Genomic DNA, 72,089 nt, shown 5'->3' with positions numbered 1-72,089 from the left:
ATTCAGGGAAGACTAGGAAAGTGAGTTAGTGGGCTTTGGAGAAGTCTGCTTCTCACCAAGACTCACATAGTGAGAAGGCCTTAAAAGGGGTTCAGATGCCTACCTGCTAAAAAACTCCACTCCTTCTTCCCCTAATCGCCTTTTCAAGGCTGGCCACATTACAGTTCTAGTCTTTGTATTAACCCCTCAAAGGCTTTCCCTTGACCACCTTATCCTAAAAGATCTTCAGTCTGTTATTATCTACCCCAGGTTTTTTCCTTCATAGCACTTATCACAGTTGATCATTATTTATTCGGGCTATAGTTTTCAGGAGTACAGGGACCTTGACTGTATTGTTGACAATGTTTCCTGGTACCCAGGACCATGCCTGACACAGAGCACTCTCAGTAAATAGTTGTTGAGTGAATGAGTAAATGCATTAATACTTAGAAGGCAGAGACTTTGGCTGCTTAATTTTCTTTAGATTAAATGTAGCTTTACATTGAAGTGGGAGTTTCCACAAATTACATTGGGAATTAATCAAACTACTTTAAGCCAGAGCCACAGTCTTATCAATCAGCACAATACCATGTACAATTTTGCATTTCCATTAATTTTTTTATTGGCAATATTTACCCAACAGGCATGTATCATGCTATGAATTTTCACTCAGCAGTTTCTGCTGGTAATTAGCCACTTTTCTTACCTGAAAACATAAGAGATTAAAAAAAAAAAAAAAACCTTTTCAAAGGTATATGTTGTTCTCTGTAACAAATCAGATATAATCTTATGTGCTATTATATGCCAAGTGTTTTCTTTCTTTTTAAAAAAGATTTTTCTTATTTATTTGGGGAGGGGGAGAAATAGCAAGAGAGAGGGGACCCCAACGTGGGGCTTGATCCCAGGACCCTGGGATCATGACCTGAGCTAAAGGCAGATGCTTAACTGACTGAGCCACCCAGGTGCCCCCCAAGTGTCTTCTTATACAGAATTTCATAATTGATATCTGGAAGTGGCATTAGTAACTAATGGCTTTCCAGCTGTGTCATTATACCTTTCTGGGAATGTCTTCCCCACCATTACATTGTTGTTGAGTCCCTTAATGGCACCTTGCTGGATGCTTTTATCAGTTGCAGCAGCTCAGTCAATATGTCTTTAATTCACCATTAGCTTTAGAATAATGAGTGTAGCCACCGAGGTGCCACTTCCAACAAGCTGGCTCTTGGCCCTGTGCCTCTGAACTTTGAGCATCGGTTAATACTTCTCCACCACAGAATGTGAGATCTTGACTTCTAGGGTCTTGTCTCATAGATTTTTGCATTTTCCATAATGTTCAACATAGGTCTGGACATGACACACAGTTTTACTCGGTGAATGTTGGCTGCATGGGGCTAGTGGCCATTTTAAAACTCTAAATGTGGGTGGGTTCTATCACCACATTTACTGTAGTGCCCTGCAGACACTGTCCATAGGAACTGCAGCTCCCTTCCTGTCCCAACTGGGACCCCAGGAAGTCTAGAGCTTACGCCAAAGGGGCTTAAAGGATCCTTTTTCAATTCACAAAATTGTGTGCAATATTTTGTGTGTAGGTGACTTTATTCAAGGAGAGGTTGCATTTTCTATCCATTTTTCTAATGAGTTAAAAAAGTTGAAGAATTACTGCTCCCAAAGGTTTCTAAATCTCAAATTGTCTGTTGGAAGTATAGGTAGAGAAAGATTCTCTCTACACACATACTTCCTCTATTCCTGTATTCCCTGGAAAAGTCATCATGGTAGTAACAATAATAATCATAAACATAAACATTGTTGGGCACTTACTATGTGATAGTCACTTTTCTAAATACTTTTCATGTATTTCTTTTTTCTTTCCTTACTTCACCCTGAAACCCTATGAAATAGAGAAGTCAGCTACCAAAAATCTGTTTTAAAATATAAATAAGAACATGTAACACCTCGGGTTAAAAATGCATCAGTGATTCTCTGTTGCCATCAAGATAACTCCCAGACTCATTAGCATTCATAATGTGGGCCTTGACTCAACATCTACCACTTTTGCACAGTGCACAGCCCTGGGGACCCAGGGGACCCAGATGGCAGTAATTTCCACTTTTGTTTTTAAACAGCAGAACCTTTTTTATTTCCCCTAACAAAATTGTCATTAACCCCAATATGCAAGATAGGTAAGACCAGCATTTTCTCAGAATGAATTTATTTCACACATTCAGCTTTATAACATTTAACATTTACTTCTTATATAAGTTAATCAAACAGCACATTTTGGTAAACACAGACATTTGAAACTGGGGTTAATGGGGTTAATTGTAGTTTTTATGGCAATGTAGACACCAAAGAAATTTGAATCAGAAGCTTATGGCCTTTCTAAAAATACTCATACAGAATTCAGGGATTCTATGGAACACAGTTTGACAAACACTGTCTCAGCATCAAGTTCTTCCCACAAGGCAAGGCTCTCTGAGCCTTAACTGTCCAAAAGCTGCTAAAGATGCCATTTTCTTTGATGTCACATTTCCTATGTCTGTTATATGGATGATATTGTGCTTTCTAAGAATATTTGGATCTTTCTGAGGGGTTTTTATATCCACGTCCATGTGAACACCTTTCTCTCTAGGACCATTTAACTCTTCTTTGCCAACATCTCCTCTGGGTCCTGCTGTCTCACCATCCAGAGCCATTCACTGTTGACTTATTAGCTAATTTCCCCTAGTTTTTTCCCTCTGTAGAACTGTTGAAGTCATACCTTCTATGTAAACTTATATTTTTATATTTTTCACTTGTCATTATAACAAGGGGTTTTCTCATGTCATCAACTCTTCCGAAACATAATTTCAGCAGTGGTAAATGTTTCCGCCATGTTGCCTATGCCACAGTTGACTCCTATTATTCTGTATTGTTGGACATCCAGATTTCTTCTAAATTGTTCACAATTATTTTTAAAGGTCAAATGTTTGTAAATATTCTTTTTAAAATTATTTTCTGTAAGATGGGCTTTCAAGGTGTTGAGCAAACTGTTAAATGATGCAAACACCCAGGCGCCCCAGAAGTTTTAAATAGTTTCTAACATGAGAGCTACAAAGTTATACTTCCTTATTTAAATTTGCATAGGTTCACTACTAGGAATTGATCATTTTTCACACATATTAACCATTTGTAGGTACTCTATTGCAAACTGTATTTTTCTTTGCCTATTTATTTATGAGCATACTAATAATTTTTCTCTGATTTCCATTAGTTCTCTGAATGTCACAAAATGATTTATAAGTAGTACATTCACTGATTTTAATCCAAATGTTTTGCTACACAGCTGAATGAAAACAGTCTATCAGGGGTCACTCCTAATCTTCCTTGTTTATTTTGTTCCAATGAGAAAAGCAAGATTCCAGTTTGTGACATCTGAACTATTAGAATTGTAAATCTGTAAGGTCCAAGGTAGTAAGTACTACTATAATTACAATATCCATCCAAACTTCAACAACTATTTCTTGAGAGCCCATCATGGGCTGGACATAGGTCTTAGGGCCAGGGACCCAACTGCGCCAAGCACGGTAGGGGCCTGTGCCCCTGCAATTTATTGTCTTCACTCAGGTACTTTGATAGTCCAGGATACACCTGCAAGCAGCCTAACTGATGATACAAATACTGTTCTTTTTTTTTTTTTTAAAGATTTTATTTATTTATTTGACAGAGAGAAATCACAAGTAGACTGAGAGGCAGGCAGAGAGAGAGAGAGAGGGAAGCAGGCCCCCTGCTGAGCAGAGAGCCTGATGCGGGACTCGATCCCAGGACCCTGAGATCATGACCTGAGCAGAAGGCAGCGGCCCAACCCACTGAGCCACCCAGGCGCCCCAATAATGTTCTTTTTAAAATTGTGCAATTATTCAGAGAAAAGCTCCGTAGGCAGTAAGTTAAAATGATGAGGGGGCAATTGGTGAGAGAGATACAGATGGCACCCAGTGATAGCTGATGTGATAATGTCTCTGGGCCCAAAAGTCCTAGAAGCTGACAGTTGGGATCATCTAACTCCCCCTGTTCCTTCATTTCTATTCCAGGCTTTAAGGTTAATAGGGTCAGGGAAATATAAGGACTGGGGTACCCATACCTCTTTGGCTCTGCCTAAAGTCACCTGTAATGCTGATCCAATTCTCACCTTATATCTTCTAGCAACTTTTGTTAGGACATGTGCGACCAAGTCCCTGCTTGCCATCCCAATTCTAGGAACATACCTCTCATCTATGTTTCCACCCCTGGTTTCCTTCATCACTACCAAATTTTCTCCCTATCCTCAGTTCTCTGGGCCGAGGGCTTGGTTGGACTTTACCCTGTGGCCGGATTCTCATTTTCCTGCTGTTGCAGAAGACCACCTGCCTGTGCAGATGCTAGCTAGTCATGCCTGCTGGAGCCTGCTCACACAGCCTCAGAGATCCCTTTCCAGGGCCTGCAGAAAATATTTAGGAAATGGAATCCAATGATGAGAGAAGAAATCTGAAAAAGGATGATTTGGCAGGTTTGTGCTTGGATAACTGGAGGAATGATGGTTTCATTCAGTGAGACTGGGCACAGGGGAGTTAGCAGCCTTACTGGGAAAAATGACAGGTCAGTTTTGGACATGTTGAATTTGAGGTGCCTGTAGGATCTCCAGAAGATATCCAGCCTCCGGAGAGTTGGATGTATGGCTGGAGAGCTCAGGAGAGTGTTATGTTGCATAAATATTTCCTAGTGTATAAATATCTATATTTGTATATTATGTATTATATTTATACATACACAGAGACATTTTTATTTATTTTATGAGAGAGAAAGAGAGTGCGTGTGCAAGAGTTGGGGGAGGAGCAGAGGTAGAGGAAGAGACAGAATCCTAAACAGACTCCATACTCCGGGCAGAGCCCGATGCAAGGCTTGATCTCACAACCGTGAGATCATGACCTGAGCCGAAATTAAGAGGCAGATGATCATCTGACTGAGCCACCCAGGCGTCCCGACACAGACAACATTTTAAAAGCTAAGCTTCTGTCAGTGATCAAGATTTCTGGAAAGATCACTGAACAAACCAAAGTTCTTCTCCCATTATGCAAATCTGTACATGTTGTTAATCAACAGTTCTGTATAATTAGAAGCTCATTTCTATGTTAATGTAGAAAGTCATAACCATGCTGAAATCTGCCTAAAGTCAATAAGGTCAAATGTTGAATAAATATTTATTCAAAGAGGAATGTTACAGGTCAAGACTTTGAACCCGAAAATTAATCAATCTGGGTCTGATTTGAACTTCACACAGGGTTTGTGGTTGTTTAACAATGTTTTGCCTGCCAACCAGTAATTGTTTTTCATGCTTACATTAGAAAGACAACACACTGAATACCCAATAGTAACTTTAAAAGAATAATACAAGATTGATCCTACCACAAGAAACCAAATCAATACAAGAAATTCTGGGGGTGAAAGAGTATCTCCCTACCAGACTTGGAGGGGTACATACTCCTTTAACAGGGCCCTCTTAATTCCCATTACAGTTAATGGTAGTTGCATGTGTGTATCAGGAGGCATGCAAGCCTTGCTTTCTCTATCAGAAAATGATTCCTTTTGTGTTGATCTTCTAGCTGTGTTTTCATTCTACCTTTTAAAACCATTACACCTAACAGAGTTTTGAGTGCATTATAGGTAACTTTAAGAAGCCATCATTATCTCCTCTCTCTTAACCACATAATAGGGGGTAGAAAAGTGAGAGCACAGTATATACACCATGCTGAGGAGAAGGAACTTGCCTTGAATTTTTGAACCCTCAGCCTATTTTCTGTAATGCTCAGTAGCGAATCACTCTTAAGTGCTCCATCATTCACTAGGATATATGCTTCCTGCCAAAGGTTACCAGATTACAAAAGTATCCTCAGCTCAGAAGGGACTCATAATTTACCATCACCTTATTTTGACACTAGGAAAGAAAATATGTGCATCAAGACAAGTAGAGGAAATAATGAAATAAAAAAACCTATATTAAGTTAACAATGCAGCAAACACTCCAAAGGGAAAAATACAGACTAAAACGATAATAAGGATGGTAGTAAAGTAATGCTGTTAAATTATGAGAAGAGATTTGCTGGCCACCTCATGAACACTCCCCTGAGTGAAGATAGCTTCTTAAAGAACTTTATTTAGGCATGAGAGGAAATGGGAAAGTTAAGATAGTTTCCAAAGTTGGAAGGAAATAAGTAGTTGTGCCAATGTCTGACAGATAAGGTCAACTACATTTCTTGAAGGTGAAGGAAGTATCTGAAACATTTTAAAAACACAAATGACTTTGGAAGGAGCTGTTAACATATAAAAGATGAACAATGTAAGGTCACAGAAGCAGGGTTGTAGAACCCTCATGAACTTAGACAATCACAGTGAAATATTAGCAGGTTAACATGTAGAAAAAATAGGAGAGATACAGTATTTATGAAAAGGTCCTGAGAAATGCTGCATGCTCTTTGCCTGGTAAAAATGCCATAGGAATGTATATCATAAATTTTAGCACATCTCATTTTAGCAAAGTTATAATCAAACAAGTGACATTTTACAGAAGAATACTAAAAATATAATTACCAGAGAGCCTCATGCATTGCTAATGCAACTATAATTTTCTTTTTTGTAACATAATTTCATCAAAAACTTTGATGAACATGCATATCACAAGGTTGTCAACAAACATTTATAAATGCTATAGTTGACTGCCTGGGATAGACTTATTAAAGTCCCTACAAAATTTTGAGATGCCTGGATTACTGAATAGTCTAATACATTTCTATTCCTTACAAATTCTTTCCTCCCCTGATTTGGGTGTATCTATCTGTGTATCTTTCTGATGGTTTATATGTTTGTTGGTTGGCTGAAGTGCCACAGTTCAATATGCTACTTTTTTCTTAACCTTTTTTTTTTTTTTAAAAGATTTTACTTATTTATCAGAGAGAGAGAGAGAGGGAGAGAGAGCACAGGCAGACAGAATGGCAGGCAGAGGCAGAGGGAGAAGCAGGCTCCCTGCTGAGCAAGGAGCCCGATGTGGGACTCGATCCCAGGAAGCTGGGATCATGACCTGAGCCAAAGGCAGCTGCTTAACCAACTGAGTCACCCAGGCGTCCCTTAACTTCTTTTTCTTAATTAAATATAGATACAGTAAAGAGGATCCTTCATAAGGGTAGAATTTTTTTACAGATTATATAAATACATAAAATTTATACACTTTTACAATGTACAATTATACAATAAATTTTTATAGATTATATAAATTTATGTAACCTACACCCAAGCCAAGATATGTAAGATTACCCGCACCCCACAAACCTCCCATGCCACTTTCCAGTCAGTACCCCCATACCTTCACAGCTACTATTCTGACTTACAGCATTAGATGAGTTTTGCCTGCTTTAAAATTTTATATAAATGAAACCCTGCTGTATGTTCAGTGTTACTTTTATAAACTTTCCATAAGTAGGCATATTGAGTTCAAGTATAATTCTGGATAGGAATATGTTCAAGAAATGCATTTTTCTTCTATTTCTACCCTCTTTTACAAACTATTCTGAGAAGTTTTAAAGTGTAAATCTCCCCAACCATTCCGCCCAAACAAAAACTACTTCAGTACTAATGCTGACTATGACTCCTCAGCCCTGCCAGCTTAAGTAGGGGTAACATAGTGGTTTGAACTAATATTTGGAATAGTGATCTTTTCTTAGCCATTACATTACATTTCTCATCAATGTTGATAATGAGGTTTTTTTAAGTGTTAAAATGAAATAAAACAAAACCATACATAGGTGTTTTTTTGTGTGCTTTTCTTGTTTACAAATTTACATATTTTTAAAAAGATTGAATGGGCCACACGAGAGTCTTTGTTTTACCCTAGGTCCCAAGAGAACTAACTTTCTTTTCTAGAAACATTCATTATTAATTCGCTTCTTGTGTATCTTTGTGAAAATAGTACACACAAGGATATGTTTCTTCGTTTTTATACACATGGAATAATTCTCAGTAAACTCTCCTGTACTTTAATTTTTCTAATTATAAATTATATTGAAAGTCATTTGCCATCAGCACATAGAGAACCACCATGCTAATTTTAATGGCTTCATAGTATTGCAGTCTATGGCTATACCCTTAGTTACTTAATCAGATTTTAGGATTTGAAAAACAAGTAAGCATCCTTGTTTGGCCAGTGATCCTTTAATCACAATGAGATAGAAATTTTAGGACACTTAAGAGAAAGAGAAAGAGGGACGCCTGGGTGGCTCAGTGGGTTAAGCAGCTGCCTTCGGCTCAGGTCATGATCCCAGTGTCCTGGGATCGAATCCCACATCGGGCTCCTTGATCCCCAGGGAGCCTGCTTCTCCCTCTGACTCTGCCTGCCACTCTCTCTGCCTGTGCTTGCGCGCTCTCTCTCTCTCTCTGACAAATAAATAAAATCTTAAAAAAAAAAAAAAAAGAGAGAAAGAGAAAATCCTAAAGAATCTACCAAAAAGCTGTTAAAGCAAATAAATGCAGCAAAGTTGCAGGATATAAGATTAACACACAAAACTCAGCTGTTTTTTTATATACTAGCAATGAACAATCCCCAAAGGAAATTAAGGAACCAATTACATTTATAATAGCTTTTAAAAAAGTAAATGCTTAGGTAAAATTTAATCAAGGAAGGCCAGACTTTTACACTGAAAACAAAACAAAACAAAATACTGCTGAAAGAAATCAAAGGGCTAAATAAATGGAAAAATAATGATTATAGATTGGAAGACTTACTACTGTTAAGATAGCAATCCTCCCCAAACAGATCTACAGATTTAATACACTCTCCAGTAACATCCTAACGGCCCTTTCAGGAGAAATAGAAATATTCATCCTAAAATTCATATGGAATTTCAAGGTACTCCAAATAGCCAAAACAATCCTGAAAAAGAACAAAAAAATTGGAGGTCACACACTTCCTGATAGCAAGACTTACTACAAAGCCACAGTAACCAAAACACTTCCATCATTCTAAAAAGTCCCCTTATGCCCCCTTGGCAGTGAGCCATTCTCTATTTCAGCCCTAGATGACCACTGATTTGCTTTTGTCATAGTTCTGTCTTGTTTAGGATTTCACAGAAATGCAGTCATACTGTATGTAGTCATTTCTGTCTGGCTTTGACTTTACGTGATGTTTTCAAGATTCATTCATGCCATTACACATATGAGTATTCCTCTCTGTTGAGTGTTCCTCTCTGTTGTTGAGTAGTTTTGCATTGTATGGATATATTACAGTTTTATCCATTCACCAGCTGATGGACATTTGGGTTATTTCCAGGGTTGGTTTTTATTGTTGTTGTTGTTTTGTTTTCCTTTCTATTCTACAGTTTCATTCTGTAGTGTCAAGTTCTAGGTTTTATTTATCCCATTTATAAGTAATTGGAATTCTTCGATTTGTGGATTGGTGATTTTTTGCCACTTTTGAAAAAGTGCCCTTTTGGATATTGCCTCTGCTGTCTCCTTTCTCCCCTTCCCTTCTAGAACTTCATTAGATGTTTGTTAAACCTTCTCTTCCTATCCTCCATATTTCTAATATTTCTCCCATATTCCCTTTTTGTCTCTCTGTACTGCCATTCTGGATAATTTCTTTAGTACTACCTTTCAATACAAACATTTTCTCTTCTTGATCTACCCCTAATATTCCTAGGGCCCTGGTAAAAAGTACAAATGAAAGGCCACATCGTATAGAAGCATGTTTAAAAGCCAGAAATTAAACTAACAAAAAATTAAATAAAATATATTACCTCCTCCTATCTTGACAAAAACAAGGTTTGAATTTAAAATTCTTGGATACTTAGAGCTCTGTCCTATAATATGGTGGCACAGGGAATGCTGACTCCTAACTGCTAACTCCACACCCTTCTCTTTTTTATCTTCAGCTCCATTCCATACTGCAACAACCATTGCATATACATACTTAGACAGCCAACCTACAAATCCAGGTCCCATTATTTCCCCATTAGAGCCATTTCTTGGCCAACCCCTGAAAGTGCAGTTTACCCTCAGGAGGAGAGACCTGGAGAAGAGGTATGCATAAGGAACTGGAAGTAGGGTTGGGACTATTTGAGGTGGGAATTTCAGGGTCCCTGGTGTCAGAAGTACGATCTATAAGGGGGCATATAGATTTCATATGACTGGCCATATCCTTAGCCATTCAGATTCCTCAGGGCAGGATAAGGACCAGAGCAAACTCCAAAATACAGGGCCCAAGGTAAGGGTAGTACTGATCTCATTAGCTATGTTCAACTCATCTCTTGAGTCTTTTATTTCATTTAGTGTATTGTTAATTTCCAGATGATCTAGTTGGTTCTTTTTAAAATGTTGTTTTAGTCATATTTTTAGTTCTTTTATGTTTTACAATATTTAACCACATTTATTTTATATCCCGTGTCTTATATCCTAAAATCAGAAGCTTTTGTGGATCTTATTCTAGTATCTGTTGTTCTGGTTGGTTGGCTCTTGCTTTTGGTGCCTTCTTTCTTTGTGTGTTTTCTGATTCTTGAGCTCATATTTCTTAAAATTTATCTTAGAATTCTTCAAAAGTGTTGAATTCTTCAAAGCTTGAAATAAGAGGAGCCCCTCCAAAAAGATTCATGTTTGCTTCTGCCAGGCACCTGAGTACGTGATAAGTCTGGATATCTTTAAATCAAATTTTCAACCCATGTTTTCATGAACCATCCAGGTACTGAAATTTCAGGCTGAAAAGCCTGTGATTGCACATTCTTAGAAATTTTCCTCCTCATTCCCACTCCATCAGTGCCAAAGTTGCTAGGCATTTCATCAGGAGAGGAGGTAGATTTCTTCCATCAAGGAAGTATTGGGAGGTTTTCTTTTGAAATAGCAATCTAGAGTAGGCCTTGGGCTTTGTCTTTTGTGGTCTCCTGCCTACAGACTATGAAAATTCACCAAGTTAGGCATATGCCCTCTAGGTTCCCACCTTCTTTTGTCCTAACTTCTTTTACCTTCTTGCCAGCTCATTGAGGCAAGAAGGAAGGTATTTTATCCACCATTTTTACTTCTTTTCCAGAGAAAGGTCAATTAGGATACCTAACCCGCTTTATTGCTCTAAAATTCTAGCACAACCTTGACATTTCTCCAGTCTATTTTTCCTAATTACCACTGCAGATATATTGGCTCATACACAAGTGGTTTCTGGCTCCATCCAAAAGCCTTCCAGCTATATTCCTTGCTTCTATCTCTACCCTGTCTCTTCTCTCCAACTCCCATCCGTTCAACCAAGCTGTATCAATTAGAATCTCAGCAAGAAATGGAATTCACCCAAAGAATTCAAACAAAGATAACTTAATGAAAGGACCAGTTACAGAAAGTCTGACATAGGTAAGTGAGCAAATAAGAGTTGATGAGGCACTTGGTAACTGGCTACAGAGGGGATGCTAAGGAGACAAAATGAGAAAATAAAGTTTCTAGAGCCCAGTGAAAGGTAGAGCCATGGAGGAGGGGCCACTTGCAAGAGCTGTAGCCAGGAATGAATGAAGCTACTTTTGGAGATAGAACATCAGTGGAGGGAACAAGTAGAGAAGAGATGCCAAATTTCACCCTCCATCTGCCTTCTGATAACCTTGCTTATGCCTCTCATTAGTTAAACACTACTACAAGGGAGTCATCAAAGAAGCCAAGGTCCCCAGAGGCATAGAGGTTGGCAAAGAAGGGTACGAAATGAGTCTGAGGGCCAAAAATACCATCACATCATACTTTCTTCAGACCACTTCCAAAGGTCAAATGTCTAGTATGCTAAACTTGTACCAGCCTTCTATTTAAAATCTGTCAGTGGATTCACATCTTCAGGACTCTAAACTAGGATATGTGACTTTGCCCCTACTTGTGACTTCATTCCCTAATTCCCTAATTCTTGCCCTAGCCTACAGTCATTTCAAATTATTTCCAGATTTTCTAGTAGTCCATGCTCTCATATTATGTACATTGGTCATATTCCTTCCTCTTCTTAAGGCAACTTTTTGCATCTTCTTTGTTTGGTAAACTTCTGTTCAATCTTCTGAAATCAAAGATTGAGCTATGGAATCATCTCCTTCTGAAGTTTTTCTTTTCCAGAATGTTTCCATCACTTCCCTACTGAGTCTCATTGTAATACTTAGTTGAACTGAGTGTCCTGACAGATAAGCATTTTAGGTCTTACATACAGCACCTAGTACCATTCCTGGCACATGGTAGGCAACCAATAACAAATTTTCAAATTAATAAAAAACTAAATAAAAATTAAAAACTAAATATTACAAAGGAAAAAAGGTAGTACAGTTATAGGACTCTTTGAACTTTCAGGTTATGGGGAAAAGTCTTGAAAATGAATTTTCTTTCTCAGATTTATTTCGGAGATATTTATCTTTTATATAGGCAGGGTAAGATAAGGAAAAGACTAGGCATAGGCCCAAGGGCTTAGAATTTAAATCCTAAAGGTTAATCTTAGATTTGGGCAATGTCCCTCTAGAAAATAAGAAAGACGTTGCTTTGGTGTTAGCTTTGTTTCCAAATACTGCTTTATTTAAATAAGATAATTGAAAATGTGTATTGACCCTTAAATTTCTGGCAAATTCATATTCCAATAACTTTTCCTTTTTTGTATATTAAAAAACCTAACAGCTGTGGAAACCATTCTTGCTTCATTTCAATAGTGCAAAATGATTGATTTCAATAGTGTAAAATTCTCCCTTTTCAAAAATTCTTGAGAGAAAAATCAAAATCTACCTACTACACTGCAATGAAGTACTGGAGAATTATTTGCAATCCTGATAAACATTTATTTATCTTTTTATTTATTCCAACAGTAATCACTTTATTTGTAGACTCAAATGAATATTCCATGTGTACATGATAAAACTTAGAAGATATGGGGATTAGAAGTCTTTATTGCTGGGATGTCTGGGTGGCTTATTTGGTTGGACCACCTGACTCTAGACTTTAATTTTGACTCAGGTCTTGATATCAGGGTGTTGAGTTCAGGCCCAGCATTGGGCTCCACGCCTACGTTAAAAAAAAAAAAAAAAGTTTTTACTGCAAATTTTCGTAACTGTAACACTCCAGCCAAGCAAGTTTACAACCGCTCAAGAATACTAGGAAAAACCGAGTAAAGACTTCCAAATCTTTTTCTTTTTTTTAAGATTTTATTTATTTACTTGACAGAGAGAGATCACAAGTAGGCAGAGAGGCAGGCAGAGAGAGAGGAGGAAGCAGGCTCCCCGCTGAGCAGAGAGCCCGATGCGGGACTCGATCCCAGGACCCCGAGATCACGACCCCAGCCGAAGGCAGCGGCTTAACCCACTGAGCCACCCAGGCGCCCCCAAATTTAGTTTTATATTTTAGCTATTGCCTTAGGTGCCACATGAAAGCTCTATAAGGCATTTTTTCCCTAAAACTGGTGTATATATCCTAAAAAAATCTTCTCCATGTGCAGTGAAATACGTAAGTTCACCACTGGGAAAGAACCCTTCTTAAAATCTGGCCAATGTTGAGTCAAAGATCTTAACATATAACACATACGATTTTGTGAGCACTGACCAACGGACCAGAATACGTTAAAGGGAAGTCTTGGAAGCTTCTCTCGGGAATACTTGAGATAGAAGGCCTTGAAGCGGGAAACCGCAAGCCTAGGAAAACACTACATGTCCCGGCATGATTTGCGACTACCAGCGACCATAACTCCCAGAATGCATTGCTCGCGGCACGCAGGATTTCCTTGTAGCTGGGAATTGTAGTTCTCTCCGGTCGTCTGCATCGGTATAGGCGAGGGTGTGTGGTTGCTTACCTAGCCGAAGGACATCAGGCATATTCTTCTAGTTCTTGGAAAAGTGGAAACACTTCGAGACACTAGACTGAGTGGGTTCATTGTCTTATCTCTCGGTTTCTACTTTACAGAGGTAACTTACAGAGAGGCTGAAATTCATGCAGCAGCGCTCCACCCCTTTTTTCTGGGAGCGACCTAGTTCTGGTGAAGCTGTTTGTCCCTAAGCTCTCTCCGTAGTAGCCGCCGCCCATCCCTCTTTGTGTGCTTCGGGAAGCCGCGGAGCTAGTGGCTGCGACTCTTGGGAGTTGGGAGTGAAGGAGAGGGACGTTATCCGGACGTTGCAGGCGGGCGGACTCTTTCTCCCATCGCGCCAGCTGACAGGTGAGTTGACCTTGCTAGCCTCAACGCTTTTCGGCCCCAAGTGTCTCACGTCTGAGCTCAAAGGGCGGTTTGGCCGTTCCTGCTGACAGCGCTGCCCGGCCCGGCTCCCGGAGAGGCGGGGAGAGCCAGGTGCGGTGACTCAGGAAGGCCAGGGGAGACGAGACCACTGGTTTCCCTTCTTGACTCACCGGAGGATGGCCCGCGGAGCTTCGAGGCTTGCCGGCGCCCGGCGGCCCCCCTCCTAGACGCACTATCCTGGACCGCGCCCTCTTGGTGGTGACCTCAGGGGAAAAGTGAGTCCTTTCCACCTTGCCCCCATTTTATAAACAAAAGTCATTCGTACACGGCGTTGACAGCGCCTTCCCTTGCCGTGTATATTGCAAAGTGCCCGAACGTGGAGGCTGTAGCACAAAATGACAGAGGCTTTCTCTTCCTTGTAGTTTTGAGAGAGTGAACTTGTCAGTCACGGAGCTTCCGGCCTGGGAGGATGAGCTGGTCAGACTTTGCTGTTGGGCTTTGACTAAAAGTATACTTACTTTGAATATATTTGATAGTTAATCATGGTAAATTTTGTGTTTTGCTTGTCCTGAATATTATTAGTTACACGTCATTTATGGGAATTTTGTCTGACCGCATATTTTTTAAATCAAAATTTTAGGGATGAATGCTCTATGTCGTATAACTTAAGAGCTCCTTGATGCCAACCCATGTCCTCTGTTTTAAGAGTCTGAGACATTGCGTTAAATCTGGACATGCGAAGAGCTTACTTGGTGCCAGCTACTTTGTTCAATTCTGAATATTTATGTACATTTCTTTATAATGTTTTTCAAGACTTAGTAATATATATGCTTCCATATTTAAAAAGTAGAGTTTGTATGTTATCTTTTGATAGCAGTGAACTACATGGCCTCTTGAGACAATTTTCTTCTTGAAGATGTATTTTTTAAAAGAGCGCTACTTTTACCAACGTAATAATGATTGTAAATGATTATATGTTTTTTAAGGTCACAAACATGTCGGACAAAAGTGAATTAAAGGCAGAATTGGAACGAAAGAAGCAGCGGTTGGCCCAAATCAGAGAGGAAAAGAAGAGAAAAGAAGAAGAAAGGAAGAAAAAGGAAGTATGTTTTATTTTTTTAAGTAAACAATGTAAAATAATTGGATTTAATATCAAATACTTACACCTTTATATAATACTTTCAGAATAGTTAAAAATCCAGCAGTTGTGACTGCAAATACGGCATTGTAGGTGAATTTTACTTTAAAGAAGGCAGGTATGTGAAAATGACAAAATTAATAAATTAAAATATGATTATTTTTACTGAATAAAAATATTTTGTATAGATTGATACATTTTGAGGATTTGGTTTATAAAACTCAATCTACATATTTCTCTTCTAGGTGTATGTTTATTATATAAATTAAGGGACATCTGCCTTGTAATAGCACATAAAACATGGCATATATATCATAACTTAGTTTGGAATTTGAATTTCCTTATCTGAATGCTTTGCTAGTCTGCACTGCTAACAATCTGTCAGAATAAATAATAGAAAAGAGAAATATGTAATAGGTTATTTAATTGCTTAGGGAATTTGTTATCTCTTTCATTATGAAACATTTTCCTTGAAATATTTTTGCCAAGCAGTAGGTCTGATATTACCTTAAGAATAGACTGGATAGGGACGCCTGGGTGGCTCAGTTGGTTAAGCGGCTGCCTTCGGCTCAGGTCATGATCCCAGCGTCCTGGGATCGAGTCCCACATCGGGCTCCTTGCTCGGCAGGGAGCCTGCTTCTCCCTCTGCCTCTGCCTGCCTCTCTGTCTGCCTGTGCTCACTCGCTCGCTCTCCCTCTATGCCTGACAAATAAATAAATAAAATCTTAAAAAAAAAAAAAAAAAAAAAAAAAAAAAGAATAGACTGGATAGGTATATCTTCTGATTTTTCATATCACTATTTTATCATGTATGGCAAATATACATTGACCCTGAGCTGGAGATATTTTACTTGTTGCTCTATGGATATGTACATTTTTCCCAACTATTTGGACAGATTTGCATACTTTTACCACAGGTATGTTTTAAATTAGTATGTTTATTTTACTTATTTATTTTTTTTTAAAATAAATTAGTATGTTTAAATGATCAGCGTAAGATAATTTGTCCCAAGTGTGACATTAGTACCAAGGGTTCTATTTGATTGCCAATAACCAAGATTTCTAGAAATCTCTTAAGGGAAAAGAAAAATCAGAAAAATTAAAAGTACAATTAATATGCATGCAGCATTTTTATGATGCTGTAAAGGCCTTTGAAGAATTTTCTAATTTATTCTGAACCTTTCTGTGATATATTATTGTAAGAAAGTTGGAGGTTTAAGTTAGCTCTTTGATTAAAAGTTAAGTGATAGAAACATGTCTGATAGAGCCATTCCAAGGTAGTGTCTATAACCTTAAACCCTTCAGTGCTGAGAGCATGTTTGATTTTTATTTTCTAAGATGGCCATAATTGGCATAAATAGTCTAGGGATATATACTATATGATTTATAGATGATTTAAAAGTTATAAAACATTACAAGAGATAATTTAATAGTATTAAACAGTGAGTCTACTAATACATTGCTATATATACAGGTGAAGTGTCAACTTGATAATATAGCCTGTTTGGCTATTGTAATGAAGTCCACTGATGACTTTTTTTTTTTTTTTAAAGATTTTATTTATTTATTTGACAGAGATCAGAAGTAGGCAGAGAAGCAGAGAGAGAGAGGAGAAAGCAGGCACTCTGCAGAGGAGAAAGCAGGCACTCTGCAGAGCAGAGAGCCCGATGCAGGACTCCAACCAGGACCCTGGGATCATTACCTGAGCCGAAGGCAGAGGCTTTAACCCACTGAGCCACCCAGGCGCCCCCCACTGATGACTTTTTTAAGTTAAAGTGGTATCATGGAATATTATGATTGACAGAATCGTCTGAGTAATAGTTGTCTAGACAAAATAGGCATCTGAGGTGTATATAGAAAACTTTCCCTCGGAAGGCTTAAATTTTATTTGAGATGTTTTGGATGATCTGAGGTTATTGAGGCTTATCTAGTTTACCTGGAAGATTTTTGCTAAAACTATAAGTGACTGAAATAAAAGCTGGCAATAATTTATTTTATTTTATTTTAATTATTTTTTATAAACATATAATATATTTTTATCCCCAGGGATGCAGGTCTGTGAATTGAAAGCTGGCAATAATTTTGATAACAAATGTTCTGTATTACGCATAAGTGAATTTTAACTTTACCAAATTCAACCATGTTTTCTTTTTCTTTTATTTATTTGACAGACAGAGATCGCAAGTAGGCAGAGAGACAGGCAGAGAGAGGGGAAGGGAAGCAGGCTCTCTGCTGAGCAGAGAGCCCGATGCGGGGCTTGATTCCAGGACTCTGGGATCATGACCTGAGCCGAAGGCAGAGGCTTTAACCCACTGAGCCACCCAGGTGCCCCTCAACCATGTTTTCATTGTTATAAAAATAAGACCTATAATTTAAAAAACAGAAATAAAAACCTTTTTCCAGGTGAATTTTTGACAAACATCTTCTACGTAAAATTGCATGAATACAATGAAGACTTCATACAGAAGTTTGAGGTATTCACACTTGATTTTCAACAAATCACATTGTCCATTTACTTAAAATTTGTTACCTGTTAAGTAGTTTTTTTTATAATGTTGTGGCATTTATATATAAGCTTTTGTGCCACTGGGGAAGGTTTCCACAATTCCTAACTGTGAATAGCCATTTCCTACTGTAGATAAATAGAAGTTGGCTGGATTTTTTAATTTACCTGTTAGGTAAAAACTTTTGTGGGAACTCCTTGATTACATATCCTTTGGAAATTACTTACTAGAGCTCTACTGGGAATGATTTTCATGTAATGAGTGTAATGTGCATTTAAAACCAAGTCACATCCCCACCAAGAGTAAATAGTGTTCATTCATTATTTAAAATATACCTTTTTTTGCAAGCAGAAATGTTACATAGCCTATGTAAATTTAAATTTTCAACTTTAAAAATAGACTGATCAGAAGAAGGAAGCAGTTGCTCCTGTGCAAGAAGAATCAGATCTTGAAAAAAAAAGAAGAGAAGCTGAAGCATTGCTTCAAAGCATGGGGCTAACTCCAGAATCCCCCATTGGTAAGGATAAGAATATATCCATTTATAAGAGCCAAGAATAGATGTTATTCAGCTCAGATATATCTGAGATGAATATAATTGAGTTTAATATATTTTGCATATTTTTCTTATTTGTGTCTCTTAAAAATAATCTTATACTTTATTCAGAATTATCTTTTTTCACATGTGCCAATAAATGGTTATTTTGTTTGTTTACGAGAGCTGCAAGATTAAGTGTACTTATTAACATACACTGAACAACCATTTGACTTCTCTTATTAAATCAGTAATTTATTTCAACATTTATTGAACAAGTTTCTATGCCATACTGTATTTGGCTTAAAGATGACTCCTGATCTTAACTCTATATTTTTTTCTGTAGGTTAAACAGAGGTATAATGAATTAAAATTCTAAAAGTATGTTAGTGTTCAGAGATATAGGAGGGGAAGGGAAAGATAGTCTTCTGTTCTCATTGCTAATAAGGGAAATAATATTGGTAGCCTTTTATGCAGCATTTTGACTTGTTCTTTTTTGGGCCATTCATTTTGATAAGAGTACTAAACCAAAAAGCTGAAATAGTAGAGGTACTGAAGACAATCTAGTTACATGTCAGAAAGCATTAAACACTTACTTAAAATAATTCTAACCTGGATGTTATTACATAGTATTTTAGTTTGACATGGTCTTTGTCATTTAGGGTTAGTTTGTCAGTAGCTAATTCCATCTAGTTCAGGGAACAAATACCAGAAATAATAACTGCTATTTGCCTTCGTGAACTACAACATAACTGTTTCTAGAGCTGATATTTCTAAAAGGTTTCAAGATGAAAAAGCTGTTTACTCTCATGGTCTGCTTCTTGTTACTTCTTTCAGCTCATTTGCCTTTTCCGTAATGATAGCATTTGAAGATTGAAATATATGTATATGTATTTAATAAGTTTACATTCATATTGCATTTTAAAAGTAAATGAATGAGAATAGTATTGTTAATAAAATAGTAACTAAACCAAGTTTCTCTTTAGTTGTATAGTCTTTGATCAGTTTTTCTGTTGCTGGCTTTGTTTTCCTCCTGTGGGGTATTTTTTCCCCTTTTCTATTTTTAGTATTTTAGTTTTACTGAATTCACTTGCTCATATCTCTCAGTTCATGGCCCTCCTCCATTATCAAGTCTTGAAAGACTGTTCTTCAGAGGTGTGTGTGTGTGTGTGTGTGTGAGAGAGAGAGAGAGTGTGTGTTTTTCCCTTACTCCCCATCTCTAGTTCCATCCCCCTTCCCAGTCTGCTTAAGTACCCATTTTTGCATTTTTAACTTATGTGCTTTTAATCTGCCCTACCTCTGTTTACATACTTCAAGGTTTCATATATATATATGTGTGCATGTATGCTTCATACACATAAACACATTGTGTTATGTATTGTTCTGTTTGTATCTTTTTGTTAAGCAGCATTTGAGACCTACCCATGTTGCTAAATACAGATCTAGTTACTTATTTTTGACTAATGCATGGTATTCCATTATATACCATATTTTACTTATCTGTTCCCCAAGTGATAGGCACTTAGATTGCTTCCATCTCTTTGCTATCATAGTAAACACTGCAAAGAATACATACTTTACTTTTGAGAACTGTGGAAGAGTTTCTCTGGGATGTATGCCTAAGAATTGACTTGCTGTATTATTGTGTATAGGCTTACTTTACATTTATTAGAGTCTACATACCACTCTCAAGAATGACTACAGGTTTACCCTCCAAGTGCCAGTGAATGAGAAAGTAACTATTTTACCATATCCACATCATCACCTGGTGTTCTCTGACTTTCCAATTTTTGCCAACTTGAATGGGTATAAAGTAGTATACCAAAATTTTTTAATATAAATTTATCTGTTTATAGTGAGTTTTTGTGCTTTTGGGCTTTTTTTTTTTTTTTTTTAAAGAAACCCTTTCTTTGGAGACACAATATATATTTTCCTATATTATTTCTGTTAGGCTTTATAATTTCAGCCTTTACCTTTAGATGTTTGGATTATATTTTTGAATATAGTATGAGGTAGGGATCCAATCTAGTTCTTCTCTATATAGTGAGCTAATTTCCTCAGTTCCATTTATTAAATAGTCTTTCTTTCTCCTTACTGATACTGATGCCAACTTTGTTGTACAATCACTTCCCATATATTCATGACATTTCTAGGCTCTGTATTTTCACTGTTCATCCACTTGGTTTGATTCTACACTATTAACCCACAGTTTCAATTACTATGACTTAAGTATTCTGTGTAATTTTCTTGTATTGCCCGTATTCATTGGCCATCGTGGTTATGATTTTAAAATAAATTGGACAGCTTTACCTTATGATATTTTGTAGAATAGCTTTTAAAGGGTAGATGTTACCTGTTCCTTTAAAACTTGGTAGAATTCAACTGTAAAATTGCCTGGGATTACAACTTTTTTTTCAGGGGGTAGTTGAGGCAGAGGTTATTCACCATTTTAAGTCCCTTTTAAGGTTGTAGTCTATTCAAGTTTTCTATTTAATTCTGTATTGGTTTGATTTTTTAAAAAAGCAATAATATTTATTATCTGTCATAGTTTCTGTGTATCAGGAATTTGGTAGTGGCTTAGCTGAGTGGCTGTGGCTCAGGGTATCTCATGGCATTGAAGTCAAGATGTCAGTCAGAGCTGCAGGCATCTGAAGGCTTGCCTGCTGCTAGAATATGCTTTCAAGGTGACTCACTCATATAGCTGGCATGTTGGTGTTGGCTATTGTTGGTGAAAGACCTGAGTTCCTGTCCACATGGGCCACTCTACAGAACTGCAGGAGTATCCTTGCAGAATGTCGGTTCTCCAAAGTGAGCAATCCAAAGATAAAGAAAGCCAGGAAAAAGCTGTTATTTTTATGACTTACTCTTAGAAATGATCAGTTCCACTACATTCTTCTGTCAATTGGAATTCACAAAGAATTTGGACTTTCTTTAAAACTGCCAGAATATTTGCTACAGATTCATAGGTCTCTCATATTTTGACATGATCATATGCTTTTTTTCCCTCTTAATGTACTAATTTGATGATTTATAATGATAGCATTCTAATGTAAAAGCATGCTTACATTCTGGAATAAACAACTTAGTTATGAGATGATTTTTTGCCTTTTTTTTTTTAAGATTTTATTTATTCAACACAGAAAGAGAGACAGCAAGAGAGGGAATACAAGTAGAGAGAGTGGGAGAGGGAGAAGCTGGCCTCCTGAGGAGCAGGGAGCCTGATGTGGGGCTTAATCTCAGGACTGTAGGATCATGAACTGAGCTGAAGGTAGATGCTTAATGACTGAGTCACCCAGGTGCCCCAAGATGATTTTTTTCTTATGCATTGCTGAATGCATTTGCAAATATTTTATTTAGGAGTTCTGCATATATACTCAGAATCATGCCTGTAATTTTTTTCCTTTTATTATATCTTGTCTGGCCATTATAATAGATATAATGGTTATATCTATAATGGTTAAAGTAGCCTTATTAAATGGGTTGTGTGGTTATCACCTTCTTCTATTCTCTGACAGATTCCTAAAGATCTTTCCAGTATTTATTTAAAATTAGGCTTGAAGAATACAGGATACAGATGAAGGCAGTGTCTACCAAACTTTTTTGACAGTAGCCCAAAATAAAAAGTACATCTTATATCATGACTTAGGATGGATACTTGTTTCTCTTTTCACTACAGAATGTATTTAGTCAATATTTTTAAATTATAGAGGTGTAAAAATACTGCTAGAATATTCAAGAGGATTCATTAAAAATATCTCTTTTCCTAAAATAGACTTTTTTCTTTTTTTTTTAAATTCTGAAAAGAATTTTTTTAAAAAGCTATAGCGAATAAAATCTCTTTTAGCTTCTCATCATTGGTAGTTTCTTATTTATGGGTGAGTTGACTGCTTTTTGTCAGAGATCCTTGAGAATAGTGTCCAGCACAGCATAGACACTTAAATATTTGTTGGATTATTATTAGGTCATATGTCTTTCTTCTTGTAAGGCCAAATAAAAGCCATCTGCTTTAAAAGCAAAAACAAAATCTGATTTTTTAAATTTTAGAAAAAAGCGTAATGGAAATGAAATATGACCATTTCATAAAAGAAGCATGGCTTTTTTTTTTTAAACTAAATTTAAGTGGCCAGTCTTAAAATTAATTTTAGGTACAACTTTCAAGACATCTTATATTCAGTATGGAGTTACTAAGCATTGATGATTGAAAAAATAAAGTGAATCTCTTTTGTATGTGTAACTACTATCTTAACCATCTTGTAAAGAGATGAAAACATACACTGCCGAGTATTCTATAGCCTGAGTCTGTATCAGTAGGCCAAAGAACATTGATTTGTATGATAGTTTATTATTAGGATTTTCTTTTACTAGGAAAAAACAAAAGAACTTTGCTAGTCAAAAACAAGAATTGCATTATTTATTTCCCTTGCACCCCTTGTAACTTTTGAATACCTTAAATCTCATTTTTTCCACTGTGTTGAGAAATATTTGACATATGTCACTATGTAAGTTTAAGTTACGTTGTATGATGGTTTGATTTACATATATTATAAAAGTAATTACCACAGTAGGTTTAGTTAACATTCATCATCTCATACAGATATACTAAGCAGAAATAAAAAATTTCTTCTGATGGCAACTTCTAGAATCTATTCTTTTAATAATTTTTTTATATATCATTTAACAGTGTTAACTAGAGTCATCATGTTGTATAGTATATACCTAGTACTTATTTATCTGATTCTTAGATGGAATGAGTGCTTTCTATGTACTAGCTCATTTCTTCAAGTTTAGCCTAATTTTAACAAATGGTTCATTATAGTATTTTAATACCACAGGATTTTATTTTTATTAATTTCTTTAAAAAATTTATCTGATGCTCTGAATTACATTGAAGAGAATAAAGGAAGCAAATAAATAAATAATAAATAAAGGAAACAAAACATTTAGAGATCAGTGGAGGATATTTAATCTTCATTATCAGGAGAAAAGGCCATAAAAAGGGAGAAATTAATATTTAGGAGAGTTAAGGTTTTTTTTTTTTTTTTTTTTTAAAGATTTTTATTTATTTACTTGACAGAGAGAAATCACAAGTAGATGGAGAGGCAGGCAGAGAGAGAGGAGGAAGCAGGCTCCCCGCTGAGCAGAGCCCGATGCGGGCCTCGATCCCAGGACCCTGAGACCATGACCTGAGCCGAAGGCAGCAGCTTAACCCACTGAGCCACCCAGGCGCCCCTAGGAGAGTTAAGGTTTAAAGCAATACCTTTAAGGATGAAAAGAGGGAGTTCCAAAAAAGTTAAATGTTATTATTCCAGGCTAAGAGTATCCACAAGGGGGTATTATTGTAGTGCGGGCTATGTTTGAGTATTAAGTATCCTAGATTAGCTAGAGGAGGCCTTACAACTTTGGGGTTATCTCAGAAGGTCACTCCTTCCATTTTACTGTCTCATACCAGCTCAGACTCCCTGCATTCACTTTCCTTGGCTGTTCACCTTTCCTAGGTTCTCCTTCCTGGCAAAAGCCCCTTCTTGCCAGAGGCTTTCTTCTATTGAGAAAATAACTAGGCTGTGTGTCATCCTTCATCTCTGAGACGTTTGCATAGTTCTGAGTGGCCACCTCAAACTGAATCCTAATCATAAATCTAGGTGCATTCCTAGGTGCTTTCTGGTTTAAAAATATCTAGGTGTTTCTTTGCAGGTCAAAGGGCAGCAATGTATGATTTTATATCCTTGGAAGGCCAAGATCTAAACTGGTAGGAAAGGTCTTCTTGATTGGGTTTTCGTTCTAGATAATGAAAGAGTCACAGTCTTTCAATATTATTTACATGATCAGTGAATGCTATGGTGTAGATTTGTCTTTCAGTTTACTCCATATTTCTCTTCAGGTTCTCAAAGAAGGAAATAAGTATCTTTGCTCTAACCTTCTAATAAGCTTAAAATTGTTTAAATACGCACATATGTTAATGTTAAATCTTTTATTTTGTGCTCTTTAAAGCCTTGTTTTAGGCCATATATATATATATCTCTGTGTATATATATATACACACACATATATAACATATAATGAGTATACATGTTATGTATATATGTGTATATATATATATATTTGACTGGAATAAAAGTGATATGACCTAATTGCTGTTCTTATTAAGCAGATTATATCTCAGATACTTGTTAAAAGCTAATTAGTAATGGCTTTTGTTATTTTCAAAGCTGGTTGGACTCTTAAACCATCTTTACAAATGAATTCTAAAATTGAGTCTTTTTTGAGATTTGAGGGGCTATGATTTCGGAACTTTTTTTTAACCTCCCTGAATTCATGCTTTTTGTTTTTAGGGGTTTTTGTTGAATCTGAGAGTATGGTGGCATTGCCTTTCTGTGCAATTACTATAATCTTTGATTTTTCTAGACTAATTAGATTGAAATATGGTAGTGACCAAACAACACTACCATTCCATTTTTTTCTGTTAATATTACTCCTTTTTCGTAATTTTTGTTTTCTTGGTTTGTCTCTTCTATAGTATATGTTATTTACTATTGCAAGATGAAGTGGGTGAGCCAGATAATAACTTTGAGTCTTTAATGAATTCTTCCATAAACTGGCTTGAAAACTATCTTTTGTGAGAAATTATACAGTTCTGGGATGGAGGTTTTTATTGAATTACAAATGTGATGCCATGGTGATTAATTTTGCTTCTGGCTGATAAACTGATAATTTGGTAGCACCGCCCCTGTAATTTATTTTTTATCTTGGTAACTTTTATTTTTTTATTGGCTAGGTTCATATATTTATGTATATATAATTACTGTTTAACCTGTTTCCATAAAGAGTTTGAGGTAACATTTTTTTATATTGTAGTTTTAACCAAGTAAGGTACTATTTATTCCTGTATCAGTTAGGACTTAGACTAGGGAAAGCCTCACATTGAGAAACAGACAAAAAGATGAGGAATGTAGCCTAAATGAAGTTAAGAGACATTAATGTTCTTTTATTTTAGATGCAGATCATATTTAGCTACTTTGAGTTGTATACACAGCAACTAGCACAGTGCCATCCACCTGTGAACTATGTGAAGGTGATCTGATTTTATCATTGTTTCTGAGAGATGTAGTCACAATATTAGAAATATTCAATTATGTTTTTATAGTCTTTGGAATTTAAGCAAGACTTAATCACTGTATCTCAGGAAGCATTCTATTTATGATTTTCTTTCCTTTGATCTTACTATTGATTACCAATAGAATTTGCCATTGGAAAAATAAGGATGATTAGTTTTGTGCCTGTGTTTAAGATGTAATTCATCATAGAGACACCTGGCTAGCTCTTGTCAGTAGAGCATATGACTCTAAATCTTGGGGTTGAGAGTTCATGCCTCAGGTTGGATGTCGAGTTTACATTACAAAAAAAAAAAGGCAAAAGATGTAATTTATCATACTATACTTGTACATTTTGTTAGATTAACAAACCCACCTTTTTTTATTGTATCATGTATAAACATTTAAATATCATTTTAAGGGTTCAGTGTGTGTGACTATCCCCCAAACAGATTTTTAATTAAAGATGTAGTTCTTTAGATTAGTTCCTTTATAATTAGGAACTTACCTTCTTTTAGATAGACTATTAAAAGAAGGGCTTGCAGGCTCAACATAAAATGTGTTAGTCACTTAATATTATATACTGAAAAATTATTTTAAAAAGATACTTGGGATTGGGGACATTTATGGTAAAATTTAACCAGAAGATGGCAGTGATGATCCTCCTATACTTCCTGCAATGGTAATCAAAATGTTTTACAAATGTAATAGCATGAAATGTGCACGTTTAACTGTTGATATATAATGTTAAGAGTGCTGATTTAGGGGAAAGCATTTGCTGTTTGTTTTATATACTATGAAAAATGTGTATTTTTCTATAAGAAGGGATTAAGAATATTTTGGGTGTCTGTATCTTTGTCTGTACACTTCAGTTTTTTCTGAATACTGGGGTAAGGAAGTTACCATAAGTCTTGCCTTATTTAAGTTGCATGTATCACTTTATGTTATATGCATCATGTCTAGAAGGCATGCTGTTTTATGGCCTGTTTGCATTTTTTACCCAAATTGTTGGAAACTAATGGACATTTTAAAGGAGCCATTCCTTTAGCTGTGGTCATTTTCCCTAAATTGGCCCCTTTTCTTGGTAAAGGAAAAATGAAATCATTTAAAGCATTAATTTCTGAAATAAAAATTGTTGGACAAAAATTAACATTTTAAAATAAATCTCAGAAAACTAAGAGTAAATGACTTTTGAAGAATATTTCAGAGTTTTAATTTTGATAACAATTATCAGTAGTATTTATAATCTGGTGATCTTAAAAGTGAAAAGTTAGAAAGGGGGGAAGGAATGCACTCCTTTGAAAATTAGTGCCCACATTTGGTGTTGGCTGGGACAAAGATGCATCCTTTCGTAATCTTGCCTTTTTTTTTTTTAATATATAAAACCCAAATGCATTTTGCCAGAGAAATTGCATGAGTTGTCAGCATGCATTGTTAACTTTATCTTTCTCCTGTTCTTTCTACTGTTCATTTTCATTCATGTATTTTTGTTTTTTGGTTTGCCATTTTTTTCTCTTTTGTTAATTACTTCATGTTAAATTACTTTTGAAACGTCATAAGCTGAGCAACCTCTCCGTATAGTAACAGCGGATACCTGTCTATTTCACTATTTAGTCCCTCCTCCTATGTCTCCATCCTCCAAATCTGTGAGCACACCAAGTGAAGCTGGAAGCCAAGACTCTGGAGATGGCGCAGTGGGATCTAGGTACAGTAAATTTCTTTTAATAGCTTAATGGGAATGCATTTAAAACATACTGTTGATGCTTTAGAGGGACTCTAAATAGCTATGTTAAAACTAACATTTTGAAATCTAAGTGACATAGACACTTATTTTAAATTAGGGGACATTTTTTAAATAGTATTTTAGCTGTCCCTCTTGATTAATTTAGGCTGAATAGTTAACTGATTTTATACTAATTATTTTTATTAAAATAGAGATGTTAATTGATTTAATTTTTTTATGTCTAAGCATATGTCATAGACTATTGTGTGAATGTTTTGTATGTATAATATAATATAAACAGTATAAATAGTGTATGATAGTATAAAATAGTATAAATGTTATGGCATGACTAGTATCAAAATAATGTAAAATAGTTTATAAATAATGTGAAACCTCTGTTGTGCTTAGTTGTCCATTCAGTAATTGAAAATCTAAACAGTTTGGTTAAACACTTCAATTGTGTTCTATTGAGTCAGTAGTTCTAATCAAGATAGAAAATAATACTGCATAAAATTATCAAATAGAGTTAACTATTAAAGAAACAGGAGTGTTTACTGTCATGAGGACATTATGCTAAATGAAACAAGTCAGAGAAAGACAAATATTGAATTATGTCACTTATGTGTGAAATGTAAACAAAACAAAACAAAGCCAAGCTCATAGATACAGAAAACAGATGATTGGCGATTGCCAGAGGTGAGGGATAAGGAATGGTCAAAATGGTTGAAGAGTTTCAAAAGGTACAAACTTCTAGTTATAAATAAGTCATGAGGACGTAATGTACAGCATGGTGATTACAGTTAATAATACTATATTGCATATTTGAAGATTGCTGAGAGTAGATATTAAAAGTTCTTCATTGGGGAGGGTATGTGCTATGGTGAGTGCTGTGAAGTGTGTAAATCTGGTGATTCACAGACCTGTACCCCTGGGGCTAATAATACATTATATGTTTATAAAAAAATATTTTAAAATATTTTTAAAAAGTTCTTATCACAAGAAAAAAATAATTTTGTAATATGTATGCTGACACATGTTAACTAGAATTGTGGTGATCATTTCACAATATATACAAATATCAAATCATTCTTTTGTATAGCTGAAAGTAATATAGTATTATATGTCAATTATACCTCACTTAAAAAAAAGTTTTGTCAACTTTTCCCATCCTCATGTCTTCCTTATAAAACCGTATTTCATATTTGTTTTAGGATCCTGCACACATGTTGGGACTTGCTTTCCAAAAGTTCAGTAAGATTTCAGCTTCTCTCCAAACATTGTACTGGGGAAAGTACTTTTACTTATTCCTCTTTGTCACACACACACACACACACACACACACACACAGAGCAAGCTTTTTAAAAACACTGTCATACATTCTGACTCCTCATGTCAGCTGAAATGAGATTAAACATAGTAAAAAAAATTTTTTTTAAAGTTTTTTATTTATTTGACAGAAATCACAAGCAGGCAGAGAGAAAGGAAAGGAAGCAGGCTCCCTGCTGAGCAGAGAGCCCGGTGCGGGTGTAGATCCCAGGTCCCTAAGATCATGACCTGAGCCGAAGGCAGAGGCTTTAACCCACTATAGTTATATAGTGGGTTATATAGGCACCCCTATAGTTAAAATCTTTATTCAGAATCCTTATTGTAGGTAGGAAGTTAAATGTCCTCCTCAGAAGAATCTCTTAACATACCTCTTAATAAGAAATAAACTTGAGACGTTTTATCTTCTTTGTGCCTGAGTTCCTCTGATTGAAGTTATAATGAGTACCTAAAAGGCAAGAAAAAAGAAGCAAGAGAGCTAGATAATAAATTCAGTATTTTAATCAATTCTGGTTCAAATCAGGTTATCATTAACAATTAGAAGACAAAAAGGTCTCACCAGTTTGGATTTGAGATGTGTTTTCCAAAACTGTTTTGTAAATAGAACGAAAATTGGAAATCTCAATTTTACTGTCATTGGAAATAAATAATATAACTATCATTTTAAAAAAATCGAACCTTTTTTTTAGAAATAATAGTACCTTATAAAGTAGTATATATTATATTATATGTTAAAAGCTAAATTTATTTAGTCTAAACTCATTTTTTTAAAAAAGATTTTATTTATTTATTTGACAGAGATCACAAGTAGGCAGAGAGACAGGCAGAGAGAGAGGAAGGGAAGCAGGCTCCCTGCTGAGCAGAGAGCCCCATGTAGGGCTCGATCCCAGGACCTTGAGATCATGACCTGAGCTGAAGGCAGAGGCTTAACCCACTGAGCCACCCAGGTGCCCCAAACTCATTTTTAAGACTAAATTTGTTTCATACTTCATACTTTTATGTTTTTGTACAAATATGTTAGTATTCCTTTGCTAATAAGCAAGTGGTATTTTCAAGAGAAGCTTTTTCCCCCTTTCTACAGCTTTACTGTAGTACAAATATTTACCCAGATAATTTTATGTTCATTAAATTTACTTATATTATAAATTATTTTTATGTAGATATTATACTGTGTTCATTTTGAACTCTGTGTTCTTGATTGTGAATAGTAGATTATTTAAATGTCACATTAGTAAGTTTGCTTTCAAAACTATGTAACATCTACTAGATTTTGTTCTTTTTTTTTTTTTTTTTAAGATTGATTGATTTATTTGAGAGGGAGAGAAGGAATTCAGGTAGGGGGAGGGTCAGAGGGAGAGAAACTGAAGCAGACTCCCCACTGAGTCCGTACTTCAGAGCCCCAACATGAAGCTTGATCCCGTGACCTCTGAGGTCATGACCTAAGCCAAAACCAATAGTTGGATGTCCAACCAACTCAGCCATCCTGGCATTCCCTGGTTTTTTGGAGACCCATTGGAATATTGTGAATTGGTACAAGGAGTAAATACTGTTAAGAAAAATACTTATTTGTATATAGAACACGTATTCCATCAAATTGCCAAGTTAATGTTCAATATTACATAGGTTACCACAGAAAATTAAATATTCATGGTTCTTGCCTTCATGGAACTTACATGCTAGTGATTACATCATTAATTTAAAGATATTACTCACTATACTGAAAAGTTCTAAGCATAGTGTGCTAACTTGTTTGAGTATAAATTTTTAATGATAAGTTATAAAACAAAAAAACAGGTATTTAAATACCTTTAGAGGTTTGTTCTTATTAGAGAATAAATATAAAATTTAATTTCTTCTCAGTTTAACAGGAGAGCAAAAAAAAATTCCTCTTTTTGACTGAGATGACCTGGTTATCTTACTACATACGTTGTCTCCTATGAGACCATAGATTAATTTTCAAGAGGGCTGCATATGTTCTTTTTTATGTATTATATGTATACATACAAGAGTAAAAACTATGAATTCTACTACATCATCTCCAGATTCCATAGTAGAGAGAGAATTAATCTTGTTGATTAATTGGTGCTATTGGCAGTGAAATAATAGCATTTCTAAATATAAGGCCCTTGAAAAGAATCACAAGATCTGAGAATGAAACAGAATGAATTTGAATTGAGCAGGCATGTTGGTAATGAAAGAATAAAGAGATTAAGCACAGAAAAATACATGAAGATGTGTGAAATGTGTGAACCCACACACTGAACTCTGTTAACTGGATGACAGTCCAAGATTAGTCAAGGGATAGGAAAAGATATATCACTCAAGGGGTTGGAAAAGATATATTAGACATTACCAAAAATGCTGTCAAGATATACCTGAATCACTATTTCCAAATGCCAGAAATTTCTGGCCTGGTTGTAATTTACCAATAAATATAAAAGGCCATGAAAAGTGATATCTCCCTAATTCTGCAGATTTGGAGTTGAATTCGTTAAGTTTCTAGTTCTCTTAGACATTTCTGTTATCTCTAGAAAGTAGCTGACAGTAATTCAATTGGGTAATCCATGTTTCTTGTTTCTTTTCCCATTCTTAATCAGTTTACCTTTCAGGCTTTGGATTATATTGGAATTTTACTTTGTATGTCTACTGATGCCTGTAATAAACATAATTCTGTATGCTGTGCAATGTATTTTCAGTACTGGGTATATTTTTAAGTAAAGTTTTGCTTAATTTTAGACTTAAATGACATCCTCAACAAGGAGCTGTAGGTAACTGGTAACAACTACCCCTGTCATATTCCTTGGAGAGCACCTAATAGAACCCCTTCTGATTTAACAAAGTCTAAGTTTGTTGCTGTTCATTGCTTAGTACAAAGTAGATCTTCATAGTGACCTTTTCTTTGCATATACATAATCCTGTTTAAACCCCCAAATCTTTCTTTACATTTTTATTTTTAATTTTTAAAGATTTCATTTATTTATTTGACAGAGATCACAAGTAGGCAGAGAGGCAGGCAGAGAGAGAGAAGGAAATAAGCTTCCTGCTGAGGAGAGAGCCCAATGCGGGGCTTGATACCAGGACTCTGGGATCATGACCTGAGCCAAAAGCAGAGCCTTTAATCCACTGAGCCACCCTGGTGCCCCGTCTTCACATTTTAAAAAATATATATTTTATTTATTTATTTGACAGAGATAGACATAGCGAGAGAGGAACACAAGCAGGGGGAGTGGGAGAGGGAAAGCAGGCTCCCCACTGAGCAGGGAGCCCGATGCAGGACTTGATCCCAGGACCCTAGGATCATGACCTGAGCAGAAGGCAGACACTTAACTGACTGAGTCACCCAGGTGCCCCCCTCCGTCTTTACATTCTTAATATGAAGAATTTCTCTAGTTCAATTCATCTGAGTGTTTTTACTGATAAACTGTTTATACAGGTAACATATAGAAGTTATTTGTTGTATTTATTTATTTTTTATTTGTTTTATTTAAATATTGTAGCTGTTTCAGTTGCTTGTTATACCTTATATGCATGAGTATATATATATATAGCCAAAAATGATAGTATTACATATATTGTGCTTAACTTTTTAATAGGGACTATGAGTATCATACAGTACTATACATAATTATCGTATATACTGCTAACTTGTAAGAATGCCCATTGATAAAGTACCTTTTGTTCTAGTAGTATAAGATTTGGCTTAAGTGGAAAAGATCCCATGTAAGTTATTTACCCAGTAGGCAAGGCTAACACACAACGAAATATTTATTTAGAATTGATACTCTCTAGAAGTTTAGTTAATTTAGGTAAGTCCTTTGAACATAAAATATTTTTCCTGGGAAAATTTTTTTTCCCCTACAGACAGAAATCTTTAGTTGTTTTCTAAAGCAGATGATATGTAAGCTCAAGGCTGTGCTTAACCCATAAATTGCGCAGGGGTCACATTTTGGAAACTTTAGCTTTTTTGTATCCCAGTGGAATAGTCCTTGGTTTTCTTACCAAAAGGCTTATGTGTTGATTCATTTCCTTTAGCAAAATGACAATTTTCTGCACACATTTAATGCTTTGGGCAATATTATAATATGTTAACTAAGATGTTTTTACTAATGCTTTTTTAATTAAGAGAATTAAAATTTTAACTTTTTATAGCCTAGCTTGTTATCCAAAAATAATATATTATTTGTGTTGTTGGATGCTTTGGCTGTTCTTATCCATTATAAGGCAATATTAGTTTCCTGTAATCTGAAAATACTGTCTTTTAACTATTCTGGGTTATATGTTTGCATCTTTAACCAACTTATGCTTATGGTGTGCAGTAGAGCATTGAGTGATAACCTGGTATTTATTTCATACTAACCAGAACATGTGGTGTTTAATTGTGAACAGTATTTTAGCTTTACCTATTCATAGAATATATTTGCTTGACTAACTTATGGCCTTTTTTGCTAACGCTTCATGGTTGTCCTACAACCATTTAGGACGCTGCATTGGGATACAGATCCATCAGTTCTTCAGCTTCACTCAGATTCCGATTTGGGGTATTGAATAGATTTTTTACCTTCCCTCTCTATAATTAATTTGCTTCTTTGCGAAACTCCTAATTTTATTTAAATTTCTAATGTACACTATACAGTTAGGAAAAGAGTTAATATTTTACCGTGACACCTCATTTATCCTCTGTCATTAGTGAAAGAAATATTTTATGTATTTGATTTCCTAGGTACCATAAGTCTACCATTTAAGTGTCCAGAGTCCTTTGATTATTTCTATATCTTTGATGTGAATTTTTCTAACCTGGATTATAAACTTCCCAGACTTTTCCTGATATGTATTCTACATATAATTGAACCTTTTCTGGGTTACCTGATACAAGTATTAATTTGTTTTCCTATAGTAAAATTTTCTCATGATTTCTAAGATGTTAAGAGGAACAGAGCTGTTGGTCTTCTACACTATGGCCCTGGATTGCTATTGATTTATTCTTTACTTCATTTATTCACTCATTTATTTATTATAATCCCAATGCAAATTATGTTTGGTGCTGCCATTGTGCCATACTCAGATAGTAATATGATAATTTGCACCTTCTAAAACACATGATCATACCTTTTGGAATTATGTCTAAAGTAAGAGTAAATAAGCCTTGAATTCGGACATGTAGGAAAAGTATATGAGCTTCTTATACATTAAACTGGAAGCTTCTCTGTTCGCTGCCCTGTGATTCCCCCAAACCTTGGTTGCTTCTTTAGTCTCAGGAAAAGTGGCTTTTGGATAAGTGAGGTATTACCTCCCTACCCTTCTGCTCCTAAATCTTAAGTATTTTGTTTGTTTGTTCTAATGAGACTCTATACGCAGCCAAGTTGGTAACTTGTTCCTAATGTTGTTCTTGGCTTGGCCGTTTTTTCCCAGATACGTGAATGATTTACTTTTCAAGTAGTTTACATTTTAAAATTCAGAATACAGTGTTTTGTATTTCAAATTTTATTCTTAGAATATGAGATTACTTCAAATCTACTTAGGTTTTCCTATTTAATTCTTCGATTATATGCTTATTTTCCCCTTTAAAGCTAAGATATTCCTAAAGTGGAAAACACATTAAAAAATTTATTGTAGCCCACATTTGGGATCTTAAAGAAAACTAACCCATTTAATGTACTAATTTTATTATACTTTTTTGTATAGGATTCTGAAAATGTTTTATAAGAAAATAGTTATTATTACATATATGTATATATTTTAGATACCCTGCTTGACATTCTGAAATTACATCAGTACTTTTAAGACATCCTTTTAAGACAGTTGTATAATTGAGAACTTCTTGGGGAGCTTGGAAGCATACTGTATTATTTGATTTAGTACTTAGATATCTAATAAATCAAGAAATCCTCAATATATCTAATAAAAGATATCTTTAATTTGATCTATATTCCTCAGCTACAGTTCTTTTCTTCTATTTGTCAAAAAAGAATGTATTCCCTCTATTTAAGACAGAGGTGACTTTAACAGTTTTCTTGTATTCAAAATATCTGTTGCTTTAATTCAGGAGTAGAATATCTGCATTGTAGTTTGTCCGTATATGAATCAAGGACAGTACTGACCATGCAGAGATTAGAGATTTAAAAGTTTAAATATTTCATTTTGAAATCAAAATTGACTGTATGATTCTCAATTTCTGCAAAATATAAGTGGAAGGAAGGTCTTCAACAGAAACTTATTTTTCATTCTTAAAGCTTAAGTCTCCTAATGGTGAAGGAAACTAAACGTGGTCTGAGATCCATATATCTGCCTCTTCAAAAAAGTTGAATCATATCCCTTTTAAGAACATTTCTCGTAACCAACCATATTTAGTAGTCACTCTGAAATTCCTATCCTCCTACTCTATTATTACCCACACATTTGCTTTAAGAAACTAAATTATTTGCCTTTTTAAAGTGAAAAACAAACATCTTGAAATACCTTTGTTTTTTGCTCCCTTCTAAATTCCTTTGTAAAAATAAAGCCAATTTATTGTTCATCTGATATTTCTTGAATAAAAGAGGGATTTAAATTACAATGTTGGATACACAATGTTTAATTCTTAATTTTCCAAAATAACATGGTTTGATGTAGTTTAAATGTTTCATTTGTTGTATTTAAAAACATTTGTCTTCACTTTATTTAGACGAGGACCTATTAAACTTGGAATGGCTAAAATTACACAAGTTGACTTTCCTCCTCGAGAAATCGTCACTTATACAAAGGAAACTCAGACTCCAGTTATGGCTCAACCCAAAGAAGGTGAGTGAATATTCTTAATTTGGTGATCATTAAATTCCCATATTGAATAAATAAGATTGTTTTTTCTCTTCCCTTTTTTTTTTTTTTTTTTGGCATAATTTCTTAGGGAAACATTTAAAACTAATACTTTTAGGTTTCTGTATTGATGTTTTTATTTCTTAGAGTTTTAAACCTTTTTCTTTTAGAAGTTAAAGTATAAACTATGGTTTTTAATTTTGTTAACATAAACTTAAATATTTCCCTGGCGATTCATAGACCTGTATCCCTGGGGCTAATAATACATTATATATTTATTTAAAAAAAAAAAAAAACACTTAAGTTTTTAGTCTTCACTTTTTTATTGATATATGATGCTTTAGAATCAGAAAAGCTTAGGAATGTTCTATTTCTCTGTCACTGAGGATAATCCTTTAAAAGAATTGATCACACAGTAAATGAAACAGTGTAAATTATTTTTTGTAGAGCATATGATATTCTGGTATGCTATCATTGTTACCTATATTAATGAACAAATCTAGACCTAATTCTTAAACTTTTGGTTTTATGATCTAAGGGCTCTTATAATGTTGATTTCATATGCAGACTTTAATCTGTGTGTAATAGATGTATATGCAAGCATTATATTGAATTTTGAGTCTTTTGATTCTTTTGATTCTTTTTTTTTATTTTAAAGATTTATTTATTTACTTTAGAGGTAGGGGGGAGCAGGGGCAGAGGGCAGGGGAGAGAGAAGATCCTCAAGCAGTTTCCCCATTGAGCACAGAGCCTGATGCAAGGCTCTATTCCAGGACCCTGATATCATAACCTGAGCTGAGTTGGCCACTTAACAGACTAGGCCACTCAGGCACCCCAGGAGTCTTGATTCTTAAACCAGAAGGAGTTAACATTTTTATACTGGGAACTAATTTTTAAAATCTCATCAGATAGTTAATGATTCAAACATAAAGTTAATATGATAGTTCTTGTTTTTTCCAGTTAGACTAATCAATTTATGTCACACATAAAAAGGATTTACATAATATCCCTAGTAGAGGTCCACAGTTTCTTACCTGAAACCTTTGAAGCTACATACATATTTGAATTCAGAATTTGTCAGATTATAGTAAAGTTACTAGTAAAATATATGTACTGTAAGTAAACACTCTAGCAGCATCTTGGGCATTAATATTTTGACAGCAGAAGATATGAATATTCACACCAAGTAAAATAAATAATGATTATAAATAGCTTTACCTCTGATCATATCAGGGTTTACCACCAAATGAGTTATGGATTTTTAGAGTTGTTGATATTTTGGATTGTGGTCCAAGAATAAATTTTCCTTTTAACAGTCTGTGCATAAGGAACATTTTTTTCTCTTTGACTAGGAAAACTTATTCCTGTTTAATTGTGGAATATCAAACATTTAAAACCTTGTTTATCATATTTAAATTAATTTATTTTTAAAATTTCAGTTTCATTACCATGTTTCTCCATTAAGGAGAATCAAAAATAATATTCACTTCAGAAAACCCAGAAAATACAGGTAAACAAAATGGAGAAAAAAAATCTTTGGAGGGACGCCTGGGTGGCTCAGTTGGTTGGATGACTGCCTTCGGCTCGGGTCATGATCCTGGAGTCCCTGGATCGAGTCCCGCATCGGGCTCCCAGCTGCATGGGGAGTCTGCTTCTCCCTCTGACCTTCTCCTCGCTCATGCTCTCTCTCACTGTCTCTCTCTCTCTCAAATAAATAAATAAAATCTTTAAAAAAAAAAAAAAAAGTCTTTGGAGCACCTGGGTGGCTCAGTTGGTTAAGCATCCAAGTCTTGATTTTGGCTTAAGTCATGACCTCAGGGCTGTGTGATCAAGCCCCGTGTCCCAGTATGGAGTCTAATTAAGATTTTCATTCCATCTCTCTCTGTCCCTCCGCCACCCCCCCTTAAAAAAAAGTTATTGTGGGGCACCTGGGTGGCTCAGTGGGTTAAAGCCTTTGCCTTCGGCTCAGGTCATGATCTCAGGGTCTTGGGATTGAGCCCCGCATAGATAGAGCTCTCTGCTAAGTGGGGAGCCGGCTCCCCCCCCACCCCACCCCGCTCTCTGCCTGTCTCTCTGCCTACTTGTGATCTCTCTCTTTGTAAAACAAATAAATAAAATCTTTAAAAAAAAAAAAGTTCTTGAAACCTTTACCTATTACCAAGGAAAATCTTTAAATTTACATGTTTATATATACCAAAAGAAATTAGGATTATTATACCTATTTACAATCTATGTACTTTTTAACAACTCTCCTTTCGCTGCCCAGTAAGGATGGAAGTGAAATAAATACCTTAAACTTTTCTGTTTTCTTTCATCTTGTTCCCCAAAAAGGGTTGACATTGTCGTACATATTATTACACTTCAAAAATTTTGAGGAAATCAGGATAATATTTTTATCCAGGCCTTTTTTTTTTTTTTTTTACTTGATCATGTGAATGTTCATGTCTGTGAATACATTTTTTTCATTCCTACTGCTCCACTGATTGGTAAAATAGCTTTCACGGGAGAAAAGTCCTCATCTTTCTAGAAAAAAAGCCACTGATGGTAATTTTGAGACTTAAGCAACTTAAAAGAAAAAAGAAAGGTAAAGTGTTGAACTAACAGTATGGAGAATATGAACCCTGCACGATTCCATAATTTCTGGAAAATAGTATTTTATTAATTAGTATATTTAAGTATTTTAATGTCTGTCTTTCTGAACTACATTATTATATATGTTAACTCAAACAAGTGAGCAGAATAACCCAAATGGGCACAATGGCTCATTTAAAAAGTATATTAGGCTGGTTTTCTTCATCTAATAATTTGGAGATTTATTTTTAGTTATTCCATCATACTTATGAAATGCATTTTGGATTGTTGGAAATGTAAAGCATTCTGAAGCTATTTTGGGTAATGCCTGTCATATTTTCAGTTTAAGTGAAGAATTCCTTTTTTCTCAATAATTTTTTCCTAATTATTAGAGTAGTATATCATGGAGAATATAGAAAATACAGAAAATGAAACTAGGCCACTGTCTTCTATCATGTACAAAATAAATTCAAAATGGATGAAAGACTTCAGGTTTCAACCTGAAACCATAAGCCTCCTGGAAGAAAACATAAGCAGTAAGCTCTTTGACATCGGTCTTAACTGTACATAGTTTTTTAGACCAGTTTTCTCAGACTTTGGCACCAAAGGCTAAAATAAATAGATGGGATTACATTAAACTAAAAAGATTTTGTGAAACCATCAACCAAACTAAAAGATAACCTGTTGAATGGGAGAAGAATTTGGCAAATCATATACCTAAGAAGGGGTTAATACCCAAAATATATAAAGAACTTAGACAATATAAAAAAGAACAATTAAAAAATGGGCAGAGGACTTGAATATACATCTTTCCAAAAAAGACCTACTGATGGTCAATAGATACATGAAGAGATGCTCAATGTCATTAGTCATCAGGGAAATGTAAATCAAAACTAAAGATACTACTTCATACCTGTCAGATTGGGTAGTACCAAAAAGACAAAAAATAACAAGAATTGGTGATGATGTAGGGAAAAGGGAACCCTTGTACACTGTTGGTGGGAATGTAAATTGGTACAGATACCCTAGAGAAAAGTATGGATGTTCCTCAAAAAATTAACAGTAGAATCACCATACAATCTAGCAATTCCACTTCTAGGTATTTATCTGAAGTAAACAAGGACACGAATTTGAAGATGTATATGCACCCCTCTGTTCAATGCAGCATTATTTCCAATAGTCAAAGATACGGAAGCAGCCTAAGTGTCCATCAATAGATGAACGGGTAAAGGAGATGGACTATTACTCAGCCATAAAAAGAATGAAATATTGCCATGTGTGACAACATGGATGGATCTAGAGGGTATTATGTTAAGTGAAATTATTTCAGAGAAAGACAAATACTGCATTTTCACCTAAAAAACAACCAAAAAACCAAACAGAACAGAAACAAGATTCATAGATACAGTAAACAAACTGTTGGTTGTTACCAGAGCAGGGCAGACATTGGGGGTGGGTGAAATAGGTGAAGGGGATTAAGAGGTACAGACTTCCAGTTATAAAATAAATTAGTCATGGGGATATAATGTACAGCATAGGGAATATATTCAATAATATAATAACTTTATATGGTGACAGATGATAGCTAGACATATTGTTAGGGTCATTTTGTTGTGTTTAAAAATACCAAATTGCTATATGTATACTTGAAACTAACAGGTATCTGAAACTAACAGGATATTTGTGACAGTTATACTTCAATTAAAAAATGCAGAAAGGATATAAAGAGGAAATGTCATGATTCCACTGTATAATAACCACTGTTAATATTTTGTTTCCAGTTTTCTAAGATGCATTTTTTTCTAAAATTCTGTCTGTATATATACACACATATAAATATATATACACACATATGATTTTATCCTTTTTGAAATTTGCATTTTTAATTGCTTATTTTGAGATGTGTGTAAATTTTAAATGTTAACATGTAACTTATTCCCATTGAACTAATTTGAGTGTATAGCCGTATAAGACTGGCATTTTAAAAAAATTCTTTTTCCAGGGCGCCTGGGTGGCTGAGTTGTTAAGTGTCTCTCTTCTACTCAGGTCCTAATCCAGGGTCCTGGGATCGAGCCCGGCATCGGGCTCCCTGCTTGGTGGGAAGCCTACTTCTCCCTCACTCACTCCCCCTGCTTGTGTTCCTCCTCTCGCTTTATCTCTCTCTGTCGAATAAATAGAAAAAAAAAATTTTTACATTCTTTTTCCTGTTTTTATTTTGTAAGTAATTAAAAATTTGAAAGATCATGACTTGTTAGATAAGCTGATGATCCAGAAGCACAAGATGAACTGTATTCTTTTCAGTTTTAAATTATTTGGGGCAAGGCTTTTAGCATCACCAAACTTTTACTTTGTTGGATTTTCTGTGAGTATAGAGACTGTTTCTTCTTCATTGCTGTAATGCCTGGTTGAATAGTGCCTGTCATGTGTTAAGAACATAGATTTTGGTGAAGGAATTAATTCAGGAGTATGATTTTGCTTACTTGCATTATTTATTTTCATGCATTTACTCTGGAAGTAACTACTAGGAAATAGGTTATTTTCAAGTGTTAATGCTATAGTATAATTATTGATGAGTTTGGGTGAAAAAGTATGATTAGTCTCAGTTCTTGCTTTTAATATGACTATATCATATTCTAGTCTTTGTTTGCTCTTAGATCCATAAATGAAACTATTATAGATTCCCCTTAAAGCCTTCTTGAGTTCCGTGGTGACAAACTGTGTAGATACAGATGTGTTGTTATTTTGTGTTCTAGGTATCCCTCTGAATACTTTAACAAAATTGAACCTGTTAACATCTTTCAAATATAATTTTAGCTATTCATTTGTAATGTTCTTCAAATGTTATGTGTAAATTAATAGCTGAAAATTTTAAACACAAAGAGTGCTCACATACCAGGTACAGTGTGAAGCACTTTACATTATCTCTAATCCTCTCACCAAAACTGTAAGAGTTAAGTATAGGTTTTATTTACACATGAAGAAGGTAAAACTGAAAGAGTTTATCAAGGCTCACAGAGCTAATAGCTAAGATTCTAAACCTAGTCTGATTTTAAGGTGAGCTTTCTCATATTGCCACTGAAGCAGCATTTTCATGCTTACAGTACAGGCATGGATACAAATGTATAACAGAAATAAAAGTTTTATTAAATAACATCTCCCTTTCTCTTGCTATACTTCATTTTTTTAATGAAAAATGACCATAGGGGTGCCTGGGTGGCTCAGTGGGTTAAAGCCTCTGCCTTCGGCTCAGGTCATGATCCTGGGGTCCTGTGATCAAGCCCTGCATTGGGCTCTCTGCTCAGCAGGGAGCCTGCTTCCACCTCTCTCTCTCTTTCTGCCTGCCTCTCTGCCTACGTGTAATCTCTGCCTATCAAATAATATAAATAAAATCTTAAAAAAAAAGAAGAATGACCATAATGTGCTCAGTTTATTGGTTTAGTTAGGCCTGTAGTTTGAAGAACACTTTGTTAAAGGATAGTGAGGTTTAATTAACTTTTTATTGGTGTATCTGCATCAGGATAATACTTTATAGTAATTATCTACATAAATGAATAAACAGCTTTGATCTTTCATAGTGCTAAATGTAATTTTTCTTATCTTTGCTAATTGAAGGTGAAAGTGACAAGTGAACTCAGCCTTCTTTCTAATAAGTATGTCTGCATCAGCACCAGTGCCTTTAAAAATTTTCCCGTGTGGATTAGACTTAGGTATTAATTTTTTAAGGTCCATGTTTATTCATTTTCAACCTAACAAGTATTCATATTCTACAGTTTTATTGAGTATACACTATATGTGGAGGCATTAGGTCATCCTTTCTTTTTTTTTTTTTTTTAAGATTTTATTTATTTATTTGTCAGAGAGAGAAAGAGCAGCAGGAAGAGCAAGAAGCAGACTTCCCTACTGAGCAGGGAGCTTGATGCAGGACTCGATCCCAGAACTCTGGGATCATGACCTGAGCAGAAAGCAGATGCTTAACTGACTGAGCCACCCAGGCATCCCTACCTTTTTTTTTTTTTTTTTTAAAGTTATATAAGTGAAGGAGAATGAGAAATTTATCCTGATACTATGGGGCCATCCTTGGCTTTTGGAACTATTTATAAAAATGAGATCAATTCCTTTCTATATTATTATAATTATTTTTGTGTCTAGGGCTCTTACCATTAAGTTTCTTTCCCCAATTTGTGGAAGTTGTAGGAAGAGGGAAAGAAAAAACCTGAAATTAAGGTTTTATAATGAAAACACTTTGTGCTTAATACTGGTTGTACTTATCCATTGCTTTAATACAGTGGTTCTCAAACTTAGCCTGGTTGGTTTCCATTTAAGAATTATGTAACAAATTCCAAAACTCACCATGAGACAAAATTGCTGAAATTACAATTTGAGTGTAGCAGAGGAGTAAATTAAACTTGGGTAGTCAGTGTAATCAGTGCAGGAGTAATATGAGTTACTAAATTGAAGATAAAAATTGGTCTTAGGCTTAACTCTTATCTTTCTACTATTTTTTTTTTTTTCAAATGGCTGAATCTATTCTTTTAAAAAGCAGTGATTTTTATTCTGCCTTGTTTTTCTTTTTCTCCATTCTAGGCATCTTCTTGCTTTCAAGTTTACTCTGTAAGTTGGTAGTACTGTTTCTGAACTGAGGTGCTTTGCAGTCTTAAAGCACCTACTGTGAATGAAATTGACTAGGAACATGTGACCTTAGTCAATTTCGCTCTCTGCAGGTAAAGAGCTTCTCATGGTGTCCACAGATACACTCTTGGAAAAGTTACTTTTCTTCCCTTACCTTTTAAAAGTCTTGAACTCTTTTGAAAATGGCATTATTTTTATCTACCTTTTTGGAATAGATTTTTGTTCTTGCTATTTTTAGATAGATCTTAGATAACATAGGATTTCTTGCTCTTTAAAGATCTATCTAAAGAGCAAGAAATCCTATGTTATCTAATATTATCAGTTTATTTACACCTGAGGAAACTGAGGCCTGAAGAAGTTAATTGATGAGCCTCTGGTCGACAATTGTAGGAATTGGTGGGTGACCATAGGGCTCAACCAGAACCTGGTTTTGATTCCTAGTCAGGTACAGTTCTTATACTATTCCAGTTTTTTTTTTAATCTGTGTGAAGTTTTACAGTTACTTTTGGTATTGGTTTAGTAGCCAGATACTTCTTAGGAAAATGTCAATTATTATTTATAATATATAGAAAAGTATTATATGTAAATAGCCTGTTTGTTATCACATGATCTTAACTTCTGTCTGTAATCCGTACTTCCCAGGTAGACTAAATTTGTGGGGCCCCTGGTAAAAATTACCCTTGTCCAAAATTGAATTTTAAAAAATTCTGGAATAAATAAGACGTAATAAATGAGTTTCAACCCTCAGGGAATCTCTGAGAATATAAATATAATTGAAAATTAAAGCATGTGTTCTTAAAGACTGTCAATCAGCATATGTGAAATTATGGCATCAAAAAAATGTAGTACGTATGAGATCACAGATATCAAGGTCTATGTCAGTGATGCCAGTACTGTCTAGATAAATCTGAACTTTGTATAAAAAAGACCAGGTTATAATTAAAATTTCACTTCTTTCTTATTTTTCCCCTAAGTTAGCATTAGATCTGTATTCAAAATATTTACTAATTTAAAAACTGCTGTATATTTTCCCTTGGTGAAGATCTAAATTATTAAGAAATCCAGGAGATCTTGCATATCATTCTAGATAATTAAAAATATAAAAGGAGTGGATTCCATTGATCCATTCATGAAATTTTGTCCCAATATAAGGTTCTCATTATATAATTTTATTTTTATTTCTTTTTAAAGATTTTATTTATTTATTTGACAGAGAGAGATCACAAGTAGGCAGAGAGGCCAGCAGGCAGAAAGAGAGGAGGAGGAAGCAGGCTCCCTGCAGAGCAGAGAGCCCGATGTGGGGCTCAATCCCAGGACCCTGGGATCATGACCTTAGCCGAAGGCAGAGGCTTTAACCCACTGAGCCACCCAGGCACCCTTCATAACATGATTTTAAAGAGTAAGGTATAAATAGATGAAATTATGGACAACTGTATTGAAATGAAGCGATTCAAAATGATTTTGATCTAGAAAAGAAAGGATTATTTTGAAAATATTGTAGGAAAACTGTTCATATCTAACTTATATTTTAAAAACTAATAATTGAATCATTTTTCTCTAATTTCATTTTATGATTTTGTAAAGTTATTCACAAGTTGAATTTTTGAAAATTAAATCATTTTTATATGCAATAAATTTTCTGATTTCTAGAACTTGGTATACCATAAATAATAAGGCTACTTTGTAAATTAAGAATACTCTATAGGACATTAAAACTATCTTAAAATATGGTACACCAATTTGATGAAACTACATGATACATTTATAGACAAAAAACACATTTTCTGAACATTAATGCACCAATGAGGGGATTGTTCTTCACTTCATAGTAAGAATTAATCATGATAAGTGATAGATTTAAAAAGTATCAGTATTTAGTGAGGATTTCCTAGGATGTTGCATATTACCTGTTAAGTGTGTTGTAACATTTTAAAATAATTCAAAATGTACTTTGTGGCTTATTCTTAGCTTAGATGTCTCTTAAGTGTAATGTGACATACAGATGAGAAAACTTGTTCTGAAGACTCCTTCCTTCAGCTTAACAAAAGCCACCCATTTTACAGATGATTTAACTTTGATTAACCTACTCCGTTGTAACAGATTATTCCGACAACTGGAATTTCATTCTTTGGTGTTATTTCTAGGTGCAGCTTAATTTACAGAGCAGCTTTTCTTTCCATCTCACCAAAATACATCACAATTTTGATGTTAACTCAAAGTAAAAATTCAATGGTTCATTAAACTTAGTCTTAGCATTCATTGACAAGAGATTTGTCATTTTAAAAGTAACTGCTACTTTTATGCATTCTTTACTGCTCAGTTTATAACCTTAGATTCCCTGTCAGAGAAAGCATGGAGTTAACCACTTAGCATATTGCAATGAATATTCATCAATAAATTGATGTGACATGGCAGTCCCATTTTTCAGTCTTCCTGCTCTGTTGCATTCTTTTTCTGTTTTAAATACATTATAGCTTATCATGTAATAAGGACTAGCTTAGAAAATCTTCAGAATTATGATACTATATTTTTGCTCATGTCAGTAGGCCTTTAGCAACTATCATATTGGTTTTTAAAAAGAGAAGTGTATTTTTTCGGAGAAACATTCTCTGATCTGATGGGCATTTTTACCAAATATTTGATATATATAATTGTTTAAGACCAACTTCATAATAAAAATATGGTGTTTTGTAGTTTTTAAGAAGAACAGATGATTTGGGGTTTTGTTCCTTGAAATTTTATTTAGCTTAATCTTTTGACCTGTCATAGTTTTTAAATCAGTTTTTCATCCATGTAGAAAGAGAGTTATGTACATTAACTCTTAAACAAAATCCTGAAAACATGTATCTAAATAGTTGATAACTCATGATTCAGCCACAACTAAACCGATCTATGTGGGCAAATGCCATGTAAGAGGCAGATATAGATCACTGTCTAGCATACTTCATCTACATTTTAAATTTTAGAAAGAAAAGATGGTCTATAAACAAGATCTTTTCTGTTAAATATGTAGATTATGAGGTCACTTAGCACTAAAGTACTGACCATATGCATTATGACAGGAATTTGACACCTGTCATTGGAAATAGTACTTAGAAGCCATATAATGCAACAAAGTTGAGGGTGGAAAATACAATGTGGATAGGAGGCTGTAATTTGTAATTCACAGTGCTCAAGAATGACCTGTCCAGGGTGTCTCAAAATCCCTCTCCTTGATTTTAGGATTTACATACAATAAACCCTGCTAGTAAACAAAACTGGTTAGGATAACTGATAGTCAGAAAATGGAAATATATATGTTATATATATAATGCATATATATATATATATATATATACACATATAAACACACACACACTCAAACTTAATTTTTAATTCAAGTAAATACATCATTATTCTAAAAGTCAACTTCTGAGTTAAATGTAATTAAACTGTTTTATTACATTATACCTACAGGTGACTTTATGGTAGAATTTCATCACGTTTGAGCAGCACAGTATAGAATTGTCACCAGTTATACTGTTTTCAGATTAATAATCTGTTGTATATGAGAATTCATCTAAAAGGAGTACTGTCTTTCTGTGTCTCTGTGTGATTATTTTGCCCCCAAAAAAAGCTTTCATTTTTTTAAGTAGCACAAAAGCTGTAATTGGCATGCTTTGTAAGGAAGTGTCAATGTGCAAGAGAGTGGCGATCACTAAGAATTCTTTTACGTGTTCTTTCCCCTTTGCACCACCGCCTCCTCAGCGGGGTCACTGAGATCACTAGCTTTTCTTGAAATGGCCATTTTCACTGGCAGGTGCATTATACCCTGTATTTTCAGATTGTTTTTCCATTCTGAATGTTTGGCAGGTTGATTGCTCTGGCTGCATTGACGGAGAAAGGGCTGACAAATGCGGTTGGGCTGGCTGAAAAGACAGTGATTACTGTTTTCCTTTGTGGCTGATTGAGGCCCTTGAAAGGAAAAATTTTAACCTTCACCATTTGGTTCAAAAGTATGAGCATATATTGAAATCATTCGTGCCATTTATCCTAGTTCTGTAAACTTGTCAGAACGTAAAAATCGCTCAATTTCAAGTAATGTAGGATTGGCATACGTCATTATCATTTTGATTAAGTTGGAGGTTGTATCATTGTGTGCATTATACAGTGCCATTTAAAGCTTTTTTTCCTACAGGTACAGTTATATTTTTATTGCTAATACTATAGACTTAGAAAGATTTTCATAGCTCTCCAAACCTAACACTATGTGTGTGGTTTGGCAGCTGGTGTGGCCTACAAGCTGCATTTTGTTTGCAGGGTAAAGGCTTATCTGTAGGCCTCCTGGAGTGTGGGTAATTGCACAGGCTCACCATTGGGGAGAGACGGGATTGGAAGCAGCCGAGCGGAAGAATGTTGTGCCATCCTTTTGCCACCTTGTAGCAGAAAGACACAATCCCAGCAGTGCCATCTGGTTGTTGCTCTCTAGTCAGCTGGCCTGGCTGCTGGGACCATGACTTGGCAGCTGGTTCCCATCCTTGACCATTCTTTTGTGTACGGAGCATGTATGTGTGCTTTAGATAATTTTGAACATGGGTCGGGGAAATGACTATAAATAACAAGTCCCCTTATTGAATAGGCCCTCATTACTTAAGATGCACTCTGCTGCAGACGCCTGCTGCCCTTCCCTTATAGACAAATGACACATCTGTTCAGGCAATAAAAAGAAGCATTTTCTTCATAAAAATCTGTCTCAGTACATAGTAAGAGAGAAGGTATGCAGAGTTGTATGTTCTACAACATTTTAAAGTAAGTGATTTTAAGTTCTTGGTTTGGAGAGGAGATTTAGTAATAAAGTCTTCCTATAAACACTGTATATTATCTCAATATATATTTTTGTTCCAAGTTAAGAAAACATGATTTTAAGTGCTTATTGCCACATCATGCAACAATAGATAATGAGACTTGCATTTAAAATGACAGAATAGAAAATGTGGTCTCATAGCTATTATCTTTAAAATCTGCCTCTCAAATAGCAACCTGAGAGTTAATGTAAGCCGTCTTTATGCCATATGAAGACCCATTAGACACTGATGGTTTCAGATCACAAGTAAGCAGCCAGCTCTGTAGGCTATTTTAGACATTTGATTTTCTTCATTCCACAGCATTAATGTGTCAGCATGTTACATAAAACTATGCAGGAGTTGCATGTTGTTCTGTCTGGAATGATAAATGCTTGCAAGCTTTTAGAGATTTCCATGAGGAATTTGTCCTAGTTGCTTATATATCTTATTTCAGTTTATGTAGCTACAAAATTTGGAATGACTGTTAGAGGTACCACATAGGTATGTAAAACACCAAGAAGTTCCACTGATTTCTTTAAAATTGTGTTGATGGAATTCGTATTATTTTTACTTGTTCTGTCTTGTCAGTGGTTTACTTTTGCATTTATGTATAGTTAGTTGTACACCTTCTGAACTGTTGCTTGAAAGTTTGGTTATTTTCATAAAAGTAATTTTTGTGTTTTTCTGTTTTTGTTTTTGTTTTTTTCAGATGAAGAGGAAGAAGATGATGTAGTGACTCCTAAACCACCTACTGAACCTGAAGAAGAGAAAACTTTAAAGAAAGATGAAGAAAATGATAGTAAAGGTACCTTAAAGAATTAACTTACAAAAATTTTGTTGATTCTTACTAAAAATTTTTTTTATTATTTATGTGTTAAAGTAGAATAGAATCCTCTAAATCAAAGAGGTGAATTTGATTGAAAAAAATATGTGCCATTCATTGATCCAAACTGTGATAGTGAGTTGACATGATTTGATGGACTTTAGGAAAATATTTGTTTTCCAGCTCCCCCTCATGAGCTGACTGAAGAAGAAAAGCAACAAATCTTACATTCGGAGGAATTTTTAAGTTTCTTTGACCATTCTACAAGAATTGTAGAGAGAGCGCTTTCTGAGCAGATTAATATCTTCTTTGACTACAGCGGAAGGGATTTGGAAGACAAAGAAGGGTAATGTTTAATGGCTAAAATTATGGCTTCAGCAATGTTACTTTAAGATTACTTAAGTTACTTTCCGATCAAGAGTGATAAGTTATAACATCATTCTTTTTTTGGATTTGGTCTTTTTCTGTAGAGAGATTCAAGCAGGTGCTAAACTGTCATTAAATCGACAATTTTTTGATGAACGTTGGTCAAAGCATCGTGTTGTTAGCTGTTTGGATTGGTCATCTCAGGTAAACTGTAACAAAATTGGTTACTCATTTTTTAATTAAAATTAATAGGCACTCTTAATTATGGAAACTTTGTGTAATTAAATCAGTATATATCATTTAAAGTAATAATGGATGAATGGTTCTAATGTTATTGTATTCATTTTATATATTTGGAAGAAAGGATTGGAACCATCCTTTAATTTAAACTCAAGATTGAATTTATGCCACAACCCAGGTTCATTAATTTCAGTTGCTCACCATATCCTTTGGTTAAAATTGCAGCGTGTTTTAATGTTAAAACGTTTTAAATAATTAACTGTGGTAACTACATCCCAGTAAGCATAACTCTTATGATACATTTCTCGTGAAAATGTTGAATATTTATATTTTCAAATAGTCTGGTAAAGACCGTTGAGTCACTGAGAATGTGAAACATTTCTTACGCATAGCAATTTTTTCCCTACTTGATTCTTGTGAACAGTATCCAGAGCTACTCGTGGCTTCCTATAATAACAATGAAGATGCTCCTCATGAACCTGATGGTGTGGCCCTCGTGTGGAATATGAAATACAAAAAAACTACCCCAGAATATGTGTTTCACTGCCAGGTAAGATGGTCTTTTAACCGTCTTCCCTAAGTTTAAGAATTCATTAATGAATTTAGACAAATGCCTTTTTTCTGTTCTTGTCAACATAATGATTTCATTGGATTGGCATTTACTAAACCACCTCATATTTGCAAACAGATGTTAACAAAACTGAAGACTTTTCAGTTCAGCATGATCTGCCTTTTGTGGCTTTTCTGACATCTCTTATGTTTAATCACACCTAAAGTCCTTTGCATTTGTGATTTTCTGTTATTGTAATTGATTATATAAAAGGAATATTCTGTAAAATGTCTTTTCTACAGGGAGTTTCTCATGAACTTATATGCTGAATATACAATTAGACAGTTGGCCCACTGAATTACTTATACATGGCCTGAGGAGTTGGAACTAGATAGTTTTATTTATTTTATTCTTATTTTTATTTTTTTGGAACTAGATGATTTTAAATGTTTGAAGTAGGAAAACGTATGTTTGAAGTAGGAAACAGATGCAGATTTTTAAAGTGAGTTTAGTGGAAGGTTAGAATTTGCAAGCCTTTTCTAGTTGCATAAGTTACAATCTTTTTATTAAAAGATTCTCATAATTCTGAGAAAAATGCTTAACTGAATCAAAACTAGCTTATACTCTGTTGTCACATTACTGTTAGAGCCAGTTGTCTTTTGATTTAATACTGTAATCAAATGAAATAATTTTTTTACTTTCCTTATAAATGGTTTGAATACATTTATGTAAACATTACATTTGACTTAAGCAAAAACTATTCTAAAGGTGTATTTTTATATTATGAAATAAAATGAAATTTTTAAACAAATTAATTTACTTCTTTTTATAACCTCTAATACCTTACACTAAAAGGGAAAATGTTTGCATATAGATTTTTTTTTATACCTTATCAGGCTTCTTCCATTTGAACCTTAAATATAAAAATCTTACTTATTTACAGTCAGCTGTGATGTCTGCTACATTTGCAAAATTTCATCCAAATCTGGTTGTTGGTGGTACATATTCAGGCCAAATTGTCCTGTGGGATAACCGCAGCAATAAAAGAACTCCGGTGCAGAGAACTCCGCTGTCAGCTGCTGCACACACAGTAAGTAGTAAAGAGGTTATTTCCATTAGACTTCTGTGCAGGTTCACCATTAAATACTTAGTAGTGTCTGTCAGAGTTGTCTCAGAATGTGTTTCCTTTGATGTATGAATTCTTCGTCAGTTGGCCACCAAGAATGAAGATCTTTTTTTGTTGTTGTCTTTTTAGAAATCTGTTTTATTAAAAACTCATCTATCTTCTGAGACAAGCTTTTATTAATCAACAGAATAGCATCAAACTTCACATGAAAAATACCATCAAGATATGAGAATGTTTTGATGTGAAACAGAATACTTGTGATTATAGTGTAAAAGTGGTTCCATTTTTTTGGCAAAATAATCCCAGAAAACTTCTTTTAATATCTCTTTCTTTAGCATCCTGTATATTGTGTAAATGTTGTTGGAACACAAAATGCTCACAATCTGATTAGCATATCTACTGATGGAAAAATTTGTTCGTGGAGTCTGGACATGCTTTCCCATCCACAGGTAAGTTAAACTTGGAAAACTGAAATTTTGAGACTAAATTTTTATTTTTTAAGTCCATGTAAATCCCAGCTTATGTTTTTTCATAAATGTTTATAATAGTATTATGATAACAGCCTATGAGCCTAACCGGTTAGGTATACTTTGTCATGATATACTTTATTTTCAAACCTACTTCATTTAATCAAAGTAAATTTGTATAAGTATTATAATAAAATAATTGTTTATAAACCAATTAAAACTGAAACTGTTTCTAAGAAAATTAAAAGTTGCAATTTTATAAAATAATTTCCTTAATTTTTTCTACATAGGATAGCATGGAATTGGTTCATAAACAGTCAAAGGCAGTAGCTGTGACATCTATGTCCTTCCCTGTTGGAGATGTCAACAACTTTGTTGTTGGAAGTGAAGAAGGTTCTGTGTACACAGCATGCCGCCATGGCAGGTAAATCTAAACTGGAATTTGCAATTATTTAAATTTCTCCCTTTAATAGTCTCATTAAAACAAATTGCCCCTTGTTTAAATAGAGATTTGTCATAGAGCCACTCATTATTTTTTGACAAATTGTATTTTGAGTTCAGGTATATAAAATTAAAACTTAAATACTGTTTCAAATAAAAGGTTACTTTGGATCATGATATGTTCTGGATCTTACGGGTTGTGGTATGTTATGGTTTTGTATGTATGCAGTTGCAAATATAATATGCACATGCCACATACTGACCCTTAAAGTTGTAAATAAGATTTATCAGTCGTTTTTCCATTTTGATATATTTGGACTTTGAGCTTTAGTACATCCTGCTGATAATTTTGTAGTAATGTCACGTACACATTTTAAATTGACTAGTATTTCTCCTGCTGTTCAATCTGTTTTGAAATTGTCTAGCTGTACCTTATCAATTGCTTCCTTTAAAAAAAAAAAATAGAGTGTCCAGATTTCATCTCAAATACAGATCACCTTCATGTCAAAGCTTTTGATATAAAATTAGTAGCCTCCCTTTATCTCTATTGCATTACTTCAGATAATTAGACTTGTGAGTTGTATTGTCAACACCATGTTTATAGTTCAAAATGTATTTACTGTTTTAGTAGTGTTATCAAATCTGGATTGAGCAACACTCAACATAAAACTCTGATGTGTTATGAGCAGAGTTAGGTTTGTTGAAATGATGTCAAAATCTGATATATATAATCCTTAATAAAATGTATTTATAAGCAGTCTACTTCCAAGAGAGTTCCCTAATATTTTCACTTTTATGAAATAGCAAAGCTGGAATCAGTGAGATGTTTGAGGGACATCAAGGACCAATCACTGGTATCCATTGTCATGCAGCTGTTGGAGCAGTGGACTTCTCACATCTTTTTGTCACTTCATCATTTGACTGGACAGTAAAACTTTGGACAACTAAGGTATCTAAAAACAGATGTCTGCTCATTTCCTTGGGTTTCTGACACAAGGTGGTGCTCTAATTCTACGCGGGAAAGACAGAAAGCTTTCTAATAGCTTAGAATGATTCACTGATAGATCAAACCTGATAAGAAGTTATACTGAACATGAGTGAGCCACTGGGTGTTGTAGTTTTCACAAAAGTGTGAAAAAAAGTGTTAACCTCACACATAACCAAGGACCAGTCTTCTCAGTTCAGGCTTTTCGAGCACAGAACTGTTTACTCTGAACTGAGTAGGGGAAAAAAGCACGCGAGTATCTCTCATAGCACCATTCATAGCTGTGTATCATCCAGTACAAAAGCCATACATTTGCTCTTGAAAGAGCTTTTAGAGGCTGCAGTGGCGTACAGAGCTGGTGGAAAATGGAGAAAAGGCAGGTAACAGATGTACAATAAGTCCTATACAATAAGGCTATAATAACAAACTTACATCAGTAAGGAAATACTGTATAAAGGCATATATAATTTTGTTTTCCACAATAAAAAATTTAAATAGTTTATTTACCTTTTAATTAGCTTCAGTTATTTGAAAAACCTACTATGTTATAAAGTGATTCCTGATCGCCCAGCAATTCCAGATAAATGTGACATTGCCCTGTTCCATTGAAAGTCTCAAGGCCAATCTAAGTAGGGAACGTTACTTCTTGTGATAGGCCTTGTAATTTCGTTTGAGAGCATATTAAATTTTAGAAGCGTTGACTTTTCTGTCTGGCTTTTCTCCAGTATTACATTGTAGTTGGCAAAGCTGCATAATCAGAACATCAGATTCTATTTAAACGAAGTTAAATTTTAAGCTATACTTTTTCATTTTCATTTTTCACTTATTGTTTCTATTTGCCTTATTCTAAATGTTGATGTTTTGAATAGTTTATCATGAGACAGAATTTAGAGATTCTGTTTGGTTCTTCAGTGTCTTTGAGGAAACCTAGTGGTCTTAAGAAATGTTTTTTACTGTTACAGTGAACCCGTATTTATATATCAAAAGCTGGCCTCAGAAATCTGGGATGGACTTACTGTTCATTTTTTTTCTTTGTGGTGCTTTTTTTCAATGTAATATGAAGTGAGTTAGAAAACTTTGCCTCTAAAAGCTTGCCTTTTAAATTTGAGCATTTTCATATTTGGCATTAGTGAGCATAAAAATAGCACTTAAGGCTAATGAAGGAAATATATAGAAGAGTGCTTAACACAGTGTCTAACATGTAATAGGCACTTAGCAATGTTCAGTTCCTCTTTCATGGGGTTCAGACAGAGCCCTGAATGCATTTAATCAATCATCTGTTTTCTTTCTTGGGTTGTTCTTGAATTTTTGTTTTTTTAAGGAGAGTTTTCAGTGGAAAAAGGTACGGGAAGAAGATTCTTATAACCACAAGCAAAGAAATATATAATCTAGCTAGTAAAACCAAAGCAAGGTGTGGAATAGGAGAGATGAAGCCAACTATTTCTGCAGAGGCTGCAGGTAGCCACATATAAGTTACTATATTTCTAGATGTGCTACACCTTAGTAGTTCTTTATATAAAAACACAGGAGACATATCTTTGTTAGGTTATTGGCCAGCTTTGTTTTTCAGTATTTGGAAAGAATCTTTTATAAATTTGTAGATTTATTTTAATAGGGCTTCAGTTGCCAGTCTTTTAGCTTTAAATTTGAGGCTTCCACCCTTGCATATATTACCAGCAAGACTGGAAAATGAAGAATTCCTCTTCGTTGCCTAAATAAGAACAGAACTTATGTCTGTGATAGCAGACTGATTGATGCTTGCTTTTGTGGTACTCACACAGCTGGTTGATTGGTGGTTGGTATTTTTTGTTCTTGTATTTTGCTGTATTTCAACATAGAACTGCCTTCTGAATAAGAATGACAGCCAGGCATATCTTTTTCTTTGCTAATTGAGCTAGGCATTGCTTCCTTCTGTGAGCTTCACTTATTCATTCAACTGTGATACCTATGTCTCACACACACACACATACACAAGTACATACCTCTCCAGGGTTAGTGGTCAAAGGATGAGCCAACATAGAACAGAGTGTTTTTATACATGTTTAAGGGCCCTCTAAAACTTTATCAGAAGAACTGCCTTTTATTTTTTGTACATAAGTAATTCTCTGTGAAAGCTAGAACAGCAACAATCTGCTGAGTAAATATTTTTTTAGTTGGTTATATTATGGCTTCCAGTGTCATTGTTTTGATCTTGGATTTATGTTTCGTGGTACTTGTGTTGGTGGTATTTATTTCTACTCTGCCAAAAAACTTGAGTGTGCTCTCCAACACAATGGTTATGAGTAATAGGCAAGGTGATTTTTTTTTTTTTTTTGGTCTTTTTTATGGTTTGTGTGTGTGTGTGTTTTATGTATATGTCTTTTAAAAAGATCTTATTTGTTTATTTGACAGAGAGAGAGGTCACAAGTAGGCAGGGAGGCAGGCAGAGAGGGGGAAGCAGGCTCCCTGCTGAGCAGAGAGCCCCATGCGGGGCTTGATCCCAGGACCCGGGGATCATGACCTGAGCCTAAGGCAGAGGCTTTAACCCACTGAGCCACCCAGGTGCCTCTGTGTTTTTTGGGTTTTTTTTTTTTTTTTTTTTTTAAGATTTATTTCAGAGAGAGAGAGCGGTTTAGGGGTGGTGGACAGAAGGAGAGGGACAGAGAGAATCTCCAGCAGATTCCTGCTGACCGTGGACCCTGACACAGGGCTCCATCTCATGACCCTAACATCATGACCTGAGCTGAATCCAAGAGTCAGTCTTTCAACTGAGTGAGGCACCCAGGTGCCCCAGTAGACAAGGTTTTTAAATAATATCTTTAAAAACATTGTTTCAGGGACGCCTGGGTGGCTCAGTTGGTTAGGCAGCTGCCTTCGGCTCAGGTCATGATCCCAGCGTCCTGGGATCGAGTCCCACATCGGGCTCCTTGCTCAGCAGGGAGCCTGCTTCTCCCTCTGCCTCTGCCTGCCATTCTGTCTGCCTGTGCTCGCTCTCCCCCCCCTCTCTGATAAATAAATAAAATCTTAAAAAAAAAAAAAAAAAAAAAATAAAATAAAATAAAATAAAAACATTGTTTCAATTCCATTTTAAGCTTTTTAAGCCAGTATCTTACATTTGTGAATTTAACAGACTTTAAATGTTTTTCTTCTCAGCCTCTACTTTTTTAAAGGGTTTTCAGACTCTGGGAATTGAGTCCCCATAAAGTGGAAGGAACAAGTTGCTAAAAATTGCTATATCTTTAAGATATATCTATATATGCTTTATCTTTATATCCTTTAAGATCTGGCTCTTCCCTAATAGCAAAACAAGATTCCTCCTTTTTTCTCCTTTTTAATAAGTCCTCTAAAAAATCTCAGAAACCTCAATTTGACACTGCCTCAAATTTAAAATGATCTACTTGTATAGTCAGCTTCTAATTTTTGCCTAGTCAGGAATTTATAATGCAGCAACAGAGTTCTGGGTCATCAAATTGTTTTCAAGGCTTTTTTAAACGCAGTTATTTTTAGTAAAGAATATAAACAGAGATGTAGAGGATTTTCCACATTTTTCTTAAGTTTATACCAACCAAGACATTACTTTTAATATATTTGGAGGAGGGGCGTCTGGGTGGCTCCGTGGGTTAAAGCCTCTACCTTCAGCTCAGGTCATGATCCCAGAGTCCTGGGATTGAGCCCCACATCGGGCTCCTCCTCCTCTCTCTCTCTCTGCCTGCCTCTCTGCCTACTTGTGATCTCTGTCAAATAAATAAATAAAATCTTAAAATTTATTTATTTATTTATTTATTTATTTATATTTGGAGGACACCATTACCTTTTCAAAATGCCAAATTTGAAAGTCATGACAGAAGTACTTTGGCAGCCCTGAAAAACAGTAGGAAGAATGTGTGAGCAGTGAACTACTGGAAGGTAAACAGAGGATTCTGTTAAGAACTTGATTAGGGGGCGCCTGGGTGGCTCAGTGGGTTAAGCCGCTGCCTTCGGCTCAGGTCATGATCTCAGGGTCCTGGGATCGAGTCCCGCATCGGGCTCTCTGCTCAGCAGGAAGCCTGCTTCCTTCTCTCTCTCTCTGCCTGCCTCTCAGTGTACTTGTAATTTCTCTCTGTCAAATAAATAAATAAAATCTTTAAAAAACAAAAAAAAAACAACTTGATTAGGGGTAGACCTGGTAAATTAGCTTAATGTTCTGCCACATTTAACCGTACTTGTTACAAATTACTTTTAAAATATAAGGATTGTTTATTTGGGGCCAAAATATTTCCATGTATGCACAGTGTATTCTAATGTCAGAACATTTTCTGTCAGAATTGTATTCCATTAATTGTCAAGGTTAAAATCATCAATGGGATAATTTCTTAGAGTAGGTAGTTTTCAGACTTCAGTAGTCCATACATGCCTTAAATTTTTTTCACAATCTCTGATGTCTTAAATTCTCTTTTATATTTTAACAGCTTCATTATTTAACTCTCAGAGAATACCACCATTTAAAATGAGGTTGAAGAGACATTCCTAATGCTTGGAATAGCAACTGTGCACATATTAGACACGTTCAAATGAAAAAATGCTTTGAATTTGAAGTGTTTCTTGGGGAAGGCTTTCTGACCGTTGGGACCCAATCCTCCATGGTAGCATTTACTATAGTAACCTGCCACTGGCCAGTGTCCAGCCTGTTCTTTCCTAATTCAGAAATTTAAGTCTTATCAATCTACTAGAGTTGATTAGCTAGGGAGTGCTGACTGAACTAACAGGCTTCCAAGACACTGATAGGGAGAGGGTCAATTTATTAATTTAATAATGAGAAACCACTGCCAGAAGGCCTAGAGACTCATGCTGGCCTGACCAGCTCATTGTTTCTCTGTAGACAACCCACGTGGGAAGCCAAATTATAATCAGAAGATTGCTTGGTGAGTAAGAAATTGGAACAAAGGAAGTTTTCTAATTTGAATGTTTAATGGCATCAAGTGAAGATAGTGTGATTCATTCATTTTCACATGGAGATAGCCTTGCCATGAGTGGTAATTCTTAGAATCCTTTGGCTGAGACTCTCTCCTGGACAATGTTTGAATTGAGTACTATCTTCTGCTTCTTTGTATTTCCTTTGCTTTTAATAGACACATTCCTTCTCAAAAAGGTCATATCTCAGTCAAGTTATATAGGAAGATATTACTGACCTTGGAATTATTTCTTTTTAAAGAGATTCTATTGGGGCGGCTGGGTGGCTTAGTCAGTTAAGCATCTGCCTTTGGCTCTGCTCATGGGATCGAGCCCCACATCTGGCTCCCTGCTCAATGGAGAACCTGCTTCTCCCTCTCCCTCTTCTCTTCCCTTTGCTTGTGCTCTCTCTGTCTCTCTCTCTCAAATAAATAAAATCTTTTTTAAAAAGACATAAATAAGTTTAATTTGCATATAACTACATATTTTATAAAAATGGAATTGTATAATATTTACATATTTGTGGCTGGCTGTTTTTGCTTATTAACATTATGTTTGTGAGATTCATTGATTGTTCTCTCAGTTGTATACTATTCCAACATGTAAGTATTCCACAGTTTATCTGTTCTACTGCTGATGGTATTTGGGTTTGCTCCAGTGTGGGCTGTTAAGATTAGTGCTGCTACTGGCATTGTTTATACTTCTTTAAAGAAAAATATTTCCTCATGAATCACTTGTAGATGTCTTTTGATGGACATAAGCGCTTATTTCTGTTGGGGATATACCTAGGAGTGAAATACTTACAAGATATGCCTACATTCTGCTTTAGTAGATACTGCCAAGCAGTTTTCCAAAGTGATTTTACCAGTTTATAATCAACTCATAGCATATGAAATCTTCCCTTGTTCTGCAGCCTTCTCAACACTTGATATTTTCTGCCCTTTTTTTTTTCATTTTAATAATTCTGATAGGTATAGTTGCATTGCATTGTGGTTTTAATTTGCATCACCTTGAGACTGATGAGGTTAAACACGTTTCATGTACTTTTTGGCCATTTTGTAACATTTCTGTTCAAATCTTTTATCCATTTTTCTATTGATAACCCCTTCTTTAGAAAATTATGTAGACCTATATATATGCTTACAGAGTGGAGCATATGAACATGATTTTGATTTTGAACAACTTCTGTTGTTAAGTCCTTGATTGGAGACCATAAAATGGGCTAAAAATGGAATATTCTTGAGGAAGTATACTATCACCTTAGGAATAATTTACCTTAGCATGGTGGCTCTTAATCATGGTGTGCGTCAGAATCACTAGTGCAGCAACACCAGAAACACTGATGAATTGTATGATGCAGGGGGCTGCATCTGGAGTTTTAAAAACCTCGGCACAGTTGGATAAGTGTCTGCCTTTGGCTCACGTCATGATTCCAGGGTCCTGGGATCAAGTCCCACACTGGGCTCCTTGCTCAGCAGAGAGCCTGCTTCTCCCTCTCCCTGCTGTTATCCCTGCTTGTGTTCTCTCTTTCTCTGACAAATAAAGTAAGTCTTTTTTAAAAAAAGCTCTACAGATGAATATGATGCCCATCCTACGTTGAAAACCACTACTTCAGAGTGAGACTTCTTTTGGCATTTTTGCCAAAGAGAGTTATAGAGAATGGTGATCTTGAGAGGAAAAAACCTCTTAGTTTCAGTTTCTAGCTTACTTCAAAGTTTTGCTTAAAAATTTCTTAATTACAGGTAAACATTTTTGGCTATTAAGTCATAATCTTGACATTAATATCTGAATGGAAATTTTAAATATTTTTAAACTCTTTTTCTTATGGAAAATTCCAAGTAGATACAAAATCAAATAGAAGAGTATAATGAAGCCATGGTACCCAATACCTAGCTTCTATGATTATCAACACATGGCCCATCTTGTTTGATTCATTTCCATGTACACACCCTCCCCACCCCTGGATTTTAAAGCAAATCCAGATATGTTATGTCATCTACAAATATTCAATACATAATCTCTAAAAAATAAAGTCTTAAAAAAAACCATGATACTCTATATCACACACCCCCAAAATGAAATGATTTCTTTATTTCATTAAATAGCCAATCAGTTTTCAATTAAAAAAATGGATGAATGGATAAGGAAGATGTGGTCCATATACACTATGGAGTATTATGTCTCATCAGAAAGGATGAATACCCAACTCTTGTAGCAATATGGACGGAACTGGAAGAGATTATGCTGAGTGAAATAAGTCAAGCAGAGAGAGTCAATTATCATATGGTTTCACTTATTTGTGGAGCATAACAAATAGCATGGAGGACAAGGGGAGTTAGAGAGGAGAAGGGAGTTGAGGGAAATTGGAAGGGGATGTGAACCATGAGAGACTATGGACTCTGAAAAACAATCTGAGGGGTCTGAAGGGGCAGGGGGTGGTCGGGGGAACCAGGTGGTGGGTATTGGAGAGGGCACGGATTGCATGGAGCACTGGGTGTGGTGCAAAAACAATGAATACTGTTACGCTGAAAATAAATTTAAAAAATAAAAAATAAATTTAAAAAAATTTTTTACTGTTTTTTTTTTAATTTTTTATTTTTTATAAACATATATTTTTATCCCCAGGGGTACAGGTCTGTGAATCACCAGGTTTACACACTTCACAGCACTCACCAAAGCACATACCCTCCCCAATGTCCATAACCCTACCCCCTTCTCCCAACCCCCCTCCCCCCAGCAAACCTCAGTTTGTTTTGTGAGATTAAGAGTCACTTATGGTTTGTCTCTACTGTTTATTTTTTGAAGCACGATCCAAATGAGATCCATATATTTGCTAGTAACACATCTTTTGAGCCCCTCTCTTAAGATAGGGCTTTCTTCCCTCTCTTCTCCATTCGTCGCTGTTGAAGAAGAAACCAGATTGGTTGTCTTGTTAGAGTTTCTCACAGTCTGGATTTTACATTTTTACTGTATTGTTCATACTGTTGTGTATAGTTGTAGGTTGTTTCCACTTCCATAAAGAAGAGTTTAGCCTCATGAATCACTTGGTATCTGCCTGTCCGTATGTTGACATCTCCTCAGTTTTTTTGGTCACCTGAAGCTCATTCTATAGTCGTGTGTTTGTGGATGCATTATTCTCATATTCACAAGAGCCTAGTGGGTTACAGAGGTCAGTATGGCTGTATATAAAATCCATATCTACACTGTTTTCTTTGATTACCTTACATATCACTCTGTCATCTTTTGGCAAAAAGCATTGTTGTCCTTAATTGTCCTTACAAAACCTGGCTGATCAAACTTTTTTTTCTTTTTCTTTAAAGGGTTTATTGTCGTAGATGCACAGGCTACTCTTAAATATGTAGTTTCAAGCTGTCTTTATTTTAGGAGAGTTCTCTTGAGTTATTTTTTGTATTCTATAGTATTGCTTTGGTTTTCTTCTTTAGGGGCTGCCTTTATAGGTATATTTTTGTTAATTTCTGTCTATCGCTTTTTAAGAAATTAACTATCTCTTTTCTTTAAAATAACTGTTATTGGGGCACGTGGGTGGCTCAGTGAGTTAAAGCCTCTGCCTTCGGCTCAGGTCATGATCCCAGGGTCCTGGGATCCAGCCCTGCATTGGGCTCCCTGCTCAGCAGAAGGCTTGCTTCTCCCTCTTCCGTTCCCCCTGCTTATTTTCCCTCTCTTGCTTTCTCTCTCAAATAAATAAATAAAATCTTTTTAAAAAACCTGTTATTGAAATGTAATTTGTATACTATAAATTCATCCTTTTAAATTGTACAGTTCTGGGCGCCTGGGTGGCTCAGTGGGTTGGGCCACTGCCTTTGGCTCAGGTCATGATCTCAGGGTCCTGGGATCGAGTCCCGCATCGGGCTCTCTGCTCAGCAGGGAGCCTGCTTCCTCCTCTCCTCTCTGCCTGCCTCTCTGCCTACTTGTGATCTCTCTCTGTCAAATAAATAAATAAAAAATCTTAAAAAAAATAAATAAATAAATAAATAAATTGTACAGTTCTTAGATTCACAGAGATATGCACTATCATCACTGTCTTATTTTAGAACATTTTCAAATTTTGGAAAGGTACCTTAAATCTGTAAGCAGTCACTCCTCCTTTCCCTTCACCCAGCTCCTGGAAATGACCTACTTTCAATTTCTGCAGAACTTCCATTATAGACATTTTATGGCATCACAATATGTGACTGGCTTCTTTCACGTCACATATTTTCAAAGTTCATCCATGTGTGGCATATATCAGTACTTCATTCCTTTTTTGGACAAATACTGTCCCATTGTATGGATATACCACTTTTACCATTCATTAGTTATCAAGTGTTTAAGTGGTTTCCATTTGGGGCTATTGTGAATGCTGCTGTGAACACCTATGTATGTTTTTGTTGTGTGTTTGTTGAGCTACTTCCATATCTTGGCTATTGTATATATGCTGCTATAAACCTAGGGGTGCATATATCCCTTTGAATTAGTGTTTTTATATTCTTTGAGTAATAACCAGTAGTGCCATTGCTGGGTCATAGGGTTACCTTTGTTTTTAACTTTCTAAAGAACCTTCATACCATTTTCCACAGTGGCTGTGCCAGTTTGCATTCCTGCCAACAGTGCAAGAGGGTTCCTTTTTCTCCATATCCTCACCAACACTGGTTTCTTGTGTTATTGATAAGAGCCATTCTGACAGGTCTGAGGTGATATCTCCTTGTAGGGTTTTTTGTGGGTTTTTTTGTTTGTTTGTTTTTAAGATTTTATTCATTTGGGGCGCCTGGGTGGCTCAGCAGGTTAAGTCTCTGCCTTCAGCCCGGGTCATGATCTCAGGGTCCTGGGATCAAGCCCCGCATCCAGTTCTCTGCTCAGCGGGGAGCCTGCTTCTCCCTCTCTCTTTTCCTGCCTCTCTGCTTGCTTGTGATCTCTGTCTGTCAAATAAATAAAATATTAAAAAAAAAATTTTTATTCATTCATTTGAGGGACAGAACACAGAGAGAGGGGTACAGGGAAAGGGACAAGCAGACCCCCCACTGAGTGAGGAACCCCATGCGGGGCCCAGTTCCAGGATCCTGAGATCACGATCCAAGCTGAAGTCAACCGCCTAACTGACTGAGCCACCCAGAGGGTCCTCATTGTAGCTTTTTTTTTTTTTTTTTTTTTTAAAGATTTTATTTATTTATTTGTCAGAGAGAGAGGGAGAGCAAGAGCGAGCACAGGCAGACAGAGTGGCAGGCAGAGTTAGAGGGAGAAGCAGGCTCCCTGTGGAGCAAGGAGCCCGATGCGGGACTCGATCCCATGACGCTAGGATCATGACCCGAGCCGAAGGCAGCTGCTTAACCAACTGAGCCACCCAGGCGTCCCTCATTGTAGCTTTTGATTTGCATTTCCCTGATGATAGATCATGATAAGCATCTTTTCATGTATCTGTTAGCCATCTGGACATCTTTGGAGAAATGTCTATTCATATCTTCTGCATTTTTAAATTGGGTTATTTGCTTTTTGGGTGTTGAGTTGTAGAAGTTCTTTATATATTTTGGATACTAACCCTTTATCAGATATGTCATTTGCAAATATTGTCTTCCATTCCATAGGCTGCCTTTTAGTTTGGTTGATTGTTTCCTTCACTGTTTGGAAGATTTTTATTTTGATGTAGTCCCAATAGTTTATTTTTACTTTTGTTTCCCTTGCCTCAGGAGACATACCTAGAAAAAATGTTCCTACACCTGACGTCAGAGAAGTTACTGCCTGTGTTCTCTTCTAGGATTTTTATGGTTTCAGGTCTCACATTTAGGTTTTTAATCCACTGTGAGTTTATTTTTGTGTATGGCGTGAGAAAGTGGTCCGGTTTCATTCTTTTGCATGTATCTGACCAGTTTTCCTAATGCCATTTGTCGAAGAGACTTTTTTACATTGGATATTCTTTCCTGCTTTGTTGAAGATTAATTGGCCATATAGTTGTGGGTTTATTTTGGATTTGTTATTTCATTTATCTCTGTGTCTATTTTTGTGCCAGTATCATGCTGTTTTGGTGACTGTAGCTTTATAATATAATTTGAAGTCTGGAATGGTTATATCTCCAGCTTTGCTTTTCTTTCTCAAAATATCTTTGGGTATTTGGGCTCTTTTGTGGTTCCATATAAATTTTACAATTGTCTGTTCTAGTTCTGTGGAAAGTGCTGTTGATATTTTGATAGGGATTGCGTTAGGTTACTTTGGTTAATTGTAGACATTTTTAATAGTATTTGCTCTTCCAATCTATTGAGCATGGAATGTCTTTCCATTTCTTTGTGTCATCTTTGGTTTCTTTCATCAGTGTTTTATAGTTTTGGGGGTACAGGTTGTTTACCTCTGGTTAAGTTTATTCCTAGGTATCTTATTATTTTTGGTGCAATTATAAATGAAAGTATTGTCTTAATTTCTCTTTGTGCTGCTTCATTGTTGATATATAAAAATACAACAGATTTCTGTACATCAATTTTGTATCCTGTGAATTTACTGATTTTTTAAAAATCAGCACTTCTTGCTGTTTTGGGGGGTTTTCTGTATCATGTCATCTGCAAATAGTGAAAGTTTTACTTTTCCCTGGCCTATTTGGATGTCTGTTATTTCTCTTTGTTGTCTGATTGCTTTGGCTAGGACTTACAGTACATTTTAAGTTACTTTTTGTGTCTGGTATGAGGAAGGAGGGGTCCTTCTTCATTCTTGTGCATGTGCAAATCCATCTTGTCTACCATTTTCCATTTAACTGTCATGACAGCATTATTGAAGGTCTGCCACAATAACTTTGTGTGGGATTTGACCCAAATCCTTTTTTGTCACTTATTCTCTACTAGTGAAATTACTTTTTCCTCTACTTTTAGGAGGGTGGGAATGGGCATAGGATAGCTTTTCTAGTTTAGGCTAAAGATTTCTCTTCTGTGTTTTTTGCAAAGTAAATACTTCTCTCTCTCAGGCTTGTACTTTCTGAGATGTGCCTTTTCTGTTCTCTCCACCAGTTTGATCTGAGCCTTCTCTTTCCCTTTGTCCTTGTTGTGCTATATTCTACAAAGCTGATTCTACTCCTCACAGTTTCTCTTTGGTGAGACTTTGTCCTGAAAGGGAGCTTTGGTTTTTTAATTTTGAGAGTTTATAGAACTCAGACTGCACCATTAGACCTTACTTACATCACGTTGAAGTCTACTTGCACTTATTTATAAATAGAATTACATTGAACTCCCAGTTTCTGCTGCTATTCTCAGACTCAGCATGTTCCCTGACACTGCCCAGTGAGTATCTGCTGTCAACTATGAGGCTCTTCTGTTCTGCTTTCTGGCTGTCAGAAGCCCGAGGCCTTTCCACACTTCTTCCTGCACACAGATGTTTGTACTACAGAAGCCTTGTTATTGGTAGAAGTTTGTTTCTACTTATTTTTTTAAATGATTTTTTTTTTAAGATTTTATTTATTTATTTGTAAGAGAGAGATCACAAGTAGGCAGAGAGGCAGGCAGAGAGAGAGGAGGAAGCAGGCTCCCTGCCGAGCAGAGAGCCCAATGCGGGGCTTAATCCCAGGACCCTGGGATCATGACCTGAGCCGAGGACAGAGGCTTTAACCCACTGAGCCACCCAGGTGCCCCAGTTTCTTTCTACTTATATTTGGAGCTTTGTCTCCTGATTTTGTTGTGCATATTGTCTTTGAATCTTTGGTTTTGCTATCTTTATTGCTTTGTTTGGGTTTATGGGGAGAGTTAGAAGAATTCAAAACGTGAACTGCCATTGCTATCATCCTCCCAGAGACTTCTCTTGGGCAAATGTTTCTGAAGCATATTCTGTTCCTTTTTTAAAACAGTGTAGTGTCTAGAAGTTAAAAAGAAACTGCAATACAATAGTCAGTTCTCAGTTCATAACTCCAGGTAAGTCTGTAGTGAAACAAGTAAGAGGAACTTTTTCTAGGCTGAGTTAAATATCATAAAATGTTATTCATACCTATTGAATGTATGTTGTATTTTGACTATGCTAAGAATCAACTTTTTCCTTTCAGAATAACAAGCCTTTGTACTCATTTGAAGATAATTCAGACTATGTTTATGATGTTATGTGGTCACCCACCCACCCAGCCCTGTTTGCTTGTGTGGATGGCATGGGGAGGCTGGATTTGTGGAATCTCAATAATGATACAGAGGTGAGCAGGAAAATAACAAAAATTGCACTGAAAAATAGAAAATTGAAGATTTATTGAATAATTTGTGAAATTCCTTTTATCCCAAGGAATGTAAAAGTGCTCAGTGATTGTAGCCTCATCACAAAGAAACCAAATAAGCTTTGTACGCTTAATAATAAACAGCATGCTGTGCAGTACTGAAGGGAGAAATAATGTTGCCAAGAGCACTGGGGCATTTCCTTTTACTTCTGAAAAGCACTATCATGTCTGTAGTGTCCTGGCAAAGTCTCATTTATAAGGCAACGGGGTTATTTTTTACTCGCAGGCTACAAAGCAGATCATTTCAGACTGTTGAAGTATGTTAACCTTAATTCTGAATTTCTAAATTATCTCTTAGCCTTGACAGAATTGTATATCTTCCATAAACATTAGTTTAGCCTGTCTTATTTAAATGAAAAAAAAATTTATTTTTGATGACTTGTTCCATGAATACTTGAAAACAGAGTGTTATTACTATAAAATGAATAGAAAAACCACAAAATTTCCTAATTACTATGCTAACATTACTTCCTGGAAGTGAAATTTAACTACAGCTATTACTTACTTTTAGATATGTATATTTTAAATGTTCCTTGAATTCTATACTGATATGTGGTGGTAAGAGATCATGTTTTTTAGGAGTTCTGTCAGAAACAGTTATAGAGGATAAAGTCTCTTGGTGCCTTCACCCACATCCCACTCTTTCCCATATTTCTTCATATTTCTGGTGGCAGCCATCCAAATCACTTGAAGTAAAATAGTTGGATATACAGGCCAAGGAAGTTATATATTAGAAATGTAAGAGTAGTTAAGTGTGCCAGCTCCTGGTTTAGTATTTTGAGGAGGAATATTCAGATACTTCTAGGAGAAAGAGTATCTGACTAGATGGTTGGGATTAATTATACTTTTATAGTTACCTAAAATGGTACCAATTGTATTTTTTCAGTTTGGATTTTGGTGTTTGAGAGTTGGGGTTATACTTAAATGTGGGCCTTTCCTATAATCCTTAACTCAAAAAATATATCTAAATTACAGTTCTGGGGCGCCTGGGTGGCTCAGTGGGTTAAGCCGCTGCCTTCGGCTCGGGTCATGATCTCAGAGTCCTGGGATCGAGTCCCGCATCGGGCTCTCTGCTCAGTGGAGAGCCTGCTTCCCTCTCTCTCTGGCTGCCTCTCCGTCTACTTGTGATTTCTCTCTGTCAAGTTAATAAATAAAATCTTTAAAAAAAAAAAATAAAATAAAATAAATTACAGTTCTTCTCTCTAACAGTTTTGGCATTCTAGGAGTTAAAATAGTCATCTGGGGATGACTAGTGTCAATTAAAAGAATTATTTTTAATCAGGTTTCAAAAATTTTTTCGTGCTTCCAGTCTGAGTCAGACATTGACTGTTTGTTCTGGGTGTGACAAATAAATCTCTTTTTCCTCAGCATAAGAGAAGTACAGGGAGATTCCGGGGCCGGTGGGGGGTGGTGGTGTGCCATTGTCTTGGTGCTATCATCCTACCCTGTTCTAGACAGCTGATGGGAACAAGAGCTTTGGCAAGACCCAGACTGCACCTTCAGTATGAACTCTTTCTAGGAACTATGGATCAAATCACAGGTTTCAGCTGACAGAGTCACAAGCTACAAAAGTAATTTCTGTCCTCTAAAATTGAACCATAATCTGTTTATGAGGGCTTTTGAAATGTTTTTTAAAATGGGATTTTGTCCATCTGTTTTCAAACAGCTTGATTTCTTAAAAAAAGTTAAAATAACAACAAAGAATCCTTTATTAAGGAGAAGATCTTTCAAAATGATGTGTGTATCCAGTCATGTGAGAATTTCTTATATAAGAACTTAAGTTATTTTCCCAAACCATTTTCAGGGATTGACTGTAATGTCATTCATAATGTATCACTGAACAGGAAGAAAGTTGGGAAAATTCTTCATCTATTTTCATCTTTGTTTTAAAAAATGTAGCCCGATTGAAAGAAAGAAGAGTTACTGTTTTACATGTTTATAGAAATCTTGATGAAACTTTTAACTGCACTATATTTTAAATGACTTCAGGTGCCAACTGCCAGCATTTCTGTGGAGGGTAATCCTGCTCTTAATCGTGTAAGATGGACCCATTCTGGAAGAGAGATTGCTGTGGGTGATTCTGAAGGACAGATTGTCATATATGATGTGGGAGAGGTATGGGGCTCACTGCCTATAATTTTGATACATCTGTTTGCTTTCAGGGCATTGTGGTTATGGTATCTTTGTGGCTAAAACTAGTCTTCAAGGTTCATAAGTTGTATAAACCATATGGTTGTAAAGATAAAACTTTTTTCACAACAGAAGCAACTCTTAAGATTAATTTTCTTTCTAAATTGGATGTTCTGTGTCCCCCACACAACAGATTTTGAGGATAATATCATATATTGGAAGTACCTTATTTCTTGAAGCATACATTACTAGAGATTAGAAACTTTTCAGGAAGAAGAAATTTGGAGTTACAGTTGAATTATAGACTCTGCATTATGGACTTAAGGACTTTACAGATTTAGGTTCTTATTTTTCTATATGTTTAGATTTGCTTGGGCCAGGTAGTAGAAATCAAAAGTAGTATCTTTGAGAGTTATTTGATGACTGTGTGAAATGTGAGTCTTGACTTCTGAACCTTGTTGGAAAGCCATTATCATTGAATCCAGCAGGATGAGTTGCATCTTTGTGTCATCTTTAGTATTTGGGTTGGCTATACACGATATTCAGGAGTGATTTCCTTCTTTTTAGCCCTAGCTAAAAGAAGCCTTAGTCACTGGTTTTTTTTTTGCTATGCCTTATGAGTCCCCATCCCCTCTGGACTCCCTGTGGCCTCTAGTAATTGGATCTGGAGGGAGGTAGATTGAATCATTTAGAATAGCCAATTGAACTGTCCACACAGATGGAATTGCTCTATATCTGCACTGTCTAATCCAGTAGTCACTAGCCACATATGGCTATCAAACACTTAAAATGTGGCTAGCACAACGAAAGAACTGAATTTTAAATTTTATTTCAGGTAATTTAAATGTGAACAGTCACATGTGTCTGGTAGTTACCATATTGGATATGACTAATCTAATCTAATCTAATATGGTAGATTAAGAAGCAGGCACATTCATTTGCTATACTCAGTGGTTTGTGCTTTAATTTGGCAGTGTTGAGATTTCTCCAATATTATGATAACAATTATCAAAAAGTTTTAGTCATTGGATGCTTCAGGGAGGCAAAAACATCATGAGCCTCTTTTCTCCTTTAGCTATTTGTAAATCACTGTAGTGGTAAAACATAATGTACCTTCTGATGAAGGGATTAAGATACTGAAAATGGTTATCTTATGCACCAAACAAAAATAAATTTCTCATAAGAAACCAGCCCTTTGAAGCATGCTTCAAAAACTATTTCATATTTGGAATAGTGCAAGAAGTAAAACATTTTAAGGAATTCTACCCCACCAGCAAAATCCATGAAATAGTGGATAGGAGTCATATTTGCAGAGTGTCATTGTTATTCTCTCTTGTACTGATGGTGGTAACAGCAAAAGTGTTTCTGAGACTGTCACAACACACATCCCAAACATCATCTTTTGTTTTGAAATGTATTGTAAAGCATTGTTATAGTCTCTGTAATTATGGAAAGACCATTTATGTCAATTACTACTTTTTAATGGAAAAATTATTTGAAAACAAACTGAAATACTGGGTAAGATGATCTTCTATCTCAGCATACATAAAACATTGTCTTTCTTTTAACAGCAGATTGCTGTCCCCCGAAATGATGAATGGGCACGGTTTGGCCGAACACTCGCAGAAATTAATGCAAACAGAGCTGATGCAGAGGAGGAAGCAGCTACCCGAATACCTGCTTAGCTCCTGAAAGGGGGATATTGTAGCCTTAGCAGGTTTGGGGAAGTCCCTAAGTAGAACCTAAGACTATTTGCATGTTTCTGTCTAAATGTTCATTAAAAGGAAATTTCGTGGATTTAACCATGGATTTAACGGAGCAAGTAAATTATAGTGTCCCTTTTTATATAACATGCATCTTGTTTTGGATTTGTGTCATTTTTAATACAGCCGATTAACTTTACAGATTGCAGCCTTTTCTGAATTCTTATACACAAGTGTATATTTGGTATTAGTTATTCTTCTGAATTCTTTTCAACGTGTAACACTATATTCAAGTTATTTCTAAAGTACAGATTAAATCAGTTCTGCATATTTTTAAATAATCACAGTTCCGTGTTACACTGATACTGTCCTCACTAACCATAATATGTAAGAATAATGTTTATTCTTAACCGTAGCATGCATACATTTACCCAAGCTCCATTCTGATATCCCTTTTCTTCTTTATAATTCATGTGATCACTATTAAATAAAAACAAATATGCTTTAACTTTTCAGATTTTATTTTGATTTAGCCTTGCAATTTTAATTTTCCCATCCCTTTTATAAAGTGTCTTTTTTTAACGTATCTTTCTTTAAGCTCTCATTGTAAGTGGCCACCTCAAATCTCATCAAGTTTTGTGTCTTAAATATGCCATACATTATAATGTAGATCTCTTGATGAAATTGTGAACTGATGTTTCCTGTCAGTGAAAAAATTTATCCTGGGTTAACTTTTGCTTTACTCCCTAATTTACTTTCCATCTGAGATGTAGTTCTTCTAAAGAATAAACAGAAAGCTGCCTATTATTTTCATTGATTGAGATTATTATGTATGTGAGCTCTCTGAAACTAAAACCTCCTGAGAGAAATTGATTTCATGGTTGCAGTAGTAGCTATGAAGGAAGTGTTCAAATGAACTTTGTCATTGAATCAACTCCACATCTTGAGATCTGTTACCACACAACCTTGTATAAGCAAGTCTGAAAGGTGAGTGAAAAAATCTAAGAATTAATGTTGAAATCAACCTATTTCAGAATTAGAGGAAAGCATTATGATCAGATCTTTATTTTATCCACTTTAATTAAATTGTCTATTTCCTTGATCCTAACCACTTATCCTTCTAAAATTTAACTGTTTATTCAACAGAACATGAGCTAGGAAGGAAGAATAGATAAAGAATTTGAACGTTTCAAAGATCTGTTGAAAATAAATTTCCAAATAATAAAATTTCCAAACTATGAGTATTGTGTAATGTAAAATAATTGACTAGGAATACTAGACCCAACTTAGTTCTAGCTCTGGCACTCACGAGAAGTATGATTTTAGCCAAGTGTTTCAATCTGTTTGTGCCTCATTCTTTTTATCCAGGAATTAAGTTTGGTTAGACCACTGTTAAATTTCCTTCCGACTCTAAAATTTTATATTGATTTTATTTACTTCAGGCAATTCTCCATTTTTATATATTCAGTTTTCACAAATTAGCACCCCATAATTGCCTATTATTTTTTATAAGTTTTTTATATTAGTGGGCAAATAACTAAAGTTAGCTCATGGTAGCATTGTCTATGAGTCAGAAGTTTGATTTCAGTCTATGGCCATACCACCCTGAATGCACTGGATCTCATCTGATCTCAGAAGCTAAGCAGGGTCAGGCCTGGTTAGTACTTGGATGGGAGAAATTTGATTTCAGCGGTCACACTTTTTTTGTTTTTAAAGATTTTATTTGAAAGAGAGTGAGAACTAGAGAGAGAGAGAGAGAACACACACAGAGGAGAGAGAGAAGCCGACTCCTCGCTGAGCAGAGAGCCCCACGTGGGGCTCAGTCCCATGACCCCTGAATCATGACCTGAGCCGAGGCAGACGCTTAACTGACTATACCACCCAGGCACGCTGGTTATTACATTTTTGTTATCAGTTTGTAAAAAGGACTAGGAAAAGGGAAAAGATCATTATAACTAAGGTTGGAAATCAAGAGATTTGGCAAATTGGATGCTCATTGGATTAAAATTGATATGTTTGATTGTGAAAGGATAAAATTGGTAAGTAAAATACTTAGCACCAGAATTTTTGCTTTTGAGGAATAACTTCTCTACTGCCCCACCCCAGCCCCCAAATGCGATGTGGACCTTAACTGTACATTTTTAGGAACACATAAATTTAATGTGAGTAACTGCCTTTTTTTCTTTTAAGATTTTATTTATTTATTTGACAGAGACACAGTAAGAGAGGGAACACAAGGGGAGGGAGAGGGAGAAGCAGGCTTCCCGCTGAGCAGGGAGCCCAACGTGGGGCTGAATCCTAGAACCCCGGGATCATGACCTGAGCCAAAGGCAGATGTTTAACTGACTGAGCCATCTAGATGCCCAAGTAACTGCCTTTTGAGTATATGATAGGGCAAAAAGGAAGAACAAAGACTGTCAATATTGATGTAAAATCTTCTGACAAATCAAGCTGACTAGAAAAGTGTAGCACAGCTTTTTACTCTTTCATGAATGAAAACCTTGAAATTTTCAAAAACACCCAGTTACGGAAATTACACCTTATTTGTTACCTGTTACACTTTTTTTGCTGAGTGGGAAACAAGCCATAGCTTTCAGGCTAATTTACTTTATTTATTGTTTTATAACAATAAAGGATGATGTTACTATCTTTTAAATGAGAAAGATTATTGGTTATTCTTATTTGTGTTGAGGAAGAATACTCAATTTTCAAATACCTAATTAGCTTACACTAAGTCTCAGAAATAATTTTTTTAAAGATTATATTTATTTGACAGAGATCACAAGTAGGCAGAGAGGCAGGCGGGGGAGGGGGGTGGT

At 35.4% G+C, this 72,089-nt stretch overlaps 1 protein-coding gene across 5 annotated transcripts; it reads left to right on the top strand.

Annotated features, from left to right (window-relative positions):
* The first annotated feature begins 13,785 nt into the window (after positions 1 to 13,785).
* On the top strand, positions 13,786 to 70,077 carry DYNC1I2 (dynein cytoplasmic 1 intermediate chain 2). 5 transcript variants are annotated; one of them, XM_059167044.1, is made up of 17 exons: positions 13,786 to 14,167; positions 15,172 to 15,288; positions 18,226 to 18,343; positions 27,061 to 27,151; positions 32,971 to 33,030; positions 35,154 to 35,269; positions 48,017 to 48,112; positions 48,314 to 48,476; positions 48,601 to 48,700; positions 49,161 to 49,286; positions 50,230 to 50,376; positions 50,748 to 50,861; positions 51,170 to 51,303; positions 52,125 to 52,269; positions 65,219 to 65,359; positions 67,427 to 67,552; positions 69,142 to 70,077. In XM_059167044.1, the coding sequence occupies exons 2-17, from the start codon at positions 15,181 to 15,183 to the stop codon at positions 69,250 to 69,252; spliced, it is 1,896 nt and encodes a 631-aa protein (XP_059023027.1). In that variant the 5' UTR covers positions 13,786 to 14,167; positions 15,172 to 15,180; the 3' UTR covers positions 69,253 to 70,077. The 5 variants fall into 5 exon arrangements, with proteins under 5 accessions (XP_059023027.1, XP_059023025.1, XP_059023029.1 ...); XM_059167042.1 differs by having other exon boundaries at positions 13,789 to 14,167; positions 69,139 to 70,077; XM_059167043.1 differs by lacking the exon at positions 13,786 to 14,167 and adding an exon at positions 14,243 to 14,460 and having other exon boundaries at positions 69,139 to 70,077.
* Positions 70,078 to 72,089: the final 2,012 nt, after the last annotated feature.

The sequence above is a fragment of the Mustela lutreola genome, chromosome 3 (assembly GCF_030435805.1).
Source record: "Mustela lutreola isolate mMusLut2 chromosome 3, mMusLut2.pri, whole genome shotgun sequence".
Taxonomy (NCBI): Eukaryota; Metazoa; Chordata; class Mammalia; order Carnivora; family Mustelidae; genus Mustela; species Mustela lutreola.
Note: the sequence above shows the minus strand (reverse complement) of the source record. Positions and strands in the feature narration are given on the sequence as shown.

What these genes read in the sequence shown, in the direction of transcription:
- DYNC1I2 (XM_059167042.1), top strand. Translation starts at nt 15,181, where the DNA reads ATGTCGGACAAAAGTGAATTAAAGGCAGAATTGGAACGAAAGAAGCAG. An exon ending in GATGGCGCAGTGGGATCTAG is followed by an intron (nt 27,152 to 32,970) that starts GTACAGTAAATT and finishes ACAACCATTTAG; the next exon opens with GACGCTGCATTGGGATACAG. An exon ending in CACTCAGATTCCGATTTGGG is followed by an intron (nt 33,031 to 35,153) that starts GTATTGAATAGA and finishes CACTTTATTTAG; the next exon opens with ACGAGGACCTATTAAACTTG.